Source organism: Oncorhynchus mykiss, chromosome 11, assembly GCF_013265735.2.
Source record: "Oncorhynchus mykiss isolate Arlee chromosome 11, USDA_OmykA_1.1, whole genome shotgun sequence".
In the NCBI taxonomy this organism is placed as follows: Eukaryota; Metazoa; Chordata; class Actinopteri; order Salmoniformes; family Salmonidae; genus Oncorhynchus; species Oncorhynchus mykiss.
This window is the reverse complement of record NC_048575.1, coordinates 3133438-3205526: the sequence shown is the minus strand read 5'-3', so window position 1 is coordinate 3205526 and position 72089 is coordinate 3133438.

Sequence of the window (72089 nt, the reverse complement as noted above, 5' to 3'; positions counted from 1 at the left end):
ATTGGTCCACCCACACAGACAGCATCGTGAAGAAGGCGCAGCAGCCCTTCTTCAACCTCAGGAGGCTGAAGAAATTTGGCTTGTCACCAAAAGCACTCACAAACTTCTACAGATGCACAATCGAGAGCATCCTGTCGGGCTGTATCACTGCCTGGTACGGCAACTGCTCCGCCCACAACCGTAAGGCTCTCCAGAGGGTAGTGAGGTCTGCACAACGCATCACCGGGGGCAAACTACCTGCCCTCCATGACACCTACACCACCCGATGTCACAGGAAGGCCATAAGATCATCAAGGACAACAACCACCCGAGCCACTGCCTGTTCACCCCGCTATCATCCAGAAGGCGAGGTCAGTACAGGTGCATCAAAGCTGGGACCGAGAGACTGAAAAACAGCTTCTATCTCAAGGCCATCAGACTGTTAAACAGCCACCACTAACATTGAGTGGCTGCTGCCAACACACTGACTCAACTCCAGCCACTTTAATAATGGGAATTGGGGGAGGAGGAGGGATAGGTTAGGAAGAGGATAGTGATCAGGAGGAGGGATAGGTTAGGAAGAGGATAGTGAGGAGGAGGAGGAGGGATAGGTTAGGAGGAGGATAGTGAGGAGGAGGGATAGGTTAGGAAGAGGATATACTGTATGTGACCCAATTCAGGAAACTAGGCGTATGTCGAAAGTCACGGGAGAACGGGAGAGAAAATATATTTTTAGAAAAATGTGTTATTTTTTAGCAGAAATGCCTCCGCGAACATGTGAACTTTCATGTTCCTTCATTCATGTTTCCTTAATAACAAACTTGTATGCCATCTGTGAATACGAATAACATTGTTAAATTACGAGCCTTGTTGGTTTAGCCACAGAAAAAGTTAGCAACCTTCCCACTAGCTGTGATTGGCTGAGATAATGAGTGGGCTGAACATGCTGAGAGGCCAGAGTACCACAGTTTCTCCTCTGCTTTTTCCCTCCTTTCTACCAGGTCAGAGTACCACAGTTTCTCCTCTGCTTTCTCCCTCCTTTCTACCAGGCCAGAGTGCCACAGCATTACACAATAATCTGTATTACAAATGACAAACCCATTGTATAATTAATGATTACTTAAACGCAGCAAAAAAGAGACGTCCCTTTTTCAGGATCTCTCAGATAATTAGTGAAAATCAAAATAACTTCACAGATCTTCATTGTAAAGGATTTAAACACTGTTTCCCATGCTTGTTCAATGAACCATAAACGATTCATGAACATGCACCTGTGGAACGGTCGTTAAGACACTAACAGCTTACAGAAGGTAGGCAATTAAGGTCACAGTTATAAAAACTTAGGACACTAAAAAGGCCTTTCTACTGACACCAAAAGAAAGATGCCCAGGGTCCCTGCTCATCTGCGTGAACATGTCTTAGACATGCTGCAAGGAGGCATGAAGACTGCAGATGTGGCCAGGGCAATAAATTGCAATGTCCGTACTCCATAATTATATATACGGTGCCCTCCATAATTATATATACGGTGCCCTCCATAATTATATATACGGTGCCCTCCATAATTATATATACGGTGCCCTCCATAATTATATATACGGTGCCCTCCATAATTATATATACGGTGCCCTCCATAATTATATATGCGGTGCCCTCCATAATTATATATACGGTGCCCTCCATACGGTGCCCTCCATAATTATATATACGGTGCCCTCCATACGGTGCCCTCCATAATTATATCTACGGTGCCCTCCATACGGTGCCCTCCATAATTATATATACGGTGCCCTCCATAATTATATATACGGTGCCCTCCATAATTATATATACGGTGCCCTCCATAATTATATATACGGTGCCCTCCATAATTATATATACGGTGCCCTCCATAATTATATATACTGTGCCCTCCATAATTATATATACGGTGCCCTCCATAATTATATATACGGTGCCCTCCATACGGTGCCCTCCATAATTATATATACGGTGCCCTCCATAATTATATATACGGTGCCCTCCATAATTATATATACGGTGCCCTCCATAATTATATATACGGTGCCCTCCATAATTATATATACGGTGCCCTCCATAATTATATATACGGTGCCCTCCATAATTATATATACGGTGCCCTCCATAATTATATCTACGGTGCCCTCCATAATTATATATACGGTGCCCTCCATAATTATATATACGGTGCCCTCCATAATTATATATACGGTGCCCTCCATAATTATATCTACGGTGCCCTCCATAATTATATATACGGTGCCCTCCATAATTATATATACGGTGCCCTCCATAATTATATATACGGTGCCCTCCATAATTATATATACGGTGCCCTCCATAATTATATAGACGGTGCCCTCCATAATTATATATACGGTGCCCTCCATAATTATATATACGGTGCCCTCCATAATTATATATACGGTGCCCTCCATAATTATATATACGGTGCCCTCCATAATTATATATACGGTGCCCTCCATAATTATATATACGGTGCCCTCCATAATTATATATACGGTGCCCTCCATAATTATATATACGGTGCCCTCCATAATTATATAGACGGTGCCCTCCATAATTATATCTACGGTGCCCTCCATAATTATATCTACGGTGCCCTCCATAATTATATATACGGTGCCCTCCATAATTATATATACGGTGCCCTCCATAATTATATATACGGTGCCCTCCATAATTATATATACGGTGCCCTCCATAATTATATATACGGTGCCCTCCATAATTATATATACGGTGCCCTCCATAATTATATATACGGTGCCCTCCATAATTATATATACGGTGCCCTCCATAATTATTGGGACAGTGGATCTTTTCTTCTTTTGGCTCTATACTCCAAAAGTTTGGATTTGAAACTACTATTGGTTAAAGTGCATTAACCCCAAGACCAATGGCTGCTCCTCAAAGGAGGAAGGGGAGGACCATCCTCCTCAGTGAATTTCATAATAATAGTGAAACATTAAAATCCTTTTAGATAAAACTATACTAAAGCAGGAAGCACCAATCAATAATCAATGATCAATAAAAAAAAGTGGTCAGATGAAGCAGATGCTAAACTACAGGACTGTTTTCACAGACTGGAATATGTTACGGGATTCCTCCAATGACATTGAGGAATACAACACATCAGTCACTGGCTTCATCAATGCATCAATTAGTGCATCGATGACGTCATCCCACATAGTGACTGTACACATACCCCAACCAGAAGCCATGGATTACAGGCAGCATCCGCACTGAGAAAAATGCTAGAGCTGCCGCTTTCAAGGAGTGGGACTCTAACCTGGAAGCTTATAAGAAATCCAGCTATGCCTTCCGACGAACCATCAAACAGGCAAAGCGTCAATACAGGACAGTGATATCTCTCTGATTGTCAATGTGATATCTCTCTGATTATTATTGTGATATCTCTCTGATTGTCATTTTGATATCTCTGTGTTTGTTATTTTCCTTCTATATTCTGCAGAGAGTATTGTCAACTGAGTGAGAGGACGAGATGTTCTAGATCCCACCTGTTGGGTCTAGCCAGATGTAGTGGGATTGTGGCAGACTGTATTATCACTAGAAAAGGCCTCGTCATAACCCTCTTCATGCTCACTGGACACATTCTTTCCATGAATACATGAGCTGCTTTCATTTTCTAAATTGCCTTTCAATTGCTACTCTTAATAACATGCAGGTGTGTGTGTGTGTGTGTGTGTGTAGTGTGTGTGTATGTAGTGTGTGTGTGTGTGTGTGATGTGCGTGTGTGCATGTACTGTGTGTGTGTGTCTCTCTCTCTCTCTCCGTGCGTGTGTGTGTTCACGCGTGGGTTCCTGGCATGTTTGTGTGTGTGTGTGTGTGTGTGTGTCTCTCTCGCTCTCTCTCTGTGTGTGCGTGTGTTCATGCGTGCGTTCCTGGCGTGTGTGTGTTGGTTTGGTAAATGAGATGGAGCCTAAGTACTGTATTGATGCAGTATCCCTCCTCAACAACAGAGCTATGTTTAGACCTTGTAGATTGAATTAAGGTGATGACCACAAAAGACCACTCATTCTTCTCAGTGGTCCTCTATCCAAGGTCCTTTTCCTGTGCTTCTCCTGTTTTACCAATGCAATGCCAAGAACTTGTTGTATTGGGACATTTAGATGTAGGCTATTTTTGCTCAGGCTAACACGTTGTGGCTAGTGGTGCAGTATAGCCAGAGTGTATGGTATCTCTAACATGGCTAGTGGTGCAGTATAGCCAGAGTATATGGTATCTCTAACATGGCTAGTGGTGTAGTATAGCCAGAGTATATGGTATCTCTAACATGGCTAGTGGTGTAGTATAGCCAGAGTGTATGGTATCTCTAACATGGCTAGTGGTGCAGTATAGCCAGAGTGTATGGTATCTCTAACATGGCTAGTGGTGCAGTATAGCCAGAGTATATGGCATCTCTAACATGGCTAGTGGTGCAGTATTGCCAGAGTGTATGGTATCTCTAACATGTTGTGGCTAGTGGTGCAGTATAGCCAGAGTATATGGTATCTCTAACATGACTAGTGGTGCAGTATAGCCAGAGTGTATGGTATCTCTAACATGGCTAGTGGTGCAGTATAGCCAGAGTGTATGGTATCTCTAACATGGCTAGTGGTGCAGTATAGCCAGAGTGTATGGTATCTCTAACATGGCTAGTGGTGCAGTATAGCCAGAGTGTATGGTATCTCTAACATGGCTAGCGGTGCAGTATAGCCAGAGTGTATGGTATCTCTAACATGTTGTGGCTAGTGGTGCAGTATAGCCAGAGTGTATGGTATCTCTAACATGGCTAGTGGTGCAGTATAGCCAGAGTGTATGGTATCTCTAACATGGCTCGTGGTGTAGTATAGCCAGAGTGTATGGTATCTCTAACATGGCTAGTGGTGCAGTATAGCCAGAGTGTATGGTATCTCTAACATGGCTAGTGGTGCAGTATAGCCAGAGTATATGGCATCTCTAACATGGCTAGTGGTGCAGTATTGCCAGAGTGTATGGTATCTCTAACATGTTGTGGCTAGTGGTGCAGTATAGCCAGAGTATATGGTATCTCTAACATGGCTAGTGGTGCAGTATAGCCAGAGTGTATGGTATCTCTAACACGTTGTGGCTAGTGGTGCAGTATTGCCAGAGTGTATGGTATCTCTAACATGGCTAGTGGTGCAGTATAGCCAGAGTGTATGGTATCTCTAACATGGCTAGTGGTGCAGTATTGCCAGAGTGTATGGTATCTCTAACATGGCTAGTGGTGCAGTATAGCCAGAGTGTATGGTATCTCTAACATGGCTAGTGGTGTAGTATAGCCAGAGTGTATGGTATCTCTAACATGGCTAGTGGTGCAGTATAGCCAGAGTGTATGGTATCTCTAACATGGCTAGTGGTGCAGTATAGCCAGAGTATATGGCATCTCTAACATGGCTAGTGGTGCAGTATTGCCAGAGTGTATGGTATCTCTAACATGACTAGTGGTGCAGTATAGCCAGAGTGTATGGTATCTCTAACATGGCTAGTGGTGCAGTATAGCCAGAGTGTATGGTATCGCTAACATGGCTAGTGGTGCAGTATTGCCAGAGTGTATGGTATCTCTAACATGGCTAGTGGTGCAGTATAGCCAGAGTGTATGGTATCTCTAACATGGCTAGTGGTGCAGTATAGCCAGAGTGTATGGTATCTCTAACATGTTGTGGCTAGTGGTGCAGTATAGCCAGAGTGTATGGTATCTCTAACACGTTGTGGCTAGTGGTGCAGTATTGCCAGAGTGTATGGTATCTCTAACATGGCTAGTGGTGCAGTATAGCCAGAGTGTATGGTATCTCTAACATGGCTAGTGGTGCAGTATAGCCAGAGTGTATGGTATCTCTAACATGGCTAGTGGTGTAGTATAGCCAGAGTGTATGGTATCTCTAACATGGCTAGTGGTGTAGTATAGCCAGAGTGTATGGTATCTCTAACATGGCTAGTGGTGCAGTATAGCCAGAGTATATGGTATCTCTAACATGGCTAGTGGTGCAGTATAGCCAGAGTATATGGTATCTCTAACATGGCTAGTGGTGCAGTATAGCCAGAGTGTATGGTATCTCTAACATGGCTAGTGGTGTAGTATAGCCAGAGTGTATGGTATCTCTAACATGGCTAGTGGTGTAGTATAGCCAGAGTGTATGGTATCTCTAACATGGCTAGTGGTGCAGTATTGCCAGAGTGTATGGTATCTCTAACATGGCTAGTGGTGCAGTATAGCCAGAGTGTATGGTATCTCTAACATGGCTAGTGGTGCAGTATAGCCAGAGTGTATGGTATCTCTAACATGTTGTGGCTAGTGGTGCAGTATAGCCAGAGTGTATGGCATCTCTAACATGGCTAGTGGTGCAGTAAGACACGTTAAGACACGGTGGTGGTAGTATTGTTAAGGTTAAGACATGGTGGTAGTATTGTTAAGGTTAAGACACGGTGGTGGTAGTATTGTTAAGGTTAAGACATGGTGGTAATATTGTTAAGGTTAAGACATGGTGGTAGTATTGTTAAGGTTAATACATGGTGGTAGCATTGTTAAGGTTAAGATATGGAGATGGTAGTATTGTTAAGGTTAAGACATGGTGGTAGTATTGTTAAGGTTAAGACATGGTGGTAGTATTGTTAAGGTTAAGACATGGTGGTAGTATTGTTAAGGTTAATAATGGTGGTAGCATTGTCAAGGTAAAGACATGGTGGTAGTATAGTTAAGGTAAAGACATGGTGGTAGTAGTATTGTTAAGGTTAAGACATGGTGGTGGTAGTATTGTTAAGGTTAAGACATGGTGGTGGTAGTATTGTTAAGGTTAAGACATGGTGGTGGTAGTATTGTTAAGGTTAAGCCATGGTGGTGGTAGTATTGTTAAAGTTAAGACATGGTGGTAGTATTGTTAAGGTTAAGACATGGTGGTAGTATTGTTAATGTTAAGACATGGTGGTGGTAGTATTGTTAATGTTAAGACATGGTGGTAGTATTGTTAAGGTTAAGACATGGTGTTAGTATTGTTAAGGTTAAGACACGGTGGTGGTAGTATTGTTAAGGTTAAGACATGGTGGTAATATTGTTAAGGTTAAGACATGGTGGTAGTATTGTTAAGGTTAATACATGGTGGTAGCATTGTTAAGGTTAAGACATGGTGGTGGTAGTATTGTTAAGGTTAAGACATGGTGGTAGTATTGTTAAGGTTAAGACATGGTGGTATTATTGTTAAGGTTAAGACATGGTGGTAGTATTGTTAAGGTTAATACATGGTGGTAGTAGTATTGTTAAGGTTAAGAGATGGTGGTGGTAGTATTGTTAAGGTTAAGACATGGTGGTGGTAGTATTGTTAAGGTTAAGACATGGTGGTGGTAGTATTGTTAAGGTTAAGACATGGTGGTGGTAGTATTGTTAAGGTTAAGACACGGTGGTAGTATTGTTAAGGTTAAGACACGGTGGTAGCATTGTTAAGGTTAAGACATGGTGGTAGTATTGTTAAGGTTAAGACATGGTGGTAGTATTGTTAAGGTTAAGACACGGTGGTAGCATTGTTAAGGTTAAGACATGGAGATGGTAGTATTGTTAAGGTTAAGACATGGTGGTAGTATTGTTAAGGTTAAGACATGGTGGTAGTATTGTTAAGGTTAAGACATGGTGGTAGTATTGTTAAGGTTAATAATGGTGGTAGCATTGTTAAGGTAAAGACATGGTGGTAGTATAGTTAAGGTAAAGACATGGTGGTAGTAGTATTGTTAAGGTTAAGACATGGTGGTGGTAGTATTGTTAAGGTTAAGACATGGTGGTGGTAGTATTGTTAAGGTTAAGACATGGTGGTGGTAGTATTGTTAAGGTTAAGACATGGTGGTGGTAGTATTGTTAAGGTTAAGACATGGTGGTGGTAGTATTGTTAAGGTTAAGACATGGTGGTGGTAGTATTGTTAAGGTTAAGACACGGTGGTAGCATTGTTAAGGTTAAGACATGGTGGTAGTATTGTTAAGGTTAAGACATGGTGGTAGTATTGTTAAGGTTAAGACATTGTGGTGGTAGTATTGTTAAGGTTAAGACATGGTGGTGGTAGTATTGTTAAAGTTAAGACATGGTGGTAGTATTGTTAAGGTTAAGACATGGTGGTAGTATTGTTAATGTTAAGACATGGTGGTGGTAGTATTGTTAATGTTAAGACATGGTGGTAGTATTGTTAAGGTTAAGACATGGTGTTAGTATTGTTAAGGTTAAGACACGGTGGTGGTAGTATTGTTAAGGTTAAGACATGGTGGTAATATTGTTAAGGTTAAGACATGGTGGTAGTATTGTTAAGGTTAAGACATGGTGGTAGTATTGTTAAGGTTAAGACATGGTGGCGGTAGTATTGTTAAGGTTAAGACATGGTGGTGGTAGTATTGTTAAGGTTAAGACATGGTGGTGGTAGTATTGTTAAGGTTAAGACACGGTGGTAGTATTGTTAAGGTTAAGACACGGTGGTAGCATTGTTAAGGTTAAGACATGGTGGTAGTATTTTTAAGGTTAAGACATGGTGGTAGTATTGTTAAGGTTAAGACACGGTGGTAGCATTGTTAAGGTTAAGACATGGAGATGGTAGTATTGTTAAGGTTAAGACATGGTGGTAGTATTGTTAAGGTTAAGACATGGTGGTAGTATTGTTAAGGTTAAGACATGGTGGTAGTATTGTTAAGGTTAATAATGGTGGTAGCATTGTTAAGGTAAAGACATGGTGGTAGTATAGTTAAGGTAAAGACATGGTGGTAGTAGTATTGTTAAGGTTAAGACATGGTGGTGGTAGTATTGTTAAGGTTAAGACATGGTGGTGGTAGTATTGTTAAGGTTAAGACATGGTGGTGGTAGTATTGTTAAGGTTAAGACATGGTGGTGGTAGTATTGTTAAGGTTAAGACACGGTGGTAGCATTGTTAAGGTTAAGACATGGTGGTAGTATTGTTAAGGTTAAGACATGGTGGTAGTATTGTTAAGGTTAAGACATTGTGGTGGTAGTATTGTTAAGGTTAAGACATGGTGGTGGTAGTATTGTTAAAGTTAAGACATGGTGGTAGTATTGTTAAGGTTAAGACATGGTGGTAGTATTGTTAATGTTAAGACATGGTGGTGGTAGTATTGTTAATGTTAAGACATGGTGGTAGTATTGTTAAGGTTAAGACATGGTGGTAGTATTGTTAAGGTTAAGACACGGTGGTGGTAGTATTGTTAAGGTTAAGACATGGTGGTAATATTGTTAAGGTTAAGACATGGTGGTAGTATTGTTAAGGTTAATACATGGTGGTAGCATTGTTAAGGTTAAGACATGGTGGTGGTAGTATTGTTAAGGTTAAGACATGGTGGTAGTATTGTTAAGGTTAAGACATGGTGGTATTATTGTTAAGGTTAAGACATGGTGGTAGTATTGTTAAGGTTAATACATGGTGGTAGTAGTATTGTTAAGGTTAAGACATGGTGGTGGTAGTATTGTTAAGGTTAAGACATGGTGGTGGTAGTATTGTTAAGGTTAAGACATGGTGGTGGTAGTATTGTTAAGGTTAAGACATGGTGGTGGTAGTATTGTTAAGGTTAAGACACGGTGGTAGTATTGTTAAGGTTAAGACACGGTGGTAGCATTGTTAAGGTTAAGACATGGTGGTAGTATTGTTAAGGTTAAGACATGGTGGTAGTATTGTTAAGGTTAAGACACGGTGGTAGCATTGTTAAGGTTAAGACATGGTGGTGGTAGTATCATTAAGGTTAAGACATGGTGGTAGTTTCGTTAATGTTAAGACATGGTGGTAGCATTGTTAAGGTTAAGACATGGTGGTAGCATTGTTAAGGTTAAGACACGGTGGTAGCATTGTTAAGGTTAAGACACGGTGGTAGTATTGTTAAGGTTAAGACACGGTGGTAGTATTGTTAAGGTTAAGACATGGTGGTAGTATTGTTAATAAGGTTAAGACATGGTGGTGGTAGTATTGTTAAGGTTAATACATAGTGGTGGTAGTATTGTTAAGGTTAAGACATGGTGGTAGTAGTATTGTTAAGGTTAAGAAATGGTGGTAGTAGTATTGTTAATGTTAAGACATGGTGGTAGTATTGTTAAGGTTAAGACACGGTGGTAGTGATGTTAAGGTTAAGACATGGTGGTAGTATTGTTAAGGTTAAGACATGGTGGTGGTAGTATTGTTAAGGTTAAGACATGGTGGTGGTAGTATTGTCAAGGTTAAGACATGGTGGTAGTATTGTGAAGGTTACGACATGGTGGTGGTAGTATTGTTAAGGTTAAGACATGGTGGTAGTATAGTTAAGGTTAAGACATGGTGGGGGTAGTATTGTTAAGGTTAAGACATGGTGGTGGTAGTATCGTTAAGGTTAAGACATGGTGGTAGTATTGTTAAGGTTAAGACATGGTGGGGGTAGTATTGTTAAGGTTAAGACATGGTGGTAGTATTGTTAAGGTTAAGACATGGTGGTAGTAGTATTGTTAAGGTTAAGACATGGTGGTAGTATTGTTAAGGTTAAGACATGGTTGTGGTAGTATTGTTAACGTTAAGACATGGTGGTAGTATTGACATGGTTGCAGGTGGTGATAGTATTGTTAAGGTTAAGACATGGTATTATTGTCACCACAGTATGTGCCAATTATTTTCCATACTCTGTGTGGTTTAATACAGTCAAAATAAAATACAACCAAATCCGATAACCAATCTGTTATTCAATGTGTTTCTATTGGCTAATAGCAGTAAGGACTATCTGTTATTCAATGTGTTTCTATGGGCTAATAGCAGTAAGGACTATCTGTTATTCAATGTGTTTCTATGGGCTAATAGCAGTAAGGACTATCTGTTTTTCAATGTGTTTCTATTGGCTAATAGCAGTAAGGACTATAACCAACACCACACAAAGACATGGGGGAAACAGAGTGTTAAATACACAACACACAACCAGACTAACGTGCGTATACATCAAAACAGATAAACAAAACCACACAAAGACATGGGGGAAACAGAGGGTTAAATACACAACACATAATGAGGGACAATGAGAACCAGGTGTGTGGGAAAACGAGACAATACAAATGGAAAATGAAAAATGGATCAGCGATTGCTAGAAGGCCGGTGACGTCGACCGCCGAACAAGGAGAGGGACCGACTTCGGCAGAAGTCGTGACAGCTAGTTGCAATAAGGCCAAACTCAATGTTTGCTTTTTAAACTGAAATTCTAAATCAAAGGGCTAAATGATCATTGGTATGATCTTAAAAAGATTCCATGAATTAGAATCAGAACAGTTTCTCAAACAGGAACAGGAACAGGAAATAAATAGGCGATAGAACTTGATATGGGATGATTGGAGAACAATCCCACGTTAAAATATTATCTAAAAATCATGCAAATGAAACACTATAATCCCAAATATTATGTCCCAAAAATAGGGCTCATGTATCATCATAATAAATCTCACGTATCATTATAATGAACCTGAATGTGAATCTGTTATGAAATCCATTTTATTTAAATCCTGTTGAGTAGTCCCCTGGCTGGTGGATGACTGGGGTTCATGACATAATGGAGATGGGCTGAATAAATAGTCCTACTGTTAGAATACACACTGACTACACTCCTCTCTGCTCTCATCTCTCTGTGTGACCTCGTTTAATCAAGCAGGAAGTCTGGGCAGGCGGGCAGCTGGGTACACCTCTTTCTGGTTCTGTTGGGATTCTGGGGAGGCTGTGTAAGGGAAGGGGGAGGCTGGGTGACGGAGGGAGAGGGAAGGGGGAGGCTGGGTGAGGGAGGGAGAGGGAAAGGGTGGCTGGGTGAGGGAGGGAGAGGGAAGGGGGAGGCTGGGTGAGGAAGAACCCAGCTAACAACAAACGTTCCCACAACTTTAGAGAACGTTCACTTTAGAGTCTCATTAGGTCATTTGTTTTTTCCCTGCCAAGATGTTTCCTTTCATTTGAAAATGTGTTTCTTAAATCCTTTATTGTTTTTGTAATGAATTCTTTACAGTAATGTGTTTTTTCATCATATTTAAAACAACTTAGTAGAAAATACACTTTATGACACTGTCATGAAGCATTATGACATCGTAATCATATAAGCCAGATAGGCCTATCACGTACAGGCCCTTATATCAGTGTCATGACGTTGGTCTCTTTGGGTATAGCAAGCCCCATCCCCCTCTCCCTGCCTCCCCTTTGCCTCCTTCAACTAGGTTGCTGTGGTCAGAGAGACGTCGTAAATTCCCGAAGATCTCCTCACGGACACACAGTATAGAGAGTCCATTTTCATAGAGAACAAAGCAATTCCTTCCACCTCACAGAACTTGAGGTACCAACAAATTTCATGTTCCGGAGAAAGTATAAAAGATCGGTGAAGAATCCAGCTACGAACTGGTCCGTTTGTCACGACTTGGGGAAGCTCATGGGAGACGGTGCGGCCACATTACCATAACGCTGTTTATATAATAGCCTCAGATATGAGGTTCACATCTAATTGTTGTATAAGATGAATGAATGAGTATGATACTGTTTGCATGATTGTGTAATATGATTTTGGATTGTTTAAGGAAGAAAAAATACAATTCCCTTTTGATTTGAACTAAATCAGAGGACCGCCCCTGAGCTCAGTTAGGGTAAGCCATCCTGGGACAGCCCCTCTCATCCCTTCCGAATAAAAGCCCCACTCGGGTTTTCGATCAGCAGACCGAGCTTACCTCAATTACGAAATGGCTAAAGGTTGTAGACCATTGCTGAATCTTTTAACCATACCACGTGGTTAAACTCTAAGACTATTGATACCGACAGAATAAGAACAAGTCTTTGATGTTAATTACTAGTCTGCAGCTCGAAATTCGGTATCATTGAAGAACGACAACCGCCGAAACATCCGTTCTATAACAAACGATTGAATGTCACTCTGAACTATTCACTACAACCACGACAGAGAGAGAGAGAGAGAGAGGACGAAACTCTCCAACAGAAACAAACTTTTCACCAGCAATCAAGACGACACACTGAGCGTAAATATATATATTGATTGCAATTGTTCCCGAATGAGTGAGCGTTCATGTGCAAAGGATTAACATTTCAATTGTTATAATTATCACTCTGTAGTGACTTCTTAGTCAACCCCCACTTCCCCTTTGGTCTAACAAGCCGCCATGCCGGTTTAGCCCACTAGGGCACATTCTCCTATCATTTCATGTAACCATATTTACCTTGTTTGTTTGTTTGTTTATGCATTTCTGTGAATTACTTAGTTAGTAATAAATAAATGATTTAAGACAATTGATATATGGATGACTCATAGTAAAGACTGGGTTCGTGCAGATAACCAACAATTTACGATGTTTGGAATGAAACTAACGTGAGGTAAAGTAAATAATTCATTAATTCGAAGACTAATTGATCAGATAAAATATCTGAAAAGTTATTTTAGGAGATGATAACTTTGTAATCTGAATATTTTTCCTTGGTGCCCCGACTTCCTAGTTAATTACAGTTACATGATTAATCAGCGTAATACTAATTACAGAGAATCTTTGATAAAAACTAAAAGTCTTCAGTTTAATGATAGTAAAGACACGCCATCAGTCTTGAAATCTGCTCCTGCATTCATCTCAGTCATCAGCAACAGAGCACTGGGGAAGGTGCATGTCTGACATCAACGTGTGGACAGTTACAATAATCATTTAATATTGTAAATTTATGCACGTTATGTACCGTGCTTCTACACCTGCATTGCTTGCTGTTTGGGGTTTTAGGCTAGGTTTCTGTACAGCACTTTGAGATATCAGCTAAAAATCAGCTATAAAGAAGAACTTTATAAATAAAATTGAAATTTGAAATGTATTTTTCATAACCAGCCATAAAATAACATATGTCTCATGACAGTGTTACTTCCATATTATAAGATATTATTATATATATAATATAATATATATAATATTATTATTAACAAGTTATGTCATTTTTTCTGATATATTATGACATGGTTATGATTGTATCATAATGTGTGATGCCGCTGGGTGTAAAAGGTTCTAGAATATTCCCCTAACTAACTGAAAAATGAACATGCAAACATTAGGGGAACATTACAAAAAACCTTCTCTCTCCCTGCAATTGTTAGCTGGGAAGGAAGGGAGAGACTGTGGGAGGGGGAGAGGCAAGGGGGAGGCTAGTTGAGGGAGACTGAAGGAGAGGGAAGGGGGAGGCTGGGAGAGGGAGGGCAGAGGGACAGGGAAGGGGAGGCTGGATGAGGGAAGGAGAGGGGGAGGGAAAGGGAGGCCAGGAGAAAGGGAGGGCAAGGGAGACTGAGAGAGGGGGAGGGAATGGGAGGCTGGGAGAGCAGGTGGAGAGGAGGCGGAAGGGGAGACTACGAGAAAGGGAGGCTGGGAGATGGGAAGGGGAGACTAGGAGAGGGGGAGGGAAGGGGAGGGGAGGCTGGGAGAGGGAAGGAGAGGGGGAGGGAAGGGGAGGCTGGGAGAGGGAAGGAGAGGGGAAGGGGAGGCTGGGAGAAGGAAAGGGGGGGCTGGGAGAGAAGGGGGAGAGAAGGGTGGATGGGAGAGGGAAGGGGAGGCTGGGAGAGGGGGAGGGAAGGGGAGGCTGGGAGAGGAGGAGGGAAGGGGAGGCTGGGAGAGGGGGAGGAAAGGGGAGGCTGGGAGAGGGGGAGGAAAGGGGAGGCTGGTAGAGGGGGAGGGAAGGAGAGGCTAGGAGAGGGGGAGGGAAGGGGGAGAGAGGGAAGGAGAGCGGCTGGAAGAGCTAAGGGGAGAGGGGAAGGGAAGGAGAGGTAAGAGGGAGAAGGAAGGATGCAGGATGAGACGGGGGGGGTGGGGGTTCCCTTTTCTCTTTTTATCCCAGCGGTTCTCTCCTTCTCTCTGCTCGGCAGGCGCTGAGATGTGAGGAATCAACAACAGCAGCGAGCCTCGTCTCCCGGGGAGACCAAATAAAGAAATTAAACCGTAGTAAAACCGAGTACCTTCATCTCACATTGGGCTTTACTGAACCTCAAGGGCCCGTTTCCCAGACACAGATTAAGTCCTGCACTAAAAAAACATTCTCAATAGAGATTCTCCTTTGAAAGAATTTTAAAAAATCCAGGACTAGATTTAATCGGTGTCCAGGAAACCGGCTCCAAGAGACAGGTGAACACTTGATCACATGGAATCTAATCTAATCTACTATACTAATCTAATCTACTCAGTGATGATTGGTAGTAAGGGGTACATCTTTACAAAATCTAATAATCAAAAGATCCAGAGAGTAAAACTGTTTCATTACATTTACAGAGGCAATGAAAAGTAGTTTATCTTGTAGATAATATCTAATTATTCAATAGCTGGTATGTTTGTTGCTTAGATCTGGAGAGTAAAACTGCTTCATTACATTTAGAGAGGCAATAAAAAGTAGTTTATCTTGTAGATGAGGAGAATATCTCTGAGGCACACTGACACATGAAAATGAGTGCCCTCTGCCTCTCTAACCCAGACCTCTATCAATATTTAAAATGCACTATTAAGGACTATCAAGGGGGAAACAGAGACATTGAGGATAAAAAATAACAGTTTCTGTTTTGAGAGGCCTCAGTCTTTTAAGGCCGTTTAGTGAGGCTAGGAGCTGAGCTCTCTTAAAGGGGAGGCTAGGAGCTGAGTCCTCTTAAAGGTGAGGCTAGGAGCTGAGCTCTCTTAAAGGGGAGGCTAGGAGCTGAGCTCTCTTAAAGGGGAGGCTAGGAGCTGAGCTCTCTTAAAGGTGAGGCTAGGAGCTGAGTCCTCTTAAAGGTGAGGCTAGGAGCTGAGCTCTCTTAAAGGTGAGGCTAGGAGCTGAGCTCTCTTAAAGGTGAGGCTAGGCGCTGAGCTCTCTTAAAGGTGAGGCTAGGAGCTGAGCTCTCTTAAAGGGGAGACTAAGAGCTGAGTCCTCATAAAGGTGAGGCTAAAAGCTTAGTCCTCATAAAGAGGAGACTATGAGCTGAGCTCTCTTAAAGGTGAGACTAAGAGCTGAGTCCTCATAAAGGTGAGGTTAAGAGCTGAGTCCTCTTAAAGGGGAGGCTAAAAGCTGAGTCCTCATAAAGGTGAGGTTAAGAGCTGAGTCCTCTTAAAGGTGAGGCTAAAAGCTCAGTCCTCATAAAGGGGAGACTAAGAGCTGAGTCCTCTTAAAGGGGAGGCTAATAGTTGAGTCATCTTAAAGGTGAGGCTAGGAGCTGAGTCGTCTTAAAGGTGAGGCTAGGAGCTGAGCTCTCTTAAAGGGGAGGCTAGGAGCTGAGCTCTTAAAGGTGAGGCTAGGAGCTGAGCTCTCTTAAAGGGGAGGCTAAGAGCTGAGCTCACTTAAAGGTGAGGCTAGGAGCTGAGCTCTCTTAAAGGTGAGGCTAGGAGCTGAGTCCTCTTAATGGTGAGGCTAGGAGCTTAGCTCTCTTAAAGGTGAGACTAAGAGCTGAGTCCTCTTAAAGGTGAAGCTAAAAGCTTAGTCCTCATAAATGTGAGACTAAGAGCTGAGTCCTCATAAAGGTGAGGCTAAGAGCTGAGTCCTCATAAAGGTGAGGCTAAGAGCTGAGTCCTCTTAAAGGTGAGGCTAAAAGCTGAGTCCTCATAAAGGGGAGACTAAGAGCTGAGTCCTCTTAAAGGTGAGGCTAAAAGCTGAGTCATCTTAAAGGGGAGGCTAGGAGCTGAGTCCTCTTAAAGGTGAGTCAGAGAGCCTAGCCCTCTTAAAGGGGAGGCTAATAGTTGAGTCATCTTAAAGGTGAGGCTAATAGCTGAGTCATCTTAAAGGTGATGCTAAAAGCTGAGTCCTCTTGAAGGTGAGGCTAAAAGCTGAGTCCTCTTGAAGGTGAGGCTAATAGCTGAGTCATCTTAAAGGTGAGGCTAATAGCTGAGTCATCTTAAAGGTGAGGCTAATTGCTGAGCCATCTTAAAGGTGAGGCTAATAGCTGAGTCATCTTAAAGGTGAGGCTAATAGCTGAGTCATCTTAAAGGTGAGGTTAATTGCTGAGCCATCTTAAAGGTAAGGCTAATAGCTGAGTCATCTTAAAGGTGAGTCAGAGAGCCTAGCCATCTTAAAGTTGAGGCTAATTGCTGAGCCATCTTAAAGGTGAGTCAGAGAGCCTAGCCATCTTAAAGGTGAGGCTAATAGCTGAGCCATCTTAAAGGTGAGTCAGAGAGCCTAGTCCTCTTAAAGGGGAGTCAGAGAGCTAGCCCTCTTAAAGGTGAGTCAGAGAGCCTAGCCCTCTTAAAGGTGAGTCAGAGAGCCTAGTCCTCTTAAAGGGGAGGCTAATAGTTGAGTCACGTTAAAGGGGAAGCTAAGAATGTTTTGATTTGATAATGATGAGTCAAGACCTGCAAGACGTGTGAGAGACAAACTGGAGGCCATAAGAGAGGTCTGGGAGAAGTGGGTGGAGCCATAAGAGAGGTCTGGGAGAAGTGGGTGGAGCGTCTGACATTACCTCTACAACCCCAGGCCTGAAGTAACAGTGGATGAGCAACTGGTTCCATTCAGAGGTACATGTTCATTTTCATATCTGTAATGTAAGTGATTTTCACTGCTTATTTAATTATGTATGGCTGCAATATCATTGATTTATGGGATTGTTTCATGTGACTCTGATACTAATTACTGATAGTTATTAGCCAGCAGCTCCTTTCTTCTGTGTTATGTATCCTTTAGGCAAGTCAGTTAAGAACAAATTCTTCTTCATCATGACGGCCCTACCCCGGCCAAACACGGACGACGCTGGGCCAATTGTGCGCCGCCCTATGGGGACTCCCAATCACGGCCGGATGTGATGAAGAGGAAGATCACCATGGTTGTCACGGTTAGAAAGAACAAGCCTGAGCTCCCCCCTGCACTCCTCGCAACAAGGGGGATAAGAGGCCGTCTCATCGAAGTTTCTCCACCACTCTAGTTTCTTACTTCCCAAAGAGGAACAAGAATGTGGTTCTCCTGAGCACACTTATAGGCCAAAGAGTTGTGAAGTCGGTGAGATGGAAGGACATCCTAGCAAGGTTAAGTAGGCCACTCCTGCTGAGTTGTTGCTTTAGATGTATTTTAGCCCAGGCTCACTCAGCCCAGTCTCTCTCAGGCCAGTCTCTCTCAGCCCAGGCTCACTCAGCCCAGTCTCTCTCAATCCAGGCTCTCTCAGGCCAGTCTCTCTCAGGCCAGTCTCTCTCAGGCCAGTCTCTCTCAGGCCAGTCTCTCTCAGGCCAGGCTCTCTCAGCCCAGTCTCTCTCAGCCCAGTCTCTCTCAGTCCTCTCACAATGTCTGGTAGGAGGAGAGGAGAGGAGAAAGAAAGTGTGATGTCAGAGGTTTTATTTGACACGATTGAATATTGAATTTTGCGTGTGACCTGCGCTAAGTGTGTGTGGCTGTAGCAGTCAGGGGACGCCCTGAGGGGGCAGAGAGAGGCCCCGGGTAAACCAGCTGTCTCTCAGACCCTGGGCCTGGTAGGGCTCCTGTCAAAACTAGTGCCCTGGGCCCATAGGTTGTGCACTATGTAGGGCATAGGGTGCCATTTGAGATGCAATATAGGGTGGGTAGGGACCAGACAGGGAGGGGACAGTCAGGGAGGGGACAGACAGGGAGGGGACAGACAGGGAGGGGACAGACAGGGAGGGGACAGTCAGGGAGGGGACAGTCAGCGAGGGGACAGTCAGGGAGGGGACAGACAGGGAGGGAACAGTCAGGGAGGGGACAGTCAGGGAGGGGACAGACAGGGAGGGGACAGACAGGGAGGGGACAGACAGGGAGGGGACAGACAGCGAGGGGACAGTCAGGGAGGGGACAGACAGGGAGGGGACAGTCAGGGAGGGGACAGTCAGCGAGGGGACAGTCAGCGAGGGGACAGTCAGGGAGCGGACAGTCAGGGTCTAGGAGGCTGACAGATGGACTCCACTCTAAGATATGATAAAGTTCCTCCCTTCCTCCTCTCCTCTCGTCTAATCAGGATGGCATAGGGGAAGATAAGAGGCTTAAAGGGAACGACAGAGCTTACTGCTGGTGGAAAGAAAAATAAGAGGGGGATGGGAGAAAGATAGAGAGAGGAGGAGGAGTGGGCAGAAAAACACAACCTCAAGGGCTATATAATCCTAAAGCGAAGGAGTTGTGACTCTGAGACGCACCATCTGACAAGATGCATTAAAGGTGGGGGAGGGCGATGGGAGGGAGAAAGGGGGAGGAGAGGGCGAATTAAAGGGAAAGATGGGGTCGAGAGAGAGACAGGGAGAGAGGGGGAGGAGAGGGAGAGAGGGGAGGAACGGGGAGGAGAGGGAGAGAGATGAGGCCTTTAGGATGAACAAAAAAAGATAGGAGGATGAGCTTGACATGACAAAAGAAAGATTGCTCTGGAAACCAGCTGTCACCACGGTGATGAAGGAAATAAGGGCTATGTCCCAGTCAGAGAACATAGAATGCTTGGAACTAAGAATGTATAGTGACATAGAGTACAGAACACATTCTATTTCCGTACCCTGAACCTGCTTTTGGTCTACATTATGGCCCCGGCTGCTGGTGTGGAGAGAGAGCTTATCTTTCCTTATCTTCCCCCTGGACCAGATCATACAGTCTACAGGGAGGAGGAGACAGTCTACATGGAAGAGGAGACAGCCTACAGGGAGGAGGAGACAGTCTACAGGGAGGAGGAGACAGTCTACAGGGACAATGAGACAGTCTACAGGGAGGAGGAGACTGTCTACAGGGACAATGAGACAGCCTACAGGGAGGAGGAGACAGTATACAGGGAGGATGAGACAGACTACAGGGAGGATGAGACAGTCTACAGGGAGGATGAGACAGTCTACAGGGAGGATTTGACAGTCTACAGGGAGGATGAGACAGCCTATGGGAGGAGGAGACAGTCTACAGGGAGGAGGAGACAGTCTACAGGGAGGAGGAGACCGTCAACAGGGAGGAGGAGACAGTCTACAGGGAAGATGAGACAGTCTACAGGGAGGATGAGACAGTCTACAGGGAGGAGGAGACAGCCTACAGGGAGGAGGAGACAGTCTACAGGGAGGAGGAGACAGCCTACAGGGAGGATGAGACCGCCTACAGGGAGGATGAGACAGCCTATAGGGACACTGAGACAGCCTACAGGGACAATGAGACAGCCTACAGGGACACTGAGACAACCTACAGGGACAATGAGACAACCTCTAGGGACAATGAGACAGCCTCTAGGGACAATGAGACAGCCTCTAGGGACAATGAGAGCCTACAGGGACAATGAGACAGCCTCTAGGGACAATGAGACAGCCTCTAGGGACACTGAGACAGTCTACAGGGACACTGAGACAGCCTACAGGGACACTGAGACAGCCTCTAGGGACAATGAGACAGCCTACAGGGACACTGAGACAGCCTACAGGGACACTGAGACAGCCTACAGGGACACTGAGACAGCCTCTAGGGACACTGAGACAGCCTCTAGGGACAATGAGACAGCCTCTAGGGACAATGAGACAGCCTCTAGGGACAATGAGACAGCCTCTAGGGACAATGAGACAGCCTCTAGGGACAATGAGACAGCCTCTAGGGACAATGAGACAGCCTACAGGGACACTGAGACAGCCTACAGGGACACTGAGACAGACTCTAGGGACACTGAGACAGCCTCTAGGGACAATGAGACAGCCTCTAGGGACAATGAGACAGCCTCTAGGGACACTGAGACAGCCTCTAGGGACAATGAGACAGCCTCTAGGGACACTGAGACAGCCTCTAGGGACACTGAGACAGCCTCTAGGGACAATGATACAGCCTACAGGGACACTGAGACAGCCTCTAGGGACAATGAGACAGCCTCTAGGGACACTGAGACAGCCTCTAGGGACACTGAGACAGCCTCTTAGGACAATGAGACAGCCTACAGGGACACTGAGATAGCCTCTAGGGACAATGAGACAGCCTCTAGGGACAATGAGACAGCCTACAGGGACACTGAGACAGCCTACAGGGACACTGAGACAGCCTCTAGGGACAATGAGACAGCCTACAGGGACACTGAGACAGCCTACAGGGACACTGAGACAGCCTACAGGGACACTGAGACAGCCTCTAGGGACACTGAGACAGCCTCTAGGGACAATGAGACAGCCTCTAGGGACAATGAGACAGCCTCTAGGGACAATGAGACAGCCTCTAGGGACAATGAGACAGCCTCTAGGGACAATGAGACAGCCTACAGGGACACTGAGACAGCCTCTAGGGACACTGAGACAGCCTACAGGGACACTGAGACAGCCTCTAGGGACAATGAGACAGCCTACAGGGACACTGAGACAGCCTACAGGGACACTGAGACAGACTCTAGGGACACTGAGACAGCCTCTAGGGACAATGAGACAGCCTCTAGGGACAATGAGACAGCCTCTAGGGACACTGAGACAGCCTCTAGGGACAATGAGACAGCCTCTAGGGACACTGAGACAGCCTCTAGGGACACTGAGACAGCCTCTTAGGACAATGAGACAGCCTACAGGGACACTGAGATAGCCTCTAGGGACAATGAGACAGCCTCTAGGGACAATGAGACAGCGTACAGGGACACTGAGACAGCCTCTAGGGACACTGAGACAGCCTCTAGGGACACTGAGACAGCCTCTAGGGACAATGAGACAGCCTACAGGGACACTGAGATAGCCTCTAGGGACAATGAGACAGCCTACAGGGACACTGAGACAGCCTACAGGGACACTGAGACAGCCTCTAGGGACAATGATACAGCCTACAGGGACACTGAGACAGCCTACAGGGACAATGAGACAGCCTCTAGGGACAATGAGACAGCCTACAGGGACACTGAGACAGCCTCTAGGGACAATGAGACAGCCTCTAGGGACAATGTGACAGCCTCTAGGGACAGTGGGACAGCCTACAGGGACAATGAGACAGCCTACAGGGACAATGAGACAGCCTCTAGGGACACTGAGACAGCCTACAGGGACACTGAGACAGCCTCTAGGGACAATGAGACAGCCTACAGGGACAATGAGACAGCCTCTAGGGACAATGAGACAGCCTACAGGGACACTGAGACAGCCTCTAGGGACAATGAGACAGCCTCTAGGGACAATGAGACAGCCTCTAGGGACAATGAGACAGCCTCTAGGGACACTGAGACAGCCTCTAGGGACACTGAGACAGCCTCTAGGGACAATGATACAGCCTACAGGGACACTGAGACAGCCTCTAGGGACAATGAGACAGCCTCTAGGGACACTGAGACAGCCTCTAGGGACACTGAGACAGCCTCTAGGGACAATGAGACAGCCTCTAGGGACACTGAGACAGCCTCTAGGGACAATGAGACAACCTACAGGGACACTGAGATAGCCTCTAGGGACAATGAGACAGCCTACAGGGACACTGAGACAGCCTACAGGGACACTGAGACAGCCTCTAGGGACAATGAGACAGCCTCTAGGGACACTGAGGCAGCCTCTAGGGACACTGAGACAGCCTCTAGGGACAATGATACAGCCTACAGGGACACTGAGACAGCCTACAGGGACAATGAGACATCCTCTAGGGACAATGAGACAGCCTACAGGGACACTGAGACAGCCTCTAGGGACAATGAGACAGCCTCTAGGGACAATGAGACAGCCTCTAGGGACAGTGAGACAGCCTACAGGGACAATGAGACAGCCTACAGGGACAATGAGACAGCCTCTAGGGACACTGAGACAGCCTACAGGGACACTGAGACAGCCTCTAGTGACAATGAGACAGCCTACAGGGACAATGAGACAGCCTCTAGGGACAATGAGACAGCCTACAGGGACACTGAGACAGCCTCTAGGGACAATGAGACAGCCTACAGGGACAATGTAGGCTGCCACAGACACACACTGACACACACAGACACGCCAACACACACATACATTAATACTGACTACGCACACTAACACAATAACCATATCTACATACTACCTCAATCAGCCTGACTAACCGGTGTCTGTATGTAGCCTCTCTACTGTATATAACTTCTCTACTGTATATAGCCTCTCTACTGTATATAGCCCCTCTACTGTATGTAGCCTCTCTACTGTATATAGCCTCTCTACTGTATATAGCTTCTCTACTGTATATAACCTCTCTACTCTATATAACCTCTCTACTGTATATAGCCTCTCTACTGTATATAGCCTCTACTGTATATAGCCACACTACTGTATATAACCTCTCTACTGTATATAGCCTCTCTACTGTATTTAGCCTCTCTACTGTATATAGCCTCCCTACTGTATATAGCCTCTCTACTGTATATATCTTCTCTACTGTATATAGCCTCTCTATTGTATATAGCCTCTACTGTATATAGCCTCCCTACTGTATATAGCGCTCTCAACTGTATATAGCCTCTACTGTATATAGCCACACTACTGTATATAACCTCCCTACTGTATATAACCTCTCTACTGTATATAGCCTCTCTACTGTATATAGCCTCTCTACTGTATATAGCCTCGCTACTGTATACATCTTCTCTACTGTATACATCTTCTCTACTGTATATAGCCTCTCTACTGTATATAACCTCTCTACTGTATATAGCCTCCCTACTGTATATAGCCTCTCTACTGTATATAGCCTCTACTGTATATAGCCACACTACTGTATATAACCTCTCTACTGTATATAGCCTCTCTACTGTATGTAGCCTCTCTAGTGTATGTAACCTCTCTACTGTATAGAGCCTCTCTACTGTATATAGCCTCTCTAGTGTATATAACCTCTCTACTGTATATAGCCTCTCTAGTGTATATAGCCTCTCTAGTGTATATAGCCTCTCTACTGTATATAGCCTCTCTACTGTATATAACCTCTCTACTGTATATAGCCTCTCTAGTGTATATAACCTCTCTAGTGTATATAACCTCTCTACTGCATATAGCCTCTCTACTGTATATAGCCTCTCTACTGTATATAACCTCTCTACTGTATATAGCCTCTCTAGTGTATATAGCCTCTCTAGTGTATATAACCTCTCTACTGTATATAGCCTCTCTACTGTATATAGCCTCTCTACTGTATATAACCTCTCTACTGTATATAGCCTCTCTAGTGTATATAACCTCTCTACTGTATATAGCCTCTCTAGTGTATATAGCCTCTCTAGTGTATATAACCTCTCTACTGTATATAGCCTCTCTACTGTATATAGCCTCTCTACTGTATATAACCTCTCTACTGTATATAGCCTCTCTAGTGTATATAACCTCTCTACTGTATATAGCCTCTCTACTGTATATAGCCTCTCTACTGTATATAACCTCTCTACTGTGTATAGCCTCTCTAGTGTATATAACATCTCTACTGTATGTAGCCTCTCTACTGTATATAGCCTCTCTAGTGTATATAACCTCTCTACTGCATATAGCCTCTCTACTGTATATAGCCTCTCTACTGTATATAACCTCTCTACTGTATATAGCCTCTCTAGTGTATATAACCTCTCTACTGTATATAGCCTCTCTAGTGTATATAGCCTCTCTAGTGTATATAACCTCTCTACTGTATATAGCCTCTCTACTGTATATAGCCTCTCTACTGTATATAGCGCTCTCAACTGTATATAGCCTCTACTGTATATAGCCACAGTACTGTATATAACCTCCCTACTGTATATAGCCTCTCTACTGTATATAGCCTCTCTACTGTATATAGCCTCTCTACTGTATATAGCCTCGCTACTGTATATAGCCTCTCTAGTGTATATAACCTCTCTACTGTATATAGCCTCTCTACTGTATATAGCCTCTCTACTGTATATAGCCTCGCTACTGTATACATCTTCTCTACTGTATACATCTTCTCTACTGTATATAGCCTCTCTACTGTATATAACCTCTCTACTGTATATAGCCTCCCTACTGTATATAGCCTCTCTACTGTATATAGCCTCTACTGTATATAGCCACACTACTGTATATAACCTCTCTACTGTATATAGCCTCTCTACTGTATGTAACCTCTCTACTGTATAGAGCCTCTCTACTGTATATAGCCTCTCTACTGTATATAGCCTCTCTACTGTATATAGCCTCTACTGTATATAGCCACACTACTGTATATAACCTCTCTACTGTATATAGCCTCTCTACTGTATGTAACCTCTCTACTGTATAGAGCCTCTCTACTGTATATAGCCTCTCTACTGTATATAACCTCTCTACTGTATGTAACCTCTCTACTGTATAGAGCCTCTCTACTGTATATAGCCTCTCTACTGTATATAACCTCTCTACTGTATATAGCCTCTCTAGTGTATATAGCCTCTCTAGTGTATATAACCTCTCTACTGTATATAGCCTCTCTACTGTATATAGCCTCTCTACTGTATATAACCTCTCTACTGTATATAGCCTCTCTAGTGTATATAACCTCTCTACTGTATATAGCCTCTCTACTGTATATAGCCTCTCTAGTGTATATAACCTCTCTACTGTATATAGCCTCTCTACTGTATATAGCCTCTCTACTGTATATAACCTCTCTACTGTATATAGCCTCTCTAGTGTATATAACCTCTCTACTGTATATAGCCTCTCTACTGTATATAGCCTCTCTACTGTATATAACCTCTCTACTGTGTATAGCCTCTCTAGTGTATATAACATCTCTACTGTATGTAGCCTCTCTACTGTATATAGCCTCTCTAGTGTATATAACCTCTCTACTGCATATAGCCTCTCTACTGTATATAGCCTCTCTACTGTATATAACCTCTCTACTGTATATAGCCTCTCTAGTGTATATAACCTCTCTACTGTATATAGCCTCTCTAGTGTATATAGCCTCTCTAGTGTATATAACCTCTCTACTGTATATAGCCTCTCTACTGTATATAGCCTCTCTACTGTATATAACCTCTCTACTGTATATAGCCTCTCTAGTGTATATAACATCTCTACTGTATGTAGCCTCTCTACTGTATATAACCTCTCTACTGTATATAACCTCTCTACTGTATATTGCCTGTATTTTTGCTATTGTTTTATTTCTTTACCTACCTGTTGTTCACCTAATACCTTATTTGCACTAATCAAATCAAATCAAATATATTTATATAGCCCTTCGTACATCAGCTGATATCTCAAAGTGCTGTACAGATACCCAGCCTAAAACCCCCAAACAGCAAGCAATGCAGGTGTAGAAGCACAGTGGCTAGGAAAAACTCCCTAGAAAGGCCAAAACCTAGGAAGAAACCAGGCTATTTATTTTTTTATTTTACCTTTATTTAACTAGGCAAGTCAGTTAAGAACAAATTCTTATTTTCAATGACGGCCTAGGAACAGTGGGTTAACTGCCTGTTCAGGGGCAGAACGACAGATTTGTAGCTTGTCAGCTTGGGGATTTGAACTTGCAACCTTTCGGTTACTAGTCCAAAACTCTAACCACTAGGCTACCCTGCCGCTATGTGGGGTGGCCAGTCCTCTTCTGGCTGTGCCGGGTGGAGATTATAACAGAACATGGCCAAGATGTTCAAATGTTCATAAGTGACCAGCATGGTCAAATAATTATAATCAGAAGCTGAACAGTTGAAACTGGAGCAGCAGCACTGCCAGGTGAACTGGGGACAGCAAGGAGTCATCATGTCAGGTAGTCCTGAGGCATGGTCCTAGGGCTCAGGTCCTCTGAGAGAGAGAAAGAAAGAGAGAAAGAGAGAATTAGAGAGAGCATACTTAAATTCACACCGGACACTGAATAGGACAGGAGATGTACTCCAGATATAACAAACTGACCCTAGCCCCCCGACACACAAACTACTGCAGCATAAATACTGGAGGCTGAGACAGGAGGGGTCAGGAGACACTGTGGCCCCATCCGATGACATCCCCGGACAGGGCCAAACAGGAAGCATATAACCCCACCCACTTTGCCAAAGCACAGCCCCACACCACTAGAGGGATATCTTAAACCACCAACTTACCATCCTGAGACAAGGCCGAGTATAGGGGGGGGGCGCCAACCCAGACAGGAAGATCACATCAGTGACTCAACCCACTCAAGTGACGCACCCCTCCCAGGGACGGTATGAAAGAGCCCTAGTAAGCCAGTGACTCAGCCCCTGTAATAGGGTTAGAGGCAGAGAATCCCAGTGGAAAGAGGGGAACCGGCCAGGCAGAGACAGCAAGGGCGGTTCGTTGCTCCAGAGCCTTTCCGTTCACCTTCACACTCCTGGGCCAGACTACACTCAATCATATGACCCACTGAAGAGATGAGTCTTCAGTAAAGACTTAAAGGTTGAGACCGAGTTTGCGTCTCTCACATGGGTAGGCAGACCATTCCATAAAAATTGAGCTCTATAGGAGAAAGCTCTGCCTCCAGCTGTTTGCTTAGAAATTCTAGGGACAATTAGGAGGCCTGCGTCTTGTGACCGTAGCGTACGTGTAGGTATGTACAACAGGACCAAATCAGAGAGATAGGTAGGAGCAAGCCCATGTAATTCTTTGTAGGTTAGCAGTAAAACCTTGAAATCAGCCCTTGCCTTGACAGGAAGCCAGTGTATGATACACATTTTTGGTTCTAGTCAGGATTCTAGCAGCCGTATTTAGCACTAACTGAAGTTTATTTAGTGCTTTATCCACTATTGGTTAGAGCCTGTAAGTAAGCATTTCACTGTAAGGTCTGCACCTGTTGTATTCGGCGCACGTGACAAACAAACTTGGATTTGATTTGATTTTGACACGCCAGCACACACACATACATTAATACTGACTCTATACACGCACACACACTCATGTACAATCAGAATTTATGCAGCTGGTTTATCATATATCCTGATGCCTAGTCACCTTCCCCCTATACATGTCTACCTCCATCACTCCAGTATCCCTGTACATTGTTAATATGGTACTGACCCTGTATATAGTCACCTTCCCCCTATACATATCTACCTCCATCACTCCAGTATCCCTGTACATTATAAACTATGAAACATAGATAATGACATGAAGAACGAAGTAAAAAGCTGTGGAACACATTAAATGAAATTTTGGGCAAAAAGGCAAACTCTGGTCCATTATTTATTGAAATAGATGGCTCATTCATCACATAACTCACTGATATTGACAACTACTTTAATGATTTTTTTCATTGGCAAGATAAGCAAACCAAGGCATGACATGCCAGAAACAAACGCCGACCCTACACATCCAAGTATAACTGGTCAAATTATGAAAGGCATTCATTGTCATTTTTATTCCAGTATGTAACTGTGTGGAAAAGGTGAACAAATAATTGTTGTCTATCAACAATGACAAGTCACCTGGTTCTGACAACTTGGATGGAAAATGACTGAGGATAATAGAGGATGATATTGCCACTCCTATTTGACATATCTTCAATCTCAGTTTACAAGAAAGTGTGTGACCTCAGGCCTGGAGGGAAGCAAAGTTAATTCCACTACCCAAGAAAAGTGAAGCGCCCTTTACTGGCTCAAATAGCACTATTGATTACACCTATCCAGTTGGTTAGGGCGGTCGTCATTGGTGCTGGTCCAGTTGGATAGGGCGGTCGTCATTGGTGCTGTTCCAGTTGGTTAGGGCATCCGTCATTGGTGCTGGTCCAGTTGGTTAGGGCATCCGTCATTGGTGCTGGTCCAGTTGGTTAGGGCGGTCGTCATTGGTGCTGGTCCAGTTGGTTAGGGCGGTCGTCATTGGTGCTGTTCCAGTTGGTTAGGGCGTCGTCATTGGTGCTGGTCCAGTTGGTTAGGGCGTCGTCATTGGTGCTGGTCCAGTTGGTTAGGGCGGTCGTCATTGGTGCTGGTCCAGTTGGTTAGGGCGGTCGTCATTGGTGCTGGTCCAGTTGGTTAGGGCATCCGTCATTGGTGCTGGTCCAGTTGGTTAGGGCGGTCGTCATTGGTGCTGGTCCAGTTGGTTAGGGCGGTCGTCATTGGTGCTGTTCCAGTTGGTTAGGGCGGTCGTCATTGGTGCTGGTCCAGTTGGTTAGGGCGGTCGTCATTGGTGCTGGTCCAGTTGGTTAGGGCGGTCGTTATTGGTGCTGATCCAGTTGGTTAGGGCGTCGTCATTGGTGCTGTTCCAGTTGGTTAGGGCGGTCGTCATTGGTGCTGTTCCAGTTGGTTAGGGCGGTCGTCATTGGTGCTGGTCCAGTTGGTTAGGGCGGTCGTTATTGGTGCTGATCCAGTTGGTTAGGGCGTCGTCATTGGTGCTGTTCCAGTTGGTTAGGGCGGTCGTCATTGGTGCTGGTCCAGTTGGTTAGGGCATCCGTCATTGGTGCTGGTCCAGTTGGTTAGGGCGGTCGTCATTGGTGCTGGTCCAGTTGGTTAGGGCGGTCGTCATTGGTGCTGGTCCAGTTGGTTAGGGCATCCGTCATTGGTGCTGTTCCAGTTGGTTAGGGCGGTCGTCATTGGTGCTGGTCCAGTTGGTTAGGGCATCCGTCATTGGTGCTGGTCCAGTTGGTTAGGGCATCCGTCATTGGTGCTGTTCCAGTTGGTTAGGGCATCCGTCATTGGTGCTGGTCCAGTTGGTTAGGGCATCCGTCATTGGTGCTGGTCCAGTTGGTTAGGGCGGTCCTCATTGGTGCTGGTGGCCTTTGTTCAAGACCCTCTAGGGGAGTCACACTACTTTCACTCTCTTAGCAAAATAACAGTTACAACACCGTCATCTGATCTGATTCAAATGTTTGTTTTCTTCATTGAAAGATGTGAATCTGTAGGATGAATCCTTGAGCAGGAATTATGACCACATTTCCACTACCTCTCATAACTTATCAGTATTTATCAATTCTATATGGCTGAGCATCTCTCCATCGTCTTCTTGACATCTACACCACATACCAAGTACATCGTTCATTTAAAAGTAAAACAATTGATATAGCAACGGCAGTTGCCCATTTAGTATATTGTGATTTGTGTGATTCGTCCCAAGTGATACTCTTGTCTGTTTTTTCTCACATTAAATCTTGGAGACGGAACTCTGTGTTGTGTATTGTTTTGATATAACTAGCATCCTCATTGGTTAAATGGCAAATGTGAGAAAGTACAGACATGCTATGTACATTAAATATGAACATTTTTGATATTCTGAGAGAATGTGGCCACCATGTTCTGGTTATGCTTTCGACTCTGTCAATTACCACATCCTCATCGGCAGACTCGACAGCCTTGGTTTCTCAAATGATTGCCTCGCCTGGCTCACCAACTACTTCTCTGATAGAGTTCAGTGTGTCAAATCCGAGGGTCTGTTGTCCGAGCCTCTGGCAGTCTCTATGGGGGTGCCACAGGGTTCAATTCTTGGACCGACACTCTTCTCTGTATACGTCAATGATGTCGCTCTTGTTGCTGGTGATTCTCTGATCCACCTCTATGCAGACGACACCATTCTGTATACTTCTGGCCCTTCTTTGGACACTGTGTTAAAACCTGTTAGGCCTAGGCAGAATACTGCCCCCTTTGGAGGAATTACGTGCCCATAGTAAACTGAAAAAAAATCTGTCAAAAAATGCTAATATATGCATATAATAATTATTATTGGATAGAAAACACTCTAAAGCTTCTAAAACCGTTGGAATTATGTCCGTAAGTATAGCAGAACTCACAGGGCAGGCATTCTTCCAAACTAGTTTTGGGATCATGAAAGTTGGGGCAACTTTGACGTGATCGCCCCCACCCTTCCCAACCAGCTATGGATCTGAGGACACTTTCTATGTCTTCCACTAGATGTCCTCATTCAGTAGAGCGTTTAATCGTTCAAATCCCGCGAGTTTTGGCACTATGGGAGTGAATTGAGTGAGTGTCGCGAGAAAATACCTGTGCGTTAGGGCGCGAATTGGTCCCATCCATTCCTTTGTTCCAGCTCTCGGGAGGAGAAGTAACAATGACCGGTTGATTTGAGAATTGTTTTGTATGTTTAGGACATCCTAAAGCTTGATTCTGCACTTAGTTTGACCTGTTTAGTCGACATATAATATGTACGTTTGAAGTTTTGATGCACAACTTTTCGGGACCAGAGGAAATTTTGGGTGCATTTCAGCTGAAATTGCTAGCAGATGCTAATACAAAGACACAAGACTTGAAACCAAACAATGTTTTGGGTAAGTATGACCCCTTCCAGTACATTCTGAACGAAGACCATCAAAGGTAAGGGAATATTTATGTTGTAAATTTGGGTTTCTGTTAACTCCAACATAGCGGAGAAATATTGCTTATGTCTGAGCGTCGTCTCAGATGAATGAATAGCGAGCAATTTCTGTAACGTTAAAAAGAAATGTGACAAAGTTATTGCATTAAGAAGCAGTGTATCTTTCTAACTATATGTAGAACATGTATATTTAGTCAAAGTTTATGATGTCTATTTATGTTATCTTGCGGCGCTATCTATATTTTCTCCGGACATTTTTCAGTATTTTCTGAACATGAATTCAATGTAAATGGACATTTATGGATATAAATGGCATATTATTGAGAAAAAAAAATATGTACTGTGTAACATGTCCTATTACTGTCATCTGATGAAGATTTTCAAAAGGTTAGTGAATGATTTATTTTTTAATCCTGCTTTTATAATTTTATATTTTCTGGGACAAAATGGCTGCCTCTTGTCTTCGTTTCGGTGGTGGTCTAATATAAATATGTGGTGTGTTTTTGCCGTAAAACATTTAAAAAATCTGACATGCTGGGTAGGTGAACAAAGTGTTTATCTTTCATTTGAGGTATTGGACTTGTTAATGTGTGGAGGTTAAATATTTCTAAGAACATTTTTGCATTGCCTGCGCCACGGTTTGAGGGGGGGGAGGGGGGGGGTGGCGAGGGGAACCCCTCGCGTCAACAGGTTTTAACAACCCTCCAGGCGAGCTTCAATGCCATACAACTCTCCTTCCGTGGCCTCCAATTGCTCTTAAATACAAGTAAAACTAAATGCATGCTCTTCAACCGATCGCTGCCTGCACCTGCCTGCCTGTCCAACATCAATACTCTGGACGGCTCTGACTTAGAATACGTGGACAACTACAAATACCTAGGTGTCTGGTTAGACTGTAAACTCTCCTTCCAGACTCACATCAAACATCTCCAATCCAAAGTTAAATCTAGAATTGACTTCCTATTTCACAACAAAGCATCCTTCATTCATGCTGCCAAACATACCCTTGTAAAACTGACCATCCTACCAATCTTCGACTTCGGCGATGTCATTTACAAAATAGCCTCCAACACTCTACTCAATAAATTGGATGCAGTCTATCACAGTGCCATCCGTTTTGTCACCAAAGCCCCATATACTACCCACCATTGCGACCTGTACGCTCTCGTTGGCTGGCCCTCGCTTCATACTTGTCGCCAAACCGACTGGTTACAGGTTATCTACAAGACCTTGCTAGGTGAAGTCCCCCCTTATCTCAGCTCGCTGGTCACCATAGCAGCACCCACCTGTAGCACGCGCTCCAGCAGGTATATCTCTCTAGTCACCCCCAAAACCAATTCTTACTTTGGCCGCCTCTCCTTCCAGTTCTCTGCTGCCAATGACTGGAACGAACTACAAAAATCTCTGAAACTGGAAACACTTATCTCCCTCACTAGCTTTAAGCACCAGCTGTCAGAGCAGCTCACAGATTACTGCACCTGTACATAGCCCACCTATAATTTAGCCCAAACAACTACCTCTTTCCCAACTATTTTATTTATTTATTTATTTTGCTCCTTTGCACCCAATTATTTATATCTCTACTTTGCACATTCTTCCACAAATCTACCATTCCAGTGTTTTTACTTGCTATATTGTATTTACTTCGCCACCATGGCCTTTTTTTGCCTTTACCTCCCTTATCTCACCTCACTTGCTCACATTGGATATATACTTATTTTTCTACTGTATTATTGACTGTATGTTTGTTTTACTCCATGTGTAACTCTGTGTTGTTGTATGTGTCAAACTGCTTTGCTTTATCTTGGCCAGGTCGCAGTTGTAAATGAGAACTTGTTCTCAACTTTCCTTCCTGGATAAATAAAGGTGAAATAAAAAAATAAAAAATAAAACATGTTTTCTATCAGAAGCAGCACTACCAACCGGGCCATGTTCTGGGTACCAACCGGGCCATGTTCTGGGTACCAACCGGGCCATGTTCTGGGTACCAACCGGGCCATGGTCTGGGTACCATCCGGGCCATGTTCTGGGTACCAACCGGGCCATGTTCTGGGTGTGTTTTCTATCAGAAGCAGCACTACCAACCGGGCCATGTTCTGGGTGTGTTTTCTATCAGAAGCAGCACTACCAACCGGGCCATGTTCTGGGTACCAACCGGGACATGTTCTGGGTACCAACCGAGCCATGTTCTGGGTGTGTTTTCTATCAGAAGCAGCACTACCAACCGGGCCATGTTCTGGGTACCAACCGGGCCATGTTCTGGGTACCAACCGGGCCATGTTCTGGGTACGTTTTCTATCAGAAGCAGCACTACCAACCGGGCCATGTACTGGGTTTGTTTTCTATCAGAAGCAGCACTACCAACCGGGCAATGTTCTGGGTGTGTTTTCTATCAGAAGCAGCACTACCAACCGGGCCATGTTCTGGGTATGTTTTCTATCAGAAGCAGCACTACCAACCGGGCCATGTTCTGGGTGTGTTTTCTATCAGAAGCAGCACTACCAACCGGGCCATGTTCTGGGTACCAACCGGGCCATGTTCTGGGTACCAACCGGGCCATGTTCTGGGTACAACCGGGCCATGTTCTGGGTACCAACTGGGCCATGTTCTGGGTGTGTTTTCTATCAGAAGCAGCACTACCCACCGGGCCATGTTCTGGGTGTGTTTTCTATCAGAAGCAGCAGTACCAACCGGGCCATGTTCTGGGTACCAACCGGGCCATGTTCTGGGTATGTTTTCTATCAGAAGCAGCACTACCAACCGGGCCATGTTCTGGGTGTGTTTTCTATCAGAAGCAGCACTACCAACCGGGCCATGTTCTGGGTGTGTTTTCTATCAGAAGCAGCACTACCAACCGGGCCATGTTCTGGGTGTGTTTTCTATCAGAAGCAGCACTACCAACCGGGCCATGTTCTGGCAAGACGTTTGGAATGTTCCAGATGAAAATGCTCTGAAGAGATTCCTAAATAGAGACACATGTTTGATCTACATGGTATTTAGACAGTGTGTAAACGCACATCTTCTAGTGGTTGAAATATTGTACATCAAGTATTTTGTTCAAACCTGCGATATGATGAACAGCTTTTGTTATAAAAAAACAAACAAATAAAAAACTGAGAAACATATTAACAAGAATGCATTTACTGTTAGTGAGAAGATAGAAAATCTGTGTTTTATTTTTAGAATCTGAAATAATTAGACAGGAATGTTTTTCCTCCTGATTTTTCTTTTTCTTTTGTAGAACACATTCCTCACCTTTTCCGGCAGTGACGGGTTCATATTCCCCAAGGAGCCTTGCAACAAATGACCATGTGCATCTCTCATTTAATTGGACCTAGTAACCCAGTAAATAGAAAGGCTACTGTACATGCATTTCAAGTTTGGCAGTATCATAGGCTGTGCGGTTTATAATACAAGGTATACAGTCTAATTTAACAGCTGCACAGTTGATCTTCTACGTTGAAGGTGGCCTTAGTAAGCTACGGAAGGGTCGACATGTATTTGCGTGTTTACCAACATTTGTAACTTGAGTCTGATAATTATCTGTACAAAACAGTTAATCTGATAAAATGCAGCTTGTGAATCCTGAAACTGTATTTTCACTCTGTCAAGGCTCAGGAGAAGACACAGATGCAGACAGTTTTGAAGTAACAAAAGCGTATTACAAAAAACAGGTGGGGCAGGCAAACGACAGGTCAAGGGCAGGCAAACAACAGGTCAAGGGCAGGCAAACAACAGGTCAAGGGCAGGCAAACGACAGGATAAGGGCAGGCAGATTTCAGTAATCCAGAGCAGAATCCGAATGGTACAGAATGACAGGCAGGCTCAGCGTCAGGGCAGGCAGAGGTCAGTAATCCAGCGTGGTGTGACAAGGTACAGAACGACAGGCAGGCTCAGCGTCAGGGCAGGGAGAGGTCAGTAATCCAGGGTGGTATGGCAAGGTACAGAACGACAGGCAGGCTCAGCGTCAGGGCAGGGAGAGGTCAGTAATCCAGGGTGGTATGGCAAGGTACAGAACGACAGGCAGGCTCAGAGTCAGGGCAGGCAGAATGGTCAAACCGTGAAAGCTAGAGAACAGGGACTAGAGACAAACAGGAGCACAGGGAAATAATATTGGTAGGCTTGACGAAACAAAAAATGAACTGGCAACCGACAAACAGAGAACACAGGTAGAAATATACCGGGGATAATGGGCAATACCTGGAGGGGGTTGTAGACAAGGGAGAACAGAGGCTCCTTCCATCACATCCTGTCATCACATTCATTTTTAGTAGACGCTCTTATCGAGAGCAAATACATTTTAATACTGGTCCCTTGAGGGAATCTAACCGACAACCCATAACCCTAGCATCACGAGCACCGTGCTCTACCAACTGAGCCACATCATCACATCATAACGTCACAAACTATTTGATGTCTCATTGTACTCAATGACTGTATTGGTCGTTGTTTATCTCCGTGGTGATAGAAAGTGTACTGGTACAAACCAGCCTGTGTACAATACAGAAATGTAGATTTACATTATGTGGTGTGTAAGGATGGTAAATTCATTTTCCATAAAAAAATGTAGTTGTTTTCCATGTTATTTGATCAAGAAAAATATTTAATTTGATGTGGATGTTTTGTGTCTTTGCCCGTAATTTTACACCTTTTGATGTCAAATGTTTGAGGACAGTTGAGGACAGGGTTTTGTTCTTTCTGGATTCTGTTAGAATGACATCACAGAGAAAGGGACAGGGTATTATTCTTTCTGGATTCCATGAGAATGACATCACAGAGGACAGGGTTTTGTTCTTTCTGGATTCTGTTAGAATGACATCACAGAGAAAGGGACAGGGTATTATTCTTTCTGGATTCCGTTAGAATGACATCACAGAGGACAGGGTTTTGTTATTTCTAGATTCTATTAGAATGACATCACAGAGAAAGGGACAGGGTTTTGTTCTTTCTGGATTCTGTTAGAATGACATCACAGAGGACAGGGTTTTGTTCTTTCTGGATTCCTTGAGAATGACATCACAGAGGACAGGGTTTTGTTCTTTCTGGATTCTGTTAGAATGACATCACAGAGAAAGGGACAGGGCAACAACTCTTATAATTCCAACTATTGAATATTGCAAGATACCCATCCTGCGCTTATTAGGTCTAAATCAGTCCGTTAATACTAGTAAAAGCCCAGTGCACTAACTTGTGATTTTATGAGGTCTAAATCAGTCTGTTAATGCTAGTAAAAGCCCAGTGCACTAACTTGTGATTTTATGAGGTCTAAATCAGTCTGTTAATACTAGTAAAGGCCCAGTGCACTAACTTGTGATTTTATGAGGTCTAAATCAGTCTGTTAATACTAGTAAAGGCCCAGTGCACTAACTTGTGATTTTATGAGGTCTAAATCAGTCCGTTAATACTAGTAAAGGCCCAGTGCACTAACTTGTGATTTTATGAGGTCTAAATCAGTCCGTTAATACTAGTAAAGGCCCAGTGCACTAACTTGTGATTTTTTTCCTCCATTTTATAACTTTTTTTATCATTCTGATTTTCAGCTCTCTGTCCTCATGGAAACTACTGTTAATATAGACCCCACAGTCACAGTTCAGCAGACCTCACAGTCACAGTTTAGCTCTCTGTCCTCATGGGAACTACTGTTAATATAGACCCCACAGTCACAGTTCAGCAGACCTCACAGTCACAGTTTAGCTCTCTGTCCTCATGGGAACTACTGTTAATATAGACCCCACAGTCACAGTTCAGCAGACCTCACAGTCACAGTTTAGCTCTCTGTCCTCATGGGAACTACTGTTAATATAGACCCCACAGTCACAGTTCAGCAGACCTCACAGTCACAGTTTAGCTCTCTGTCCTCATGGGAACTACTGTTAATATAGACCCCACAGTCACAGTTCAGCAGACCTCACAGTCACAGTTTAGCTCTCTGTCCTCATGGGAACTACTGTTAATATAGACCCCACAGTCACAGTTCAGCAGACCTCACAGTCACAGTTTAGCTCTCTGTCCTCATGGGAACTACTGTTAATATAGACCCCACAGTCACAGTTCAGCAGACCTCACAGTCACAGTTTAGCTCTCTGTCCTCATGGGAACTACTGTTAATATAGACCCCACAGTCACAGTTCAGCAGACCTCACAGTCACAGTTTAGCTCTCTGTCCTCATGGGAACTACTGTTAATATAGACCCCACAGTCACAGTTCAGCAGACCTCACAGTCACAGTTTAGCTCTCTGTCCTCATGGGAACTACTGTTAATATAGACCCCACAGTCACAGTTCAGCAGACCTCACAGTCACAGTTTAGCTCTCTGTCCTCATGGGAACTACTGTTAATATAGACCCCACAGTCACAGTTCAGCAGACCTCACAGTCACAGTTTAGCTCTCTGTCCTCATGGGAACTACTGTTAATATAGACCCCACAGTCACAGTTCAGCAGACCTCACAGTCACAGTTTTGCTCTCTGTCCTCATGGGAACTACTGTTAATATAGACCCCACAGTCACAGTTCAGCAGACCTCACAGTCACAGTTTAGCTCTCTGTCCTCATGGGAACTACTGTTAATATAGACCCCACAGTCACAGTTCAGCAGACCTCACAGTCACAGTTTAGCTCTCTGTCCTCATGGGAACTACTGTTAATATAGACCCCACAGTCACAGTTCAGCAGACCTCACAGTCACAGTTTAGCTCTCTGTCCTCATGGGAACTACTGTTAATATAGACCCCACAGTCACAGTTCAGCAGACCTCACAGTCACAGTTTAGCTCTCTGTCCTCATGGGAACTACTGTTAATATAGACCCCACAGTCACAGTTCAGCAGACCTCACAGTCACAGTTTAGCTCTCTGTCCTCATGGGAACTACTGTTAATATAGACCCCACAGTCACAGTTCAGCAGACCTCACAGTCACAGTTTAGCTCTCTGTCCTCATGGGAACTACTGTTAATATAGACCCCACAGTCACAGTTCAGCAGACCTCACAGTCACAGTTTAGCTCTCTGTCCTCATGGGAACTACTGTTAATATAGACCCCACAGTCACAGTTCAGCAGACCTCACAGTCACAGTTTAGCTCTCTGTCCTCATGGGAACTACTGTTAATATAGACCCCACAGTCACAGTTCAGCAGACCTCACAGTCACAGTTTAGCTCTCTGTCCTCATGGGAACTACTGTTAATATAGACCCCACAGTCACAGTTCAGCAGACCTCACAGTCACAGTTTAGCTCTCTGTCCTCATGGGAACTACTGTTAATATAGACCCCACAGTCACAGTTTTTTTTTTGTCTCCAGAGAGCTAGAAAGAGAGAGAGAAAGAAATCCTCAAATTAAATAGCTGAATATTTAATTTCACTGTTTGAGCTCATGTGGGATATTCCAATGTATTCCGATCAGCCATGAACCCCAACTGAGGACTTTCCTTTGAAGCTCAACCTTTTAATTTACATTATGAAGCAGTCAATTCAAGTTGCTACACTTCAGTCTCTCAGTCTTTCCGTCTCTCCGTCTCTTCGTCTCTGTCTACCTTTTAGATAATACCATTCTCAGACATGAGAGAGTGACTCTACAGGTGAAACAGTTGGAGGACTCTACAGGTGAAACGGTTGGATGACTCTACAGGTGAAACGGTTGGATGACTCTACAGGTGAAACGGTTGGATGACTCTACAGGTGAAACGGTTGGATGACTCTACAGGTGAAACAGTTGGAGGACTCTACAGGTGAAACGGTTGGATGACTCTACAGGTGAAACGGTTGGATGACTCTACAGGTGAAACGGTTGGATGACTCTACAGGTGAAACGGTTGGATGACTCTACAGGTGAAACGGTTGGATGACTCTACAGGTGAAACAGTTGGAGGACTCTACAGGTGAAATGGTTGGATGACTCTACAGGTGAAACGGTTGGAGGACTCTACAGGTGAAACGGTTGGATGATTTTACAGGTGAAACGATTGGATGACTTTACAGGTGAAATGGTTGGATGATTTTACAGGTGAAACGATTGGATGACTTTACAGGTGAAATGGTTGGATGATTTTACAGGTGAAACGATTGGATGACTTTACAGGTGAATTGGTTGGATGATTTTACAGGTGAAACTGTTGGTTTACAGAAAAAGCAGTGAAGCCCAAAAAACAATTGGTTTGATCCAATATGGCACCCGTTTCACTATGGGCCCTGGTCAAAAGCAGTTCAATGTGGAATCGGGAGGCATTTCAGACACAGCCTTAGATTCACAACTCTTCCTGTCTGGTGAGAGAACCAGCTGGACTATAAAACACTGTCACATCTCTCCCAGCATAATGCTGTTTGACATACACACACCCCTGTTCTCTGTTCTCCACCAGGCAGGGAGGGGGAGGGAGGGAGGGAGGGAGAGAGAGGCTGAGAGGAAGAGAACGAGAGACAGAGAGAGAGAGAGAGAGGCTGAGAGGAAGAGAACGAGAGACAGAGAAAGAGAGCGAGAGGGTTGTATATTCATCTTCTCTCACAAAAGAAAGCCTCCCAGGCCTTGTAATCCTCCCAAATCTAAAGATGACAACAACCACGCACCAAAATCATCACCTCACGGTCCACTAGCACAGTATGACAAGGTGGTGTTAGCCAAAAAGATGTTATTCAAATCAAATCCATTTTTATTTGTCACATGCGCCGAGTACAACAGGTGTAGGTAGACCATACAGCGAAATGCTGAATACAACAATGCAAGTTTTAAGAAAATACCTAAATAAATAACATAAGAATAACATAAGTTTTAAGAAAATACCTAAAATAAATAACATTATTAACATAAGAAGGGACTATATACAGGGTGCACCGATACAGAGTCAATGTGTAAATGTGCGGGGGGTAATGGTGTCGAGGTAATTGAGGTAATTATGTACATGCAGTTCGGGTTATTAAAGTGGCTATGCATAAGATAATAACAGAGAGTAACAACAGCGTGCCTTTTGATGAGATGTTCAGGAGTTTTATGGCTTGGGGGTAGAAGCTGTTTAGAAGCATCTTGGACCTAGACTTGGTGCTCCGGTACCGCTTGCCGTGTGGTAGCAGAGAGAACAGTCTATGACTAGGGTGGCGGGAATCTTTGGCAATTATTAGGGCCTCTTACACCGCCTGGTATAGAGGTCCTGGATGGCAGGAAGCTTGGCCCCAGGGATGTACTGGGCCGTACGCACAACCCTCTGTAGTGCTTTGTCCTCTTTTTCCTGTAGTCCACAATCATCTCCTTAGTCTTGATCACGTTGAGGGAGAGGCTGTTGTCCTGGCACCACATGGCCAGGTCTCTGACCTCCTCCCTGTAGGCTGTCTCATCGCTGTCAGGACTACTGTTGTGTCAACAACAAACTTAATGATGGTGTTGGAGATGTGCCTGGCCATGCAGTCATGAGTGAACAGGGAGTACAGGAGGGGACTGAGCACGCACCCCTGAGGGGCCCTTGGGATGAGGATCAGCGTGGCAGATGTGTTGTTACCTTCCCTTACCACCTGGGGGGCGGCCCGTCAGGAGTCTAGGATTCAGTGGCGATGGAGGGTATTTAGTCCCAGGGTCGGACTGTAGATCTGTTGGTGCGGTATGCAAATTGGAGTGCATGTTGACGTGAGCCATGACCAGCCTTTCGAATCATTTCATGGCTACAGACGTGAGTGCTACGGGTCGGTGGTCATTTAGGCAGATTGCCTTAGTGTTCCTGGGCACAGGGACTATGGTGGTCTGCTTGAAACATGTTGGTATTACAGACTCAGACAGGGAGAGGTTGAAAATGTCAGTGAAGACACTTGCCAGTTGGTTAGCGCATGATTGGAGTACACGTCCTGGTAATCCGTCTGGCCCTGCGGCCTTGTGAATGTTAACCTGTTTAAAGGTCTTATTCACATCGGTTACGGAGAGCGTGCTCACACAGTCATCTGGAACATCTGATGCTCTCATGCATGTTTCAGTGTTACTTGCCTTGAGGTGAGCATAGAAGTTATTTAGCTTGTCTGGTAGGCTCGTGTCACTGGGCAGCTCTCGGCTGTGCTTCCCTTTGTAGTCTGTAGTAGTTTGCAAGCCATGCCACATATGATGAGCCAAATACATTTAAACTCAGTTTTTCACAATTCCTGACATTTTATCCTAGTAATAATTCCCTGTATTAGGTCAGTTAGGATCACCACTTTATTTTAAGAATGTGAAATCAAATCAAATGAGATTTATTTACATAGCCCTTCGTACATCAGCTGATATCTCAAAGTGCTGTACAGAAACCCAGCCTAAAACCCCAAACAGCAAGCAATGCAGGTGTAGAAGCATGTGGCTAGGAAAAACTCCCTAGAAAGGCCAGAACCTAGGAAGAAACCTATAATGGTTTATGGTCACCATAACAACACCCACCCGTAGCACGCGCTCCAGCAAGTATATCTCACTGGTCATCCCTAAAGCCAACACATGCTTTGACGTTTCACGTTTGTTTATTCCATGTGTAACTCTGTGTTGTTGTTTTTTGTCGCACTGCTGTTGCTTTATCTTGGCCAGGTCGCAGTTGTAAATGAGAACTTGTTCTCAACTGGCCTACCTGGTTAAATAAAGGTGATCTGGTCTACCTGGTTAAATAAAGGTGAAATAAAACACATGAATAAAACATTGAGTGGGGTTTTACTGCTCTGTGGTGGTATGTAGACAGCTACGAAAAATACAAATAACAACTCCCTAGGTAGATGGTGTGGTCTACAGCTTATTATGAGATACTCTACCTCAGGCGAGTAAAACCTTGAGACTTCCTTAGATATCGTGCACCAGCTGTTGTTTACATAAATGCATAGGCCCCCGCCCCGTGTCTTACCAGAGGCTGCTGTTCTGTCCTGCTGATAGAGTGTATAACCCACCAGCTGTATGTTCAGCCACGACTCGGTGAAACGTAAGATATGACCGTTGTTTAATGATCCATTGGCAGGATATACGTGCTTTCAGTTCGTCCCCATTGGTTTTCCAGGGATTGAACGTTAGCTGGATGTCAAGGCCAGATAAGTCACTCTTTGCCTGATCCCTTGCAAGGCACCCTGATCTCTTGCCTCGAAAATCTCCGTTTCCTTCTCCAGTGAATCACAGGGATCGGCGCTTGGTTGGGTGTCTGTGTCCAACTCATTGAAGAAGAACTCATTGTCCAATTTGAGGTGAATAATCCCAGTTCTGATGTCCAGAAGCTCTTTTCGGTCATAAGAGACGGTAGCAGCAACATTTTGTACAAAACGAGTTACGAACAACGTGAAAAAACATACAAAATAGCATGATTGGTTGAGAGCCGGCAGCCATCATGATTGGTTAAAACGGCAGCCATCATGATTGGTTGAGAGCCGGCAGCCATCATGATTGGTTGAGAGCCGGCAGCCATCATGATTGGTTGAGAGCCGGCAGCCATCATGATTGGTTAAAACGGCAGCCATCATGATTGGTTGAGAGCCGGCAGCCATCATGATTGGTTAAAACGGCAGCCATCATGATTGGTTGAGAGCCGGCAGCCATCATGATTGGTTGAGAGCCGGCAGCCATCATGATTGGTTGAGAGCCGGCAGCCATCATGATTGGTTGAGAGCCGGCAGCCATCATGATTGGTTAAAACGGCAGCCATCATGATTGGTTGAGGGCCGGCAGCCATCATGATTGGTTGAGAGCCGGCAGCCATCATGATTGGTTGAGAGCCGGCAGCCATCATGATTGGTTGAGAGCCGGCAGCCATCATGATTGGTTAAAACGGCAGCCATCATGATTGGTTGAGAGCCGGCAGCCATCATGATTGGTTGAGAGCCGGCAGCCATCATGATTGGTTGAGAGCCGGCAGCCATCATGATTGGTTGAGAGCCGGCAGCCATCATGATTGGTTAAAACGGCAGCCATCTCCTCCGGCGCCATCATCAACACGTTATATCAATTGTCTTCAACATCAATGTGGGTATTCAATTTACTCATGTAACTGTCTGACTTCCCAGTGTAACTAATAAAGAGAGAAAAGTTCTAAAGTTGTTTAAGATATAAAGAGGAATACTGAATGATAAGCAGTGTATTCAACAGAAAGTATAAAGTATAAATATGGGTTCTCATTAATAACTTTGGGATGCTCAGCGGAGACTTTATTACTGATTAATACCTCCATCTGCCTGTCTCTGGAGCTGCACTGGGACACACACACTCACTCCCGCATGCACGCACACACACACACACACACACACGCACACACGCACGCACGCATGCACGCATACACACACACACACTCCCGCATGCACGTACGCACGCACGCACACACACACACACACACACACACACTCCCGCATGCACGCACGCACACACATGCACACACACACACACACACACGCACACACACTGTGGATCTGTGCTGGGAACAACACATCAGCTGGACGGTTAATTATTAAGACAGGTGACACAGATTATGAGGACAACATTGCTCCTTCCAAACGGGGCACACTTTATAAGCACACTGTGGAATACAGACAGAAGGATTGGAGTGAGGCTTGACAAACATTACAGGCAGACATATAGACAGGCAGGCAGGCAGGCAGGCAGGCAGGCAGGCAGGCAGGCAGGCAGGCTGGCAGGCAGGCAGGCAGGGAGTCAGTTAGGCAGGCAGGCAGGCAGGCAGGCAGGCAGGGAGTCAGTTAGGCAGGCAGGGAGTTAGTTAGGCAGGCAGGCAGGCACGCAGGCAGGCAGGCAGGGAGTCAGTTAGGCAGGCAGGCAGGCAGGCAGGGAGACAGACAGGCAGGCAGGCAGGCAGGCAGGCAGGCAGACAGACAGGCAGGCAGGGAGACAGACAGGCAGGCAGGCAGGCAGGCAGGGAGTCAGTTAGGCAGGGAGTCAGTTAGGCAGGCAGGGAGTCAGTTAGGCAGGCAGGCAGGCTGGCAGGTAGGGAGTCAGTTAGGCAGGCAGGCAGGCAGGGAGTCAGTTAGGCAGGCAGGCAGGCAGGCAGGCAGGCAGGCAGGCTGGCAGGCAGGCAGGGAGTCAGTTAGGCAGGCAGGCAGGCAGGCAGGGAGTCAGTTAGGCAGGCAGGCAGGCAGGGAGTTAGTTAGGCAGGCAGGCAGGCACGCAGGCAGGCAGGCAGGGAGTCAGTTAGGCAAGCAGGCAGGCAGGCAGGGAGACAGACAGGCAGGCAGGCAGGCAGACAGACAGGCAGGCAGGGAGACAGACAGGCAGGCAGGCAGGCAGGCAGGCAGGGAGTCAGTTAGGCAGGGAGTCAGTTAGGCAGGCAGGGAGTCAGTTAGGCAGGCAGGCAGGCAGGCAGGCAGGCAGGCAGGCAGGCAGGCAGGCAAGCAGGCAGGGAGTTAGTTAGGTAGGCAGGCAGGCAGGTAGGGAGTCAGTTAGGCAGGCAGGCAGGCAGGGAGACAGACAGGCAGGCAGGCAGGCAAGCAGACAGACAGACAGACAGACAGACAGGCAGGCAGGGAGACAGGCAGGCAGGGAGACAGACAGGCAGGCAGGCAGGCAGGCAGGGAGTCAGTTAGGCAGGGAGTCAGTTAGGCAGGCAGGGAGTCAGTTAGGCAGGCAGGCAGGCAGTCATTCCACTCTGCGTTTTGTGTGTGTGTTGTGTGAGAGAGACATTGTAAGCTAGCCTATTTCTTGAAACGTGTACCCCCTTTCCCCAATATAGATTTTTAGGCATTTTAGTGTATTTTGTATTTGACAACATGTTGCCTGCTCCTCCTCAACACTCATTCTAATGGCACAACTGCCTTTTCAATTCTTGATTTTCTTTTGTTGCAGCTTCTAGCTCTGATGGCAGGATGGAGGAGGGAACAAAGGGAAGGAGAAAATAAGTTACCCAGTCTGCTGACTAAGAAATGTTAATAGACTATGTTTTGCTGTCTCTCTCTCTCTCTCTCCATCTGTCTGGCTGCCAGATTGCTGAGGGGCAACATAGTCAATGTACTTGCTAGGCTAAGACTAACTTAGTGAAGACCTTAGGTAATGGTTAATCATGATGGGTTTATGTCTTTACAGTTCCTGAAACATGTCAATGACCTGATGCATGGCCTCTACAGCAGTGACCTACTCTGCCACATCCCAGGGAAATGATATAGCAGAACCACCCCTCCTTAAATTATTGACAGTAAATTGTGTGCAACATTGTTTAAATTTTGGATATGAAATATTTCAATTTATGAAAGTATTTTTGTTAAGATAAGAATGTGATTTTAGGAGGTATACGAGAATCTTTCTCCTATAAATTGTGCATAGTGGGTAGCCACACCCCAAGTGAGGTCAGAGAGCGTGTCAGACTCCCTTTGGACAGAGTGCATAAAATGATTGGTAACAGAGATTAACAATAGACAAGGAAGCGTGAGGCGGGAGCTACACGTTTGAAATGGTTGGAACTTTGAACCTCAACATCAGGTGAAGAAAATACCTTACCTACCAGAAAGGCGGCTGCAGCTCATGTCCGAATCCCGAATACCAACACTAGGGGGAAAACAAACTCCCCTCTCAGACAATCATTGGTACAGCTGTCTTGAGCTGTCTTGAGTCAAATATCTAGAAAAGCGAATCTAAGTGAGACGATCCTACTACGCTCATAACCAATGGGAACCGTCGACACAGCTGGATAGCTACCTTCCAGAGTGAACCACTGTAGAAGACGGGAGAGGGGAGAAAGCTTTCGGACAGTCAGATCCATACAAGTTTGCCGCTGAAAGGCCAACAACCTTCCTAAGAAGTGCTAGGGGCGAACAAGGGGTACTCACACATAAATACATCAATGATTTCTTATTCAAAACGGACGGAGGTTCGTGTTCAAACTATACGATTACTGTGAGATCTGAAATGTATCAACGATAATGTATTTCTCTCTCTCTCTCCCTCCCACCCCTCTTAATTTTCTGTGTAACAAGCCGCCATACTATAAACAGTCCGCGAGGGACCTTCTTCTCACGTATGAACTTCTTCGGGATCGGTGTCCCATCCACTAGATGGTTGAGCTAACGTAGGCTAATGCGATTAGCATGAGGTTGTGAGTAACAAGAACATTTCCCAGGACATAGACATTTCGGAAATTGGCAGAAAACTTAACTATACTTAATTATTGTTAATTTAACTGTTCTATCCAATTCACAGTAGCTATTACAGTGAAAGAATACCATGCTATTGTTTGTGGAGAGTGCACAGTTTTGAACATGAAAAACAGTAGATTTTTTCTTTGTATTATCTTTTCAATCAATCAATCAATCAATCAATCAAATGTATTTATGAAGCCCTTCTTACATCAGCTGATGACACAAAGTGCTGTACAGAAACCCAGCCTTAAACAGCAGGCAATGCAGGTGTTGAAGCACGGTGGCTAGGAAAAACTCCCTAAAAAAAACAGAACCTAGGAAGAAACCTATAGAGGAACCAGGCTATGAGGGTTGGCCTGTCCTCTTCTGGCTGTGCCGGGTGGAGATTATAACAGAACTTGGCCAAGATGTTCAAATGTTCATAGATGACCAGCAGCGTCAGATAATAATAATCTCAGTGGTTGTAGAGGGTGCAACAGGTCAGCACCTCCGGACTAAATGGCAGTTGGCTTTTCATAGCCGATCATTCAGAGTATCTCTACCGCTCCTGCTGTCTCTAGAGAGTTGAAAACAGCAGGTCTGGGACAGGTAGCACGTCCGGTGATCAGGTCAGGGTTCCATAGCCACAGGCAGAACAGATGAAACTGGAGCAGCAGCACGACCAGGTGGACTGGGGACAGCAATTAGTTATCAGGCCAGGTAGTCCTGAGAAATGGTCAAATCAAATCAAATCAAATCAAATGTATTTATATAGCCCTTCGTACATCAGCTGATATCTCAAAGTGCTGTACAGAAACCCAGCCTAAAACCCCAAACAGCAAGCAATGCAGGTGTAGAAGCACGGTGGCTAGGAAAAACTCCCTAGAAAGGCCAAAACCTAGGAAGAAACCTAGAGAGGAACCAGGCTATGTGGGGTGGCCAGTCCTCTTCTGGCTGTGCCGGGTGGAGATTATAACAGAACATGGCCAAGATGTTCAAATGTTCATAAATGACCAGCATGGTTAAATAATAATAAGGCAGAACAGTTGAAACTGGAGCAGCAGCACGGCCAGGTGGACTGGGGACAGCAAGGAGTCATCATGTCAGGTAGTCCTGGGGCATGGTCCTAGGGCTCAGGTCCTCCGAGAGGGAGAAAGAGAGAAGGAGAGAATTAGAGAACGCACACTTAGATTCACACAGGACACCGAATAGGACAGGAGAAGTACTCCAGATATAACAAACTGACCCTAGCCCCCCGACACATAAACTACTGCAGCATAAATACTGGAGGCTGAGACAGGAGGGGCCAGGAGACACTGTGGCCCCATCCGAGGACACCCCCGGACAGGGCCAAACAGGAAGGATATAACCCCACCCACTTTGCATCTCTGTTTTGTCCGAGTTTAAAAGTAGAACATTTGCCGCCATCCACTTCCTTTTGTCTGAAATAGAGGCTTCCAGGGAGGGAAATGTTGGGGCTTCACCATGTTTCATCGAAATGTACAGCTGTGTGTCGTCCACTTAGCAGTGGAAGTTAACATTATGTTTCCGAATGACATCACCAAGAGATAAAATATACAGTGAAAACAATAGTGGTCCTAAAACGGAGCCTTGAGGAACACCGTTTTCTTTTTACAGTTGATTTGTCAGAGGACAAGCCATCCACAGAGACAAACTGCTATCTTTCCGACAGATAAGATCTTATTATTATTTTACCAGATCTATTATGTTATATTCTCTTACATTCCTTTCACATTTCCACAAACTTCAAAGTGTTTCCTTTCAGATGGTACCAAGAATATGCATATCATTTTCGGCGAAAATTTAAAAAATAGGGGCGATCCTTAAGAGGGGACTCATGGACAGATACAGGAAACCCAAATACAAGGAAATACAAATGTTAACATTTATTCCAAATTACAAGTGCTGATGCATCTGTTGCCTGCAGTTCATCTATCCAATCCCCTACAAGGAGAGAGAAGGTCATCAATGATATTACAATGCTGGATTCATTTAATTAAATATATACTTCTGTTTGATATGCATTTATATAATTGTAGTGGACATTATCCTTTATCACATGCCAGTACTTGTTTTGTATCCAATGAATTTAGTTGACATTAGGATGAAGAAGCCTAGAATTTCGAATCTAGTTAGATTACATCATAGATTACATCATACCCAGTTGGCAAAACCGTGTTGAAAGACATCTTATGACGTCTTATTGTCAAACTGGTTAACATCTTTTTACTGACCAGAATACGATGTATTTTCAAATCAAATGTTATTTTATTCTATTTTTTCTAACCACCATCAACCAGTTGGTCTTAATTGTGACCTCTATATGACCTCTATATGACCTCTCTGCTATATTATGCAGCATACTGTTAATAGTTAACTTCTTGACACACCCATCCCGTTAGCGGGATCATTTTCGAGCGCCAAATTCCAATTCAATTACTCAAAATATTTAATTTTCATGAAATCACAAGTGCAACATAGCAAAACACAGCTTAGCTTGTTGTTAACCTCTAGCGTATCCCGTATCCGGGAGCGTAATCATAGCCTCAAGCTCATTACCATAACGCAACGTTAACTATTCATGAAAATCGCAAATGAAATGAAATAAATATATTCACTCACAAGCTTAGCCTTTTGTTAACAACACTGTCATCTCAGATTTTCAAAATATGCTTCTCAACCATAGGAAAACAATAATTTGTGTAACAGTAGCTAGCTAGCGTAGCATTTAGCGTTAGCATTAGCGTTAGCATTCAGCATATGCTTTTCAACCATAGCTACACAAGCATTTGTGTAAGAGTATTGATAGCTAGCATAGCATTAAGCCTAGCATTGAGCAGGCAACATTTTCACAAAAACAAGAAAAGCATTCAAATAAAATAATTTACCTTTGAAGAACTTCTAATGTTTTCAATGAGGAGACTCTCAGTTAGATAGCAAATGTTCATTTCTTCCAAAAATATTATTTGTGTAGGAGAAATCGCTCCGTTTTGTTCATCACGTTTGGCTAAGAAAAAAAAGCAATAAAGAGGCAATCAAACATGATCGTTTGTTGTGTTGTTGTCAAAAGTTGTGTGTCTGTCATCCCTGCAACAAGAAAATATCTTCCTCTTCTCTGCACGTGTGAGTTTGAGTGTGTGAGTTTGAGTAGTAGACAGATAGAATGAGCAGGAGAAAAATGGGGGAGAAGCATCAATCACAGAGGGAAGTGTTTGTTGAATCAGGACTCAAGGGTTTTGCACCTGAAATGAAAGGTGAGTTAAACTAGGAATTCATATTTGCTTCATAAATATATTATTAGAAGCGGTGGTATTTCAATTAGATCAAATCAAATCAAATGACATTTTATTTGTCACCTACACATGGTTAGCAGTTGTTAATGTGAGTGTAGCGAAATGCTTGTGCTTCTAGTTCCGACAATGCAGTAATAACCAACAAGTAATATAACCTTTCATTTTCACAACTACTACCTTATACACACAAGTGTAAAGGGATAAAGAATATGTACATAAAGATATATATGAATGAGTGATGGTACAGAACTGCATAGACAAGATGCAGTAGATGATATCGAGTACAGTATATACATATGAGATGAGAAATGTAGGGTATGTAATCAAAGTGGCATAGTTTAATTTCCTTCAATTCCCATTATTATAGTGGTGTGTTGACAGCAGCCACTCAATGTTAGTGGTGGCTGTTTAACGGTCTGATGGCCATGAGATAGAAGCTGTTTTCAGTCTCTCGGTCCCAGCTTTGATGCACCTGTACTGACCTCGCCTTCTGGATGGTAACGGGGTGAACTGGCAGTGGCTCGGGTGGTTGTTGTCCTTGATGATCTTTAAGGCCTTCCTGTGACATTGGGTGGTGTAGGTGTCCTGGAGGGCAGGTAGTTTGCTGGAGGGCAGTGATGCGTTGTGCAGACCTCACTACCCTCTGGAGAGCCTTACGGTTGTGGGCGGAGCAGTTGCCATACCAGGTGGTGATACAGCCCGACAGGATGCTCTCGATTGTGCATCAGTAGAAGTTTGTGAGTGCTTTTGGTGACAAGCCAAATTTCTTCAGCCTCCTGAGGCGCTGCTGCGCCTTCTTCACGACGCACTCCGAGGGCCCTCACCTCCTCCCTGTAGGCCGTCTCGTCGTTGTTGGTAATCAAGCCTACCACTGTAGTGTCGTCTGCAAACTTGATGATTGAGTTGGAGGCGTGCATGGCCACGCAGTCGTGGGTGAACAGGGAGTACAGGAGGGGGCTCAGAACGCACCCTTGTGGGGCCCCAGTGTTGAGGATCAGCGGGGTGGAGATGTTGTTACCTATCCTCACCACCTGGGGGCGGCCCGTCAGGAAGTCCAGTACCCAGTTGCATAGGGTGGGGTCGAGACCCAGGGTCTCGAGCTTGATGACGAGTTTGGAGGGTACTATGGTGTTGAATGCCGAGCTGTAGTCGATGAACAGCATTCTCACAGGTATTCCTCTTGTCCAGATGGGTTAGGGCAGTGTGCAGTGTGGTTGCGATTGCGTCGTCTGTGGACCTATTTGGGCGGTAAGCAAATTGGAGTGGGTTTAGGGTGTCAGGTAGGGTGGAGGTGATATGGTCCTTGACTAGTCTCTCAAAGCACTTCATGATGACGGAAGTGAGTGCTACGGGGCGGTAGTCGTTTAGCTCAGTTACCTTAGCTTTCTTGGGAACAGGAACAATGGTGGCCCTCTTGAAGCATGTGGGAACAGCAGACTGGGATAAGGATTGATTGAATATGTCCGTCAACACACCAGTCAACACACCAGCCAGCTGGTCTGCGCATGCTCTGAGGATGCGGCTGGGGATGCCGTCTGGGCCTGCAGCCTTGCGAGGGTTAACACGTTTACATGTTTTACTCACATCGGCTGCAGTGAGTAAAACATTATTAGAATCAAATCAAATCAAATCAAATCAAATCAAATCAAATTTTATTTGTCACATACACATGGTTAGCAGATGTTAATGCGAGTGTAGCGAAATGCTTGTGCTTCTAGTTCCGACAATGCAGTAATAACCAACAAGTAATCTAACTAACAATTCCAAAACTACTGTCTTGTACACAGTGTAAGGGGATAAAGAATATGTACATAAGGATATATGAATGAGTGATGGTACAGAGCAGCATAGGCAAGATACAGTAGATGGTATCGAGTACAGTATGTACAAATGAGATGAGTATGTAAACAAAGTGGCATAGTTTAAAGTGGCTAGTGATACATGTATTACATAAGGATACAGTCGATGATATAGAGTACAGTATATACGTATGCATATGAGATGAATAATGTAGGGTAAGTAACATTATATAAGGTAGCATTGTTTAAAGTGGCTAGTGATATATTTACATCATTTCCCATCAATTCCCATTATTAAAGTGGCTGGAGTTGAGTCAGTGTCAGTGTGTTGGCAGCAGCCACTCAATGTTAGTGGTGGCTGTTTAACAGTCTGATGGCCTTGAGATAGAAGCTGTTTTTCAGTCTCTCGGTCCCAGCTTTGATGCACCTGTACTGACCTCGCCTTCTGGATGATAGCGGGGTGAACAGGCAGTGGCTCGGGTGGTTGATGTCCTTGATGATCTTTATGGCCTTCCTGTGACATCGGGTGGTGTAGGTGTCCTGGAGGGCAGGTAGTTTGCCCCCGGTGATGCGTTGTGCAGACCTCACCACCCTCTGGAGAGCCTTACGGTTGAGGGCGGAGCAGTTGCCGTACCAGGCGGTGATACAGCCCGCCAGGATGCTCTCGATTGTGCATCTGTAGAAGTTTGTGAGTGCTTTTGGTGACAAGCCAAATTTCTTCAGCCTCCTGAGGTTGAAGAGGCGCTGCTGCGCCTTCTTCACAATGCTGTCTGTGTGAGTGGACCAATTCAGTTTGTCTGTGATGTGTATGCCGAGGAACTTAAAACTTGCTACCCTCTCCACTACTGTTCCATCGATGTGGATAGGGGGGTGTTCCCTCTGCTGTTTCCTGAAGTCCACAATCATCTCCTTAGTTTTGTTGACGTTGAGTGTGAGGTTATTTTCCTGACACCACACTCCGAGGGCCCTCACCTCCTCCCTGTAGGCCGTCTCGTCGTTGTTGGTAATCAAGCCTACCACTGTTGTGTCGTCCGCAAACTTGATGATTGAGTTGGAGGCGTGCGTGGCCACGCAGTCGTGGGTGAACAGGGAGTACAGGAGAGGGCTCAGAACGAACCCTTGTGGGGCCCCAGTGTTGAGGATCAGCGGGGAGGAGATGTTGTTGCCTACCCTCACCACCTGGGGGCGGCCCGTCAGGAAGTCCAGTACCCAGTTGCACAGGGCGGGGTCGAGACCCAGGGTCTCGAGCTTGATGACGAGCTTGGAGGGTACTATGGTGTTGAATGCCGAGCTGTAGTCAATGAACAGCATTCTCACATAGGTATTCCTCTTGTCCAGATGGGTTAGGGCGGTGTGCAGTGTGGTTGAGATTGCATCGTCTGTGGACCTTTTTGGGCGGTAAGCAAATTGGAGTGGGTCTAGGGTGTCAGGTAGGGTGGAGGTGATATGGTCCTTGACTAGTCTCTCAAAGCACTTCATGATGACGGAAGTGAGTGCTACGGGGCGGTAGTCGTTTAGCTCAGTTACCTTAGCTTTCTTGGGAACAGGAACAATGGTGGCCCTCTTGAAGCATGTGGGAACAGCAGACTGGTATAGGGATTGATTGAATATGTCCGTAAACACACCGGCCAGCTGGTCTGCGCATGCTCTGAGGGCGCGGCTGGGGATGCCGTCTGGGCCTGCAGCCTTGCGAGGGTTAACACGTTTAAATGTCTTACTCACCTCGGCTGCAGTGAAGGAGAGACCGCATGTTTTCGTTGCCGGCCGTGTCAGTGGCACTGTATTGTCCTCAAAGCGGGCAAAAAAGTTGTTTAGTCTGCCTGGGAGCAGGACATCCTGGTCCGTGACTGGGCTGGATTTCTTCCTGTAGTCCGTGATTGACTGTAGACCCTGCCACATGCCTCTTGTGTCTGAGCCGTTGAATTGAGATTCTACTTTGTCTCTGTACTGACGCTTAGCTTGTTTGATAGCCTTGCGGAGGGAATAGCTGCACTGTTTGTATTCGGTCATGTTACCAGACACCTTCCCCTGATTAAAAGCAGTGGTTCGAAGTGGTGCCATTTCAAGTAGATGAATTATTAGAAGTGGTGCTATTTCAATTAGATTAATTATTAGAAGTGGTGCTATTTCAATTAGAAACTGAGCAATCCGGGGAGAACGGCCTTGGTCAGGGAGGTGACCAAGAACCCGATGGTCACTTTGACCTAGAACTCTGAGTTCCTTTCGTGGAGAGGGGAGCACTCCGCCAATCAGGATTTATGGTAGAGGACGCCACTCCAGACAGACGCCACTCCTCAGTAAAAAGCACATTACAGCCCAACTGGAGTTTGCCAAAAGGCACCAAAAGACTCTCGGACCATTAGAAACAATATTCTCTTGTCTGATTAAACCAAGATTGAACTATTTGGCCTGAATGTCAAGTGTCACGTCTGGAGGAAACCTGGCACCATCCCTACGGTGAAGCATGGTGGTGGCAGCCTCATGCTATGGGGATGTTTTCAGCGGTAAGGACTGGGAGACTAGTCAGGATCAAAGGAAAGATTAACGCAGCGAAGTGCAGAAAGATCCTTGATGAAAACCTGCTCCAGAGTGCTCAGGACCTCAGACTGGAGTGAAGGTTCACCATCAAATGGGATAATGACTCTAACATCCCTGGAGCCCAGCCAGAACCCGGTCTCTAACCTGATCAAACATCCCTGGAGCCCAGCCAGAACCCGGTCTCTAACCCGATCAAACATCTCTGGAGAGACCTTAAATTAGGTGTGCAGCGACACTCCCCATCCAACCTGACAGGATTTGCAGAGAAGAATGGGAGAAACTCCCCAAAATACAGGTGTGCCAAGCTTGTAGCGTCATACCCAAGAAGACTAGAGGCTGTAATCGCTGCCAAAGGTGCATCAACAAAGTATTGAGTAAAGGATCTGAATACTTATTAAGTAAATGTGATATTTAAATGTTTTATTAATTTTGAAACATTTCCACAAACCTGTCATTATGTGGTATTGTGTTTAGATTGATGAGGAAAACATCTATTTGATCCATGTTATAATAAGGCTGCAACGTAACAAAATATGGAAAAAGGGAAGGGGTCTGAATACTTTCCCGAAGGCACTGTATATATTTATTACAGTATATTCCTTCTATATATGAGTGTACAGAACATAAAGAACACCTTCCTAATATTAACTTGACCCCTCCTACCCCCATTTTGCCCTCAGAACAGGCTCAATTTGTTGGGGAATGGACTCTACAGGAATGCAGGTGTTCTTAATATTTTGTTCACTCACTGTATATATCTATTATAATGTATCTATTACAAATATATGTAAACTACCGGTCAAAAGTTTGGACACAACTACTCATTTAAGGGTTTTTCTTTATTTTGTACTATTTTCTACATTGTAGAATAATAGTGAAGACATCACAACTATGAAATAACACATATGGAATAATGTAGTAACCAAAAAAAGTATTAAACAAATCAAAATATATTTCATATTTTAGATTCTTCAAAGTAGCCACCCTTTTGCCTTGATGACAGCTTTGCACACTCTTGGCATTCTCTCAACCAGCTTCATGAGGAATGCTTTTCAACAGTCCTGAAGGAGTTCCAACATATGCTGAGCACCTGTTGGCTGCTTTCCCTTCACTCTGCGGTCCAACTCATCCCAAACCATCTCAATTGGGTTGAGGTTGGTTGATTATGGAGGCCATGTCATCTGATGCAGTCAAATAGCCATTACAAAGCCTGGAGGTGTGTTTTGGGTCATCGTCTTGTTGAAAAACAAATTATATGAAAGCTCAAACCAGATGGGATGGCTTATCGCTGCAGAATGCTGTGGTTGCCATGCTGGTTGAGTTCTAAATAAATCAAAGACAGTGTCACCATCAAAGCACTCCCACATCATCACACCTCCTCCTCCATGCTTCACGGTGGTAACGACACAGATTTCCACTGGTCTAATGTCCATTGCTTGTGTTTCTTGGCCCAAACAAGTCTCTTGTTCTTATTGGTGTCCTTTAGTATTGATTTCTTTGCAGTTTTTCAACCACGAAGACCTGATTCACACACTCTCATTTGAACAGTGGATGTTGAGATGTGTCTGTTACTTGAACTCTGTGAGGTATTTATTTGGACTGCAATCTGAGGCAGGTAACTCTAATGAACTTATCCTCCGCAGCAGAGGTAACTGGGTTTCTCTTTCCTGTGGCGGCCCTCATGAGAGCCAGTTTCATCATAGCGCTTGATGATTTTTGCAACTGCACTTGAAGAAACTTTAAAAGTTCTTGACATTTTGACTGACCTTCATGCCTTAAATCAATGATGGACTGTCATTTCTCTTTGCTTATTTGAGCTGTTCTTGCCACAATATGGACTTGGTCTTTTACCAAATAGTGCTCTCTTCTGTATACCACCCCTACCTTGTCAGAACACTACTGATTGGCTCAAATGCATTAATTTCCACAACTTAGCTTTTAACAAGGCACACATGTTAATTGAAATGCATTCCAGGTATTTTGTTTACTTTAAAATGTTATTATTATAGAATACCATTAGCTGTTGAAAAAGCAACAGCTACTCTTCCTGGGGTTCAACACAGAACACAGAACACGAAACATAATGCAGAATGACATGATACAGAACATCAATAGACAAGAACAGCTCAAGGACAGAACTACATACATTTAAAAAAAAGGCAATCGTAGCCTCCACATCAATGTATACACACAAACTATCTAGGTCCAATAGGGGAGAGGCGTTGTGCTGCGAGGTGTTGCTTTATCTGTTTGTTAAACCAGGTTTGCTGTTTATTTGAGCAATATGAGATGGAAGGAAGTTCCATGCAATAAGGGCTCTATATAATACTGTACGTTTTCTTGCATTTGTTCTGGATTTGGGGACTGTGAAAAGACCCCTGGTGGCATGTCTGGTGGGATAAGTTTGTGTCTCAAAGCTGTGTGTAAATTGACTATGCAAACATTTTGGGATTTTCAACACATTAACGTTTCTTATAAAAACAAGGAGTGACATAGTCAGACTCTCCTAAACTCTTAGCCAAGAGCCACTGGCATAGTATGTATATCAGTCCTCTGATTACAGTTAAGAGCAGAACGTGCCGCTCTGTTCTGGACCAGCTGCAGCTTAACTAGGTCTTTCTTAGCGGGACTGGACCACATGACCGGACAATAATCAAGATAAGACTAATCTACAGCCGGCAGGACTGTCACGTTCTGACCTTTATTTCCTTTGTTTTGTATTTATTTAGTATGGTCAGGGCGTGAGTTGGGGTGGGCGGTCTATGTTTGTTTTTCTATGTTGGTTTTTGTGTTCGGCCTAGTATGGTTCTCAATCAGAGGCAGGTGTCGTTAGTTGTCTCTGATTGAGAAATCATACTTAGTTAAGTAGCCTGGGTTTCACTTTTGGTTTGTGGGTGTTTGTTTCCGTGTGAGTGTTTGTCGCCACACGGTACTGTTTCGGTTTTCGTTTTTCATCACATCGTTTATTGTTTGTAATTTCAGTGTTCAGTTCGTTTTTAATAAATCATCATGAACACTTACCACGCTGGATCTTGGTCCTGTCCTTACTCCTCTTCAGACGAAGAGGAGATCTGCCATTACAAGAACTTGCTTTGTGGAGTGTGGTGTCAAAAAAGCAGAGCATCTCTTTAAAACAGACAGAACTCTCCCCATCTCTTTATTACAGACAGACCTCTCCCCATCTCTTTATAACAGACAGATCTCTCCCCATCTCTTTATTACAGACAGACCTCTCCCCATCTCTTTATTACAGACAGACCTCTCCCAATCTCTATATTACAGACAGACCTCTCCCCATCTCTTTATTACAGTGAGACCTCTCCCCATCTCTTTATTACAGACAGACCTCTCCCCATCTCTTTATTACAGACAGATCTCTCCCCATCTCTTTATTACAGACAGACCTCTCCCCATCTCTTTATTACAGACAGATCTCTCCCCATCTCTTTATTAAAGACAGACCTCTCCCCATCTCTTTATTACAGACAGACCTCTCCCAATCTCTATATTACAGACAGACCTCTTCCCATCTCTTTATTACAGACAGACCTCTCCCTATCTCTTTATTACAGGACAGACCTCTCCCCATCTCTTTATTACAGGACAGACCTCTCCCCATCTCTTTATTACAGGACAGACCTCTCCCCATCTCTTTATTACAGACAGACCTCTCCCCATCTCTTTATTACAGACAGACCTCTCCCCATCTCTTTATTACAGACAGACCTCTCCCCATCTCTTCATTACAGACAGACCTCTCCCCATCTCTTTATTAGGGACAGACCTCTCCCCATCTCTTTATTACAGACAGACCTCTCCCCATCTCTGTATTACAGACAGACCTCTCCCCATCTCTTTATTACAGACAGACCTCTCCCCATCTCTTTATTACAGACAGACCTCTCCCCATCTCTTCATTACAGACAGACCTCTCCCCATCTCTTTATTAGGGACAGACCTCTCCCCATCTCTTTATTACAGACAGACCTCTCCCCATCTCTGTATTACAGACAGATCTCTCCCCATCTCTTTATTACAGACAGACCTCTCCCCATCTCTTTATTACAGACAGGCCTCTCCCCATCTCTTTATTACAGACAGACCTCTCCCCATCTCTTTATTACAGACAGGCCTCTCCCCATCTCTTTATTACAGACAGACCTCTCCCCATCTCTTTATTACAGACAGACCTCTCCCCATCTCTTTATTAGGGACAGACCTCTCCCCATCTCTTTATTATAGACAGACCTCTCCCCATCTCTTTATTACAGACAGACCTCTCCCCATCTCTTTATTATAGACAGATCTCTCCCCATCTCTTTATTACAGACAGACCTCTCCCCATCTCTGTATTACAGACAGACCTCTCCCCATCTCTTTATTACAGACAGGCCTCTCCCCATCTCTTTATTACAGACAGACCTCTCCCCATCTCTTTATTAGGGACAGACCTCTCCCCATCTCTTTATTACAGGACAGACCTCTCCCCATCTCTTTATTACAGGACAGACCTCTCCCCATCTCTTTATTACAGACAGACCTCTCCCCATCTCTTTATTACAGACAGACCTCTCCCCATCTCTTTATTACAGACAGACCTCTCCCCATCTCTTCATTACAGACAGACCTCTCCCCATCTCTTTATTAGGGACAGACCTCTCCCCATCTCTTTATTACAGACAGACCTCTCCCCATCTCTGTATTACAGACAGACCTCTCCCCATCTCTTTATTACAGACAGACCTCTCCCCATCTCTTTATTACAGACAGACCTCTCCCCATCTCTTCATTACAGACAGACCTCTCCCCATCTCTTTATTAGGGACAGACCTCTCCCCATCTCTTTATTACAGACAGACCTCTCCCCATCTCTTTATTACAGACAGACCTCTCCCCATCTCTTTATTACAGACAGACCTCTCCCCATCTCTTTATTACAGACAGGCCTCTCCCCATCTCTTTATTACAGACAGACCTCTCCCCATCTCTTTATTACAGACAGGCCTCTCCCCATCTCTTTATTACAGACAGGCCTCTCCCCATCTCTTTATTACAGACAGACCTCTCCCCATCTCTTTATTACAGACAGACCTCTCCCCATCTCTTTATTAGGGACAGACCTCTCCCCATCTCTTTATTATAGACAGACCTCTCCCCATCTATTTATTACAGACAGACCTCTCCCCATCTCTTTATTACAGACAGACCTCTCCCCATCTCTTTATTAGGGACAGACCTCTCCCCATCTCTTTATTATAGACAGACCTCTCCCCATCTCTTTATTACAGACAGACCTCTCCCCATCTCTTTATTACAGACAGGCCTCTCCCCATCTCTTTATTACAGACAGACCTCTCCCCATCTCTTTATTACAGACAGACCTCTCCCCATCTCTTTATTAGGGACAGACCTCTCCCCATCTCTTTATTATAGACAGACCTCTCCCCATCTCTTTATTACAGACAGACCTCTCCCCATCTCTTCATTACAGACAGACCTCTCTCCCCATCTCTTTATTACAGACAGACCTCTCCCCATCTCTTTATTACAGACAGACCTCTCCCCGTCTCTTTATTACAGACAGACCTCTCCCAATCTCTATATTACAGACAGACCTCTCCCCATCTCTTTATTACAGACAGACCTCTCCCCATCTCTTTATTACAGGACAGACCTCTCCCCATCTCTTTATTACAGGACAGACCTCTCCCCATCTCTTTATTACAGACAGACCTCTCCCCATCTCTAAAATACAGACAGACCTCTCCCCATCTCTTTATTACAGACAGACCTCTCCTCATCTCTATATTACAGACAGACCTCTCCCCATCTCTTTATTACAGACAGATCTCTCCCCATCTCTTTATTACAGACAGACCTCTCCCCATCTCTTTATTGTGGGTAGACCTCTCCCCATCTTTACAACCATTGAATCTATATGTTTGACCATGACAGTTTGCAATCTAAGGTAACACCAAGTAATTTATTCTCCTCAACTTGTTCAACAGCCACACCATTCATTACCAGATCCAGCTGAGGTCTAGAACTTAGGGAATGATTTGTACCAAATACAATGCTCTTAGTTTAAGAGATGTTCAAGACCAGTTTATTATTGGCCACCCATTCCAAAACAGACTTCAGCTCTTTGTTAAGGGTTTCAGTGACTTCGTTAGCTGTGGTTGCTGATGCGTATATGGTTGAATCATCAGTATACATGGACACACATGCTGTGTTTAACGCCAGTGGCAGGTCATTGGTAAAAATAGAAAAGAGTAGCTGGCCTTGAGAGCTGCCCTGCGGTACACCCCACTTTACATGTTTGACATTAGAGAAGCTTCCATTACAGAAAACCCCTTGAGCTCTATTAGATAGATAGTTCTGAATCCACGATACGGCAAAGGTTGAAAAGTCATACGTTTTTTCAGCAACAGGTTATGGTCAATAATATCAAAGTCTGCACTGAAATCTAAAAGTACAACTCCCACGATCTGCTTATTATCAATTTATTTCAACCAATTATCAGTAATTTGTGACAGTGCAGTACATGTTGAGTGCCCTTCTCTATAAGCATGCTGAAAGTCTGTTGTTAATTTGTTTACAGAGAAATAGCATTGTATTTGGTCAAACACCATTTTTTCCAACAGTTTGCTAAGAGCTGGCAGTATCTATCTATATATCTATCTATCTATCTATCTATCTATCTATCTATCTATCTATCTATCTATCTATCTATCTATCTATCTATCTATCTATCTATCTATCTATCTATCTATCTATCTATCTATCTATCTATCTATCTATCTATCTATCTATCTATCTATCTATCTATCTATCTATCTATCTATTCTATTCTATTCTATTCTATTCTATTCTATTCAAGGGCTTTATTGGCATGGGAAACATGTGTTAACATTGCCAAAGCAAGTGAGGTAGATAATAATATATAAAGTGAATATGTAAAGTGAAATAAACAATAAAAATGAACAGTAAACATTACACATACAGACGTTTCAAAACAGTAAAGACATTACAAATGTCATATTATATATATACAGTGTTTTAACAATGTACAAATGGTTAAAGGACACAAGATAAAATAAATAAGCATAAATATGGGTTGTATTTACAATGGTGTTTGTTCTTCACTGGTTGCCCTTTTCTCGTGGCAACAGGTCACACATCTTGCTGCTGTGATGGCACACTGTGGAATTTCACCCAGTAGATATGGGAGTTTATCAAAATTGGATTTGTTTTAGAATTCTTTGTGGATCTGTGTAATCTGATGGAAATATGTCTCTCTAATATGGGCAGGAGGTTAGGAAGTGCAGCTCAGTTTCCACCTCATTCATTCATCTATCTATCTATCTGTCTATCTGTCTATCTGTCTATCTGTCTGTCTGTCTGTCTGCCTGCCTGCCTGCCTGCCTGCCTGCCTGCCTGCCTGCCTGCCTGCCTGCCTGCCTGCCTGCCTGCCTGCCTGCCTGCCTGCCTGCCTGCCTGCCTGCCTGCCTGCCTGCCTGCCTGCCTGCCTGCCTGCCTGCCTGCCTGCCTGCCTGCCTGCCTGCCTGCCTGCCTGCCTGCCTGCCTGCCTGCCTGCCTGCCTGCCTGCCTGCCTGCCTGCCTGCCTGCCTGCCTGCCTGCCTGCCTGCCTGCCTGCCTGCCTGCCTGCCTGCCTGCCTGCCTGCCTGCCTGCCTGCCTGCCTGCCTGCCTGCCTGCCTGCCTGCCTGCCTGCCTGCCTGCCTGCCTGCCTGCCTGCCTGCCTGCCTGCCTGCCTGCCTGCCTGCCTGCCTGTCTGTCTGTCTGTCTGTCTGTCTGTCTGTCTGTCTGTCTGTCTGTCTGTCTTTCTTCCATCCATTCTGAACAGACCACCTGGGGAAAACACCATTCTAAACAGACCACCTAATAGCGGTTCCATATGTGACAGAGATGAAAATCTCGTCATCGTTTTAGTTTTTCGCCCTAAGGCCTATGCCTATTTGGGAAGCCTGCAATTTGAGTAGAGCGTTTGTCAATAGGGCCTAACTGATTATTGAGTTGTGGCTGTCAAGTAAAAATCATCTAAAGTACGAGAAAATGGGTCTTGAGTATAACTTAAATTGTTGAGACAAGAAGCGGGCGAGAGGTGTGTTGTGAAGATGTAGGCCAGCCTCTCTCCCGAATGACGTCTATTCTTGCACATTCATTGTTTCATTGTGTAAATTATTTTAATTGTTTGTTTGTTTGAATTGTTAGCCATTTTAATTTTACTTTAAAAAAAAAATCAATTACGCATTACATACACTACATGGCCAAAGGTATGTGGACACCTCGTCCAACATCTCATTCCAAAATCATGGCCATTAATATGGAGTTGGTCCCCCTTTTGCTGCTATAACAGCCTCCACTCTTCTGGGAAGGCTTTCCACTAGATGTTGGAACATTGATGCGGGCACTTGCTTCCATTCAGCCACAAGAGCATTAGTGAGTGGGGGCAGTGATGTTTGGCTCCCAGTCGGCGTTCCAATTCATCCCGTAGGTGTTCGATGGGGTTGAGGTCAGGGATCAGTGCAGACCAGTCAAGTTCTTCTACACCAATGTCGACAAACCACTTCTGTATGGACCTCGCTTTGTGCACTGGGCATTGCTATGCCGAAGCAGGAAAGAGCCTTCCCCCAAACTGTAGCCACAAAGTATGCTGTAGCATTAAGATTTCCCCTCACTGGAACTAAGGGGCCTAGCCCGAATCATAAAAAACAGCCCCAGACCATTATTTATCCTCCACCAAACTTTACAGTTGGCACTATGCATTGGGGCAGGTAGCGTTGTCCTGGCATCTGCCAAACCCAGATTCGTCCGTCGGACTGCCAGATGGTGAAGCGTCATTCACACTCTTCAGTAAGGCTATTCTACTGCAAATAACCAAATCCACTAAGTTGAGGCGGTGTCCACTGCTAGGCAGCTATATCCTGTATATATAGTTTAGGTCAATAAATGCACTGTTAATCCTCGTCAACACCAACACAAAACTCACTGTTCTTGTTACAAATGTATGAGTTTTAATATGGTTTCATGATGACACTTGTGGTGGTAGAGCTGATGGCAGATGCAGATGTCAATACACCACAAATAGATTACAACATGAGATGATGCGCACGTGGTGGTTTAAAAAAAGTATGTTACTACTGCTAGCTAGCTATGTATGCTACTACTGCTAGTGTTATTCCTTCAAGCTAGCTCTATCCTGCTAGCTAACTCTATCCCTGGTAGCTAGCTCTATCCTGCTAGCTAGTTATATCCTGCTAGCTAGCTCTATATTTCAAGCTAGCGCCATCCTGCTAGCTAACTCTATTCTTAGGGCTAGCTCTATCCTGCAAGCTAGCTCTATCCTGCTAGCTAGCTCTATCTTGATAGCTAGCTCTATCCTGCTAGCTAGCTCTATCCTGCTAGCTAGCTCTATCCTGTTAGCAAGCTCAATCTTGTTAGCTAGCTCTATCCTGATGGCTAGCTCTATCCTGTTAGCTAGCTCTATCCTGCTAGCTAGCTCTATCCCTGCTAGGCAGCTCTATCCTTCAAGCTAGCTCTATCCCCTATCGGGTTAGAGAGTTGGACTAGTAACCGAAAGGTTGCAAGATTGAATCCCAGAGCTGACATGGTACAAAATCTGTCATTCTGCTCCTGAACAAGGCAGTTAACCCACTGTTCCTAGGCCATCATTGAAAATTTGTTCTTAACTGACTTGCCTAGTTAAATAAAGGTAAAATAAATCCCTGCTAGCTAGCTCTATTCTTGCTTTTCCCGAAGATGTATATCTTTATATCTGATATAATAGCTAGCTTGTGTTTGTTGTTCTAGCTAGCTGCCTAGTGTTTGTTGTTCCAGCTAGCTACCTAGTTTTTGTTGTTCTAGCTAGCTCACCCAAGAGATCTCAGCTTGTGAACTTGCAAAACCAACCAACTGCACACCAAATATACACATAGCAAACAAGTATTTTCTAAACGTGTCCAACTGACAAGTACATAGACCTCTTGCTCTGTTACACAGGGTAACAACCATTAGATACAGACTAGCCAGAAGGCTCTGTTAGCTAGCTAGCTAACCAGCCATGTTATTTCAATTGCATAGAGGCTAGCTAGCAACAGCTTTGTAGCAGTAATGCTATGTGGAAACACTCATTTTAAATCTTCCCTTTATCTTCCTCACCAACAACTTGCTGTAGCATTAACATTATGTGTCTATCATTTAGCGAAATCTCCTCCCTCCTAGTGTGTTAGTGAAGCATGGCGACAGGACAGAAGCTATTAGCCAATCAGAACGCATTGAGCCTGTTAGCCAATCACTTACCAATACAAATCTAACGAGCCTTGCTTCAGAATACAAGTGGTGCATAAAATTATGGATGAAAATGAGTGTCCCGTTGCTAATATGTTCGCGTGGGTCGAGGTGGGTTGGGCTCGGCCCCCGTACCTCCTCTGAGTGTGATGGTAATGATATACGGTAATCATGCAGGCTCTCGGGAGGGTTTCCTCACTGCTCCTTTGCTGATTCTCACTGCACTTAATGAGGAGAGAGGCGGAAAAATCTAGTGTCCTTTTGAATGAATACGGAACATGTAGCAAATTAAAAGGAGACCGTAGCAGAAGCTTCTGCTAGGGAGGAATGGAGGGTTGGAGAGATGGAGAGATGGAGGGATGGAGGGATGGAGAGATGGAGAGATGGAGGATGGAGAGATGGAGAGATGGAGAGATGGAGAGATAGAGAGATGGAGGGTTGGAGGATGGAGAGATGGAAGGAATGGAGGGATGGAGGGATGGAGGGTTGGAGGATGGAGAGATGGAGGGTTGGAGGAATGGAGGGATGGAGGGTTGGAGGGTTGGAGAGATGGAGGGTTGGAGGATGGAGAGATGGAGGATGGAAGGAATGGAGGGTACGAGGAATGGAGGGTTGGAGGGATGGAGAGATGGAGGGATGGAGGAATGGAGGGTTGGAGGAATGGAGGAATGGAGGGATGGAGGGTTGGATGGATGGAGGGATGGAGAGATGGAGAGATGGAGAGATGGAGGAATGGAGGGATGGAGGGTTGGAGGTATGGAGGGATGGAGGGATGGAGGGATGAAGGTATGGAGGATGGAGGGATGAAGGTATGGAGGATGGAGGGATGAAGGGATAGATGGATGGAGGGACGGAGAGATGAAGGGATAGATGGATGGAGGGTTGGAAGGTATGGAGGATGGAGGGATAGAAGGGATGGAGGGAGGATGTATGGAGGGATGGAGGGATAGAGGGATAGAAGGGATGGAAGGTATGAAGGTATGGAGGATGGAGGGATAGAAGGAATGGAGGGAGGATGTATGGAGGGATGGAGGGATGGAGGGATGGAGAGATGGAGAGATGGAGGGATGGAGGGATGGAGAGATGGAGGGATGGAGGGATGGAGGGATAGAGGGATGGAGGGATGGAGAGATGGAGGGATGGAGGGATAGAGGGATAGAGGGATAGAGAGATGGAGGGATAGAGGGATGCAGGGATGGAGGGATAGAGGGATAGAGGGATAGAGGGATAGAGGGATGGAGAGATGGAGAGATGGAGAGATGGAGATATTGAGGGATGGAGGGATGGAGGGGTGGAGGGGTGGAGGCATGGAGGGTTGGAGAGATGGGGGGATGGGAGGAATGGAGGGATGGAGAGATGGAGGGATGGAAGGTATGGAGGGATGTAGGGATGGAGGAATGGAGGAATGGAGGGTTGGAGGGATGGAGGGATGGAGAGATGGAGGGATGGAAGGAATGGAGGATGGAAGGAAGAAAGGATGGAAGCACGAGTTGATAGAGGGATGGAAGGTATGGAGGGATGAAGGTATGGAGGATGGAGGGATGAAGGGATAGATGGATGAAGGGACGGAGAGATGGAGGGATGAAGGGATAGATGGATGGAGGGACGGAGAGATGGAGGGATGGAGGGATGAAGGGATAGATGGATGGAGGGTTGGAAGGTATGGAGGATGGAGGGATAGAAGGGATGGAGGGAGGATGTATGGAGGGATGGGGGGATAGAGGGATAGAAGGGATGGAGGGATGGAAGGTATGAAGGTATGGAGGATGGAGGGATAGAAGGAATAGAGGGAGGATGTATGGAGGGATGGAGGGATGGAGAGATAGAGGGATGGAGGGTTGGAGGGATGGAGAGATGAAGGGTTGGAGGGATGGAGGGATGGAGAAATGGAGGGTTGGAGGCATGGAGAGATGGAGAGATGGAGGGTTGGAGGGATGGAGAGATGGAGGGTTGGAGGGATGGAGAAATGGAGGGTTGGAGGGATGGAGAGATGGACAGATGGAGGGATGGAAGGATGGAGAGATGGAGAGATGGAGGCATGGAGGGTTGGAGAGATGGGGGGATGGGAGAAATGGAGGGTTGGAGGGATGGAGAGATGGAGAGATGGAGAGATGGAGGGATGGAGAGATGGAGGGTTGGAGGGATGGAGGGATGGAGAGATGGAGGGAAAGAAGGGATGGAGGAAGGATGTATGGAGGGATGGAGGGATAGAGGGATAGAAGGGATGGAGGGATGGAAGGTATGAAGGTATGGAGGATGGAGGGATAGAAGGAATGGAGGGACGGAGAGATGGAGGGATGAAGGGATAGATGGATGGAGGGTTGGAGGGATGAAGGTATGGAGGATGGAGGGATGAAGGAATAGATGGATGAAGGGACAGAGAGATTGAGGGATGGAGGGATGAAGGGATAGATGGATGGAGGGACGGAGAGATGGAGGGATGAAGGGATAGATGGATGGAGGGTTGGAAGATATGGAGGATGGAGGCATAGAAGGGATGGAGGGAGGATGTATGGAGGGATGGGGGATAGAGGGATAGAAGGGATGGAGGGATGGAAGGTATGAAGGTATGGAGGATGGAGGGATAGAAGGAATGGAGGGAGGATGTATGGAGGGATGGAGGGATGGAGGGATGGAGGGATGGAGGGATGGAGGGATGGAGAGATGGCGGGATGGAGGGTTGGAGGGATGGAGAGATGAAGGGTTGGAGGGATGGAGGGATGGAGAAATGGAGGGTTGGAGAGATGGAGAGATGGAGGGTTGGAGGGATGGAGAGATGGAGGGATGGAAGGTATGGAGGGATGTAGGGATGGAGGAATGGAGGAATGGAGGGTTGGAGGGATGGAGGGATGGAGAGATGGAGGGATGGAAGGAATGGAGGATGGAAGGAAGAAAGGATGGAAGCACGAGTTGATAGAGGGATGGAAGGTATGGAGGGATGAAGGTATGGAGGATGGAGGGATGAAGGGATAGATGGATGAAGGGATGGAGAGATGGAGGGATGAAGGGATAGATGGATGGAGGGACGGAGAGATGGAGGGATGGAGGGATGAAGGGATAGATGGATGGAGGGTTGGAAGGTATGGAGGATGGAGGGATAGAAGGGATGGAGGGAGGATGTATGGAGGGATGGGGGGATAGAGGGATAGAAGGGATGGAGGGATGGAAGGTATGAAGGTATGGAGGATGGAGGGATAGAAGGAATGGAGGGAGGATGTATGGAGGGATGGAGGGATGGAGAGATAGAGGGATGGAGGGTTGGAGGGATGGAGAGATGAAGGGTTGGAGGGATGGAGGGATGGAGAAATGGAGGGTTGGAGGCATGGAGAGATGGAGAGATGGAGGGTTGGAGGGATGGAGAGATGGAGGGTTGGAGGGATGGAGAGATGGAGAGATGGAGGGATGGAAGGATGGAGAGATGGAGAGATGGAGGCATGGAGGGTTGGAGAGATGGGGGGATGGGAGAAATGGAGGGTTGGAGGGATGGAGAGATGGAGAGATGGAGAGATGGAGGGATGGAGAGATGGAGGGTTGGAGGGATGGAGGGATGGAGAGATGGAGGGAAAGAAGGGATGGAGGAAGGATGTATGGAGGGATGGAGGGATAGAGGGATAGAAGGGATGGAGGGATGGAAGGTATGAAGGTATGGAGGATGGAGGGATAGAAGGAATGGAGGGACGGAGAGATGGAGGGATGAAGGGATAGATGGATGGAGGGTTGGAGGGATGAAGGTATGGAGGATGGAGGGATGAAGGAATAGATGGATGAAGGGACGGAGAGATTGAGGGATGGAGGGATGAAGGGATAGATGGATGGAGGGACGGAGAGATGGAGGGATGAAGGGATAGATGGATGGAGGGTTGGAAGATATGGAGGATGGAGGGATAGAATGGATGGAGGGAGGATGTATGGAGGGATGGGGGATAGAAGGGATGGAGGGATGGAAGGTATGAAGGTATGGAGGATGGAGGGATAGAAGGAATGGAGGGAGGATGTATGGAGGGATGGAGGGATGGAGGGATGGAGGGATGGAGGGATGGAGAGATGGCGGGATGGAGGGTTGGAGGGATGGAGAGATGAAGGGTTGGAGGGATGGAGGGATGGAGAAATGGAGGGTTGGAGAGATGGAGAGATGGAGGGATGGAGAGATGGAGGGTTGGAGGGATGGAGAGATGGAGAAATGGAGGGTTGGAGGGATGGAGAGATGGAGAGATGGAGGGATGGAGAGATGGAGGCATGGAGGGTTGGAGAGATGGGGGGATGGGAGAAATGGAGGGTTGGAGGGATGGAGAGATGGAGAGATGGAGAGATGGAGGGATGGAGAGATGGAGGGTTGGAGGGATGGAGAGATGGAGGGATGGAAGGTATGGAGGATGGAAGGAAGAAAGGATGGAGGGATGGAGAGATGGAGGGATGGAGGGATGAAGGGATAGATGGATGGAGGGTTGGAGGGATGGAGAGATGGAGGGATAGATGGATGGAGGGTTGGAGGGATGAAGGTATGGAGGATGGAGGGATGAAGGGATAGATGGATGAAGGGACGGAGAGATGGAGGGATGGAGGGATGAAGGGAGATATGTGGAGGTATGGAGGATGGAGGGAAAGAAGGGATGGAGGAAGGATGTATGGAGGGATGGAGGGATAGAGGGATAGAAGGGATGGAGGGATGGAAGGTATGAAGGTATGGAGGATGGAGGGATAGAAGGAATGGAGGGAGGATGTATGGAGGGATGGGGGATGGAGGGATGGAGGGATGGAGGGATGGAGGGATAGAGAGATGGAGAGATGGAGGGATGGAAGGTATGGAGGATGGAAGGAAGAAAGCATGGAAGCACGAGTTGATAGAGGGATGGAAGGTATGGAGGATTGAAGGAAGAAAGGATGGAGGGACGGAGAGATGTAGGGATGGAGGGAAGAAGGGATAGATGGATGGAGGGTTGGAGGGATGGAGAGATGGAGGGATAGATGGAAGGAGGGTTGGAGGTATGAATGTATGGAGGATGGAGGGATGAAGGGATAGATGGATGGAGGGTTGGAAGGTATGGAGGATGGAGGGATAGAAGGGATGGAGGGAGGATGTATGGAGGGATGGGGAGATGGAATGTATGGAGGGATGGAGGGATGGAAGGTATGTGGGGATAGAGGGATGGAAGTATTGGAGGGATGGAGGGATGGAATGGAGGGATGGAGGGATGGAATGGAGGGATGGAGGGATGGAAGGTATGGAGGGATGGAGGGATGGAATGTAGGGATGGAGGGATGGAGGGATGGAATGGAGGGCTGGAGGGATGGAAGGATGGAATGGAGGGATGGGGGGATGGAAGGTGTGGCGGGATGGAGGGATGGAGGGATGGAGAGAAGGGGGGATGGAGGGATGGAGAGAAGGAGGGATGGAGGGATGGAGGGATGGAAGGGATGGAATGGAGGGATGGATGGAGGGATGGAAGGAATGGAGGGATGGAGGGATGGAGAGAAGGAGGGATGGAGGGATGGAGAGAAGGAGGGATGGAGGGATGGAGGGATGGAGAGAAGGAGGGATGGAGGGATGAAGGGATGAAGGGATGGAGAGAAGGAAGGTTGGAAGGGATGGAGGGATGGAGAGAAGGAGGGATGGAGGGATGGAGGGATGGAGGGATGGAAGGTATGGAAGGTATGGAGGATGGAGGGATGGAAGGTAATGAAGGATGGAGAGATGGAAGGTATGGAGAGAAGGATGGATGGAAGGTATGGGGGATGGAGGGATGGAAGGTATGGAGGATGGAAGGTATGGAGGATGGAGGGATGGAAGGTTTGGAGGATGGAGGGATGGAGGGATGGAGTGATGGAGAGAAGTAGGGATGGAAAGTATGGGGATGGAGGGATGGAAGGTATGGAGGATGGAGGGATGGAAGGGATGGAGGGAGGATGTATGGAGGGATGGGGGGATAGAGGGATAGAAGGGATGGAGTGATGGAATGGAGGGATGGAGGGATGGAATGGAGGGATGGAGGGATGGAAGGTATGTGGGGATAGAGGGATGGAAGTATTGGAGGGATGGAATGGAGGGATGGAGGGATGGAGGGATGGAATGGAGAGATGGAGGGATGGAAGGTATGTGGGGAAAGAGGGATGGAAGTATTGGAGGGATGGAATGGAGGGATGGAGGGATGGAATGGAGGGATGGAGGGATGGAAGGTATGGAGGGATGGAGGGATGGAGGGATGGAAGGTATGTGGGGATACAGGGATGGAAGTATTGGAGGGATGGAGGGATGGAATGGAGGGATGGAGGGATGGAATGGAGGGATGGAGGGATGGAAGGTATGGAGGGATGGAGGGATGGAATGGAGGAATGGAGGGATGGAGGGATGAAATGGAGGGCTGGAGGGATGGAAGGTATGGAGGGATGAAGGGATGGAGGGATGGAGAGAAGGAGGGATGGAGGGATGGAGAGAAGCAGGGATGGATGGATGGAGGGATGGAAGGGATGGAATGGAGGGATGGAGGGATGGAAGGAATGGAGGGATGGAGGGATGGAGAGAAGGAGGGATGGAGGGATGGAGAGAAGGAGGGATGGAGGGATGGAGAGAAGGAGGGATGGAGGGATGGAAGGGATGGAATGGAGGGATGGAGGGATGGAAGGAATGGAGGGATGGAGGGATGGAGAGAAGGAGGGATGGAGGGATGGAGAGAAGGAGGGATGGAGGGATGGAATGGAGGAATGGAGGGATGGAAGGGATGGAATGGAGGGATGGAGGGATGGAAGGAATGGAGGGATGGAGGGATGGAGAGAAGGAGGGATGGAGGGATGGAGAGAAGGAGGGATGGAGGGATGGAGAGAAGGAGGGATGGAGGGATGGAGGGATGTTAGGGATGGAATGGAGGGATGGATGGAGGGATGGAGGGATGGAAGGAATGGAGGGATGGATGGATGGAGAGAAGGAGGGATGGAGGGATGGAGAGAAGGAGGGATGGAGGGATGGAAGGTATGGAGGGATGGAGAGAAGGAAGGTTGGAGGGATGGAGGGATGGAAGGGATGGAATGGAGGGATGGAGGGATGGAGGGATGGAAGGAATGGAGGGATGGAGAGAAGGAGGGATGGAGGGATGGAGAGAAGGAGGGATGGAGGGATGGAAGGTATGGAGGGATGGAGAGAAGGAAGGTTGGAAGGGATGGAGGGATGGAGAGAAGGAGGGATGGAGGGATGGAGGGATGGAAGGTATGGAGGATGGAGGGATGGAAGGTAATGAAGGATGGAGAGATGGAAGGTATGGAGAGAAGGAGGGATGGAAGGTATGGGGGATGGAGGGATGGAAGGTATGGAGGATGGAAGGTATGGAGGATGGAGGGATGGAAGATTTGGAGGATGGAGGGATGGAGGGATGGAGTGATGGAGAGAAGGAGGGATGGAAGGTATGGGGATGGAGGGATGGAAGGTATGGAGGATGGAGGGATGGAAGGTATGGAGGATGGAGGGATGGAGGGATGGAGTGATGGAGAGAAGGAGGGATGGAGGGATGGAGGGATGGAGAGAAGGAGGGTTGAAGAGATGGAGAGTGTGTGTGTTTTTTTTGTGTTCTGACATGTTACAATTGATCATCAGTGAGTCTCTCGATCGTTTTAAATGTCCTCTCAACGTTTTGGGCGTGTCTGTTATCAGGCTGAGGAGGTTCCTCTCAACGCTCTGGGCTTTTCTGTTATCAGGCTGAGGAGGTTCCTCTCAACGTTCTGGGTGTGTCTGTTATCAGGCTGAGGAGGTTCCTCTCAACGTTCTGGGTGTGTCTGTTATCAGGCATTTTTCATAAAAATGTTTATACATCAAGTTTTCAACCACTTTGTCATGGCAAGCCTAAATAAGTGCAGGAGTAAAAATTTGCTCAACAAGTCACATAAATTGCAGGGATTTTTGAATGACTACCTCATGTCTGTTCCCCACACATACAACTGTCTGTAAGGCACTCAGTCAAGCAGTGAATTTGAAACACAGATTCAAGCAAAAAGACCAGGGAGGTTTTCCAACGCCTCGAA